At 33.5% G+C, this 65,607-nt stretch overlaps 4 protein-coding genes across 10 annotated transcripts; all 4 read left to right on the top strand.

Annotated features, from left to right (window-relative positions):
* Positions 1 to 4,918: 4,918 nt before the first annotated feature.
* On the top strand, positions 4,919 to 13,520 carry SUC12 (sucrose transporter). 6 transcript variants are annotated; one of them, XM_002276578.4, is made up of 5 exons: positions 4,919 to 5,160; positions 5,312 to 5,447; positions 6,371 to 6,449; positions 12,571 to 12,684; positions 12,805 to 13,520. In XM_002276578.4, the coding sequence occupies exons 2-5, from the start codon at positions 5,332 to 5,334 to the stop codon at positions 13,234 to 13,236; spliced, it is 741 nt and encodes a 246-aa protein (XP_002276614.1). In that variant the 5' UTR covers positions 4,919 to 5,160; positions 5,312 to 5,331; the 3' UTR covers positions 13,237 to 13,520. The 6 variants fall into 6 exon arrangements, with proteins under 6 accessions (XP_002276614.1, XP_002276661.1, XP_019076404.1 ...); XM_002276625.5 differs by having other exon boundaries at positions 4,934 to 5,160; positions 5,296 to 5,447; XM_019220859.2 differs by having other exon boundaries at positions 4,936 to 5,160; positions 5,312 to 5,442.
* A 658-nt stretch (positions 13,521 to 14,178) lies between these two features.
* VVSUC12 (sucrose transporter-like) lies at positions 14,179 to 24,527 on the top strand. 2 transcript variants are annotated; one of them, NM_001281139.1, is given in 15 exon segments: positions 14,524 to 14,830; positions 16,555 to 16,620; positions 19,734 to 19,832; positions 19,921 to 19,985; positions 20,069 to 20,153; positions 20,236 to 20,269; positions 20,436 to 20,535; positions 20,822 to 20,897; positions 21,947 to 22,303; positions 22,465 to 22,608; positions 22,781 to 23,017; positions 23,127 to 23,190; positions 23,296 to 23,339; positions 24,068 to 24,234; positions 24,236 to 24,520. In NM_001281139.1, coding segments are annotated over 15 exon segments (1,839 nt in total). In that variant the 5' UTR covers positions 14,524 to 14,554; the 3' UTR covers positions 24,261 to 24,520.
* A 5,298-nt stretch (positions 24,528 to 29,825) lies between these two features.
* LOC100241332 (homeobox-leucine zipper protein ATHB-13) lies at positions 29,826 to 32,194 on the top strand. The gene is made up of 3 exons (XM_002276853.4): positions 29,826 to 30,549; positions 30,666 to 31,042; positions 31,620 to 32,194. Exons 1-3 carry the CDS (start codon positions 30,423 to 30,425, stop codon positions 31,971 to 31,973), a joined length of 858 nt encoding a protein of 285 aa, XP_002276889.1. The 5' UTR covers positions 29,826 to 30,422; the 3' UTR covers positions 31,974 to 32,194.
* An 18,346-nt stretch (positions 32,195 to 50,540) lies between these two features.
* LOC100263597 (uncharacterized) lies at positions 50,541 to 51,435 on the top strand. The gene has a single exon (XM_002276971.5). It carries the CDS (start codon positions 50,659 to 50,661, stop codon positions 51,262 to 51,264), a length of 606 nt encoding a protein of 201 aa, XP_002277007.1. The 5' UTR covers positions 50,541 to 50,658; the 3' UTR covers positions 51,265 to 51,435.
* The last annotated feature ends 14,172 nt before the right edge of the window (positions 51,436 to 65,607 follow it).

Raw genomic sequence — 65,607 nt, 5'->3', positions numbered from 1 at the left:
GAAAACGAGCCTAGAATTCCCACTTGGATAGGACACCAACTGGGCGGTCAGGTCTGAGGCGCTTGACTCTAGTATTTTTCCATCCACCTTGTTGAGGCCTTCCACTAGTAGAAGTAACTCCTCTTTCCATTAGACTAAGTGGATTTAAGCCATGTAGAAACCTACGCAGGTTAATGCAGTTATCGAACCAATCACCTAGCCAATTCATCATTCTACATTGTCTCAGCAATATATAAATAAACCTAGACAGACTATAGTCTGAGCCTAGACAGATTTGGGTGTGGAAACTTGCAGAACAAGCTTCTTTGCTGACAGCGGGCGAAAAATCGAGCACATCGCACCATCATAATAGTTGCAAAAAACGTGAGGGGATGACATAAATACTATAACGACACAGGAGCAAGTAGGAAGACCAAAAAGCCCTAAATTTGGACATCAATACGTCCATCTCTTCTCCAAACAAACAATAAGAATGAGAAAGGAGACTGAAAAACCCAAAATTTGGACATCAATATGTCCATTTTCTCTCAAAACAAATAAAACCAACACAATCCGAGAAACAACAACAGGCACAACAAAAAAACGAACGGGTAGTAGAAAACATACCAAAGTCAAGATTGAAATGCTCTCTAGTGAAGAATAGATCATTCGATAGCAAACTAGTCGTCGATGGCGATGAAAGCAAATGAGAGCAATTGGTGGTAAACATAGTGGTGGCAAAAAAACAACAGAGGCAAGAGAAAACTAAGCGGGGAAAGCCAAAAGGTGTACCAAATGAGTAGAACCTAGCTATTTATAAGGAACAAAAACCTAGGCAGCCCAAGAGACACACTGCTTAGTAGCACATACCAAGATTAGTGAAGGGACACGTCGCCTAACAGCTAGCCTCATTTGATGTGACCCATCATTAAAACATCAAATGACACGCATCCCTTGGCGCCCAAAAACTTAAAAAAAAATAGATAATTCTTCCTGTCCCAGCTCATTAGCTACCCTACCAAACAGAAGCAGACGAATTAGAAGGCATTGTGGAAAGCTTCGTTCCACGTGTCCTCCCCAAGCTTAAGACCCTTTGGTTGTCCAAGGTAAGCAAATAATTCGTCTGGACCAAGATAAGCTTCATTTGACACAAGAGGAGAGATAGTTTTCCTTCTTTCCCAATGTTAGACGAAATGGATAGATCAAGCCGACTGGGTCTTCCAGACAAACAAACCAATCTAGCTAGAAATTTCAGGCATTAGATAGATGATTAATCACACTCAATGCCTGAGCAACAATCTAGACTGCTTTTACACCCAAAAATCAATGTCAATCAGTTGTTACATGCAATCAACGACATCGACAAATGTAAATGCACAGTCAATGACATAGTCCAAGATTCTTGCACGACAACCAACAAATGGCACCAATTAGCAGCTCTTGTTTGGTATGATTGCCCAACCCGCGTTGAGATGATGACGTTGACTACCTTATTAAGGCTTAGTATCTGCCACGACGACTATCATCAGCACAAGAAAGGCATGATGCACAATCAACATTATGACGATGGTGCCTTATGTTCTATAAAAACCCCACGAGAAGCATGAAAAAGGTACGCACGCACATAGCCATTCAAAATAGTTGGATTCACTCTTGCTAGATTTTGACTTAAGCTTTAGAGAAGCTTGTCTGGACCACCTATTCGGACATCCTTTTGTACAGGGAGAAGCTCGTCTAGTTCCAATGAAGTTGGATGAACCTGTATCTAGTCGGCACAACACCAACAATCCCTTGTTTTATCATGTAATAGTTATGATTGCAACACACACACACACACACACACACACACACACACACACACACACATATATATATATATATATATATATATATATATATATATATATATATATATATATAAATATATTTTTTTTCAATTTTTCCTCTAAATTTCCACATTCTCTTTACGATTTTCAATTCGTCTTCCCCTAACTTTCTAGGTTTCTTTAACTTTTAATCTACTTCTTTCATTGTTTTTATTATTTGAGATTCAGGTTATTACTTTAATTTTCTAGTCTACTTTCATATTCGAAGACAATCTCTCTCTCTCTCTCTCTCTCTCTCTCTCTCTATATATATATATATATATATATATATATATAAATTTTTTTTTTCAATTTTTCCTCTAAATTTCCACATTCTCTTTATGATTTTCAATTCTTCTTCCCATAACTTTCTAGGTACCTTTAACTTTTAATCTACTTCTTTCATTGTTTTTATTATTTGGGATTCAGGTTACTACTTTAATTTTCTAGTCTACTTTCATATTCGAAGACAATTTTTCTCTCTATAGCTTTGTCTATATATATATATATAAATCTTTTTTTTTAAATTTTTCCTCTAAATTTCCACATTCTCTTTACGATTTTCAATTCTTCTTCCCCTAATTTTCTAGGTTCCTTTAACTTTTAATCTACTTCTTTCATTGTTTTTATTATTTGGGATTCAAGTTATTACTTTAATTTTCTAGTCTACTTTCATATTTGAAGACAATTTTTCTCTCTATAGCTTTGCCTTTGTCTTTTTAAAAAAAAATTCATGATGCTTTGATATCACAATGCCTCAGTTGCTTTGATCCTTATTTTCATTGAATGGGATGATCTAATTTTAAATACAATACCTATTGTCAAATTGTGATGCATGAAGTTTTAGTTTGTTAGAATTCAAAAAATCATATTCCTAGAAATCAAGCTTTGATTGGCTAGGCTTTTTTTTTTTCCCGATGTATGGTTATTAAGGAAACAATAGAAGTAATGAAATTGAATACTTAAAGGGTTGATATATTTTTCCTTTTCTTTAAAGCAGCTCCCATGGAATTGAAATAGAAATAAGGGAGAATGTAAAGTTCGGAGGAAAATGAAGAAAAAAAAAAAATCTCTGAATTGAAATAATGGAGAATGTAAGGTTTCAATTCTCATGTCTCTGATGCCACCCTTATTAATTTAGATATATGTATTTCCTCTTTTGGGAATTGGACCACTGTGAGATGCTATTGGAGTTTTAACCTTGTAGTTGTGTGCATGAGTTGAATTTTTATTATTTCCTTAAAAATTGAAAAAACAAAAACTATAAGGTTATCTTTGGTTCCAAAAATTTAAAGGAAAATGTAAAGGAAAGAAACTAAAAAGGAAAAATAAAAGGAAAGAAAAAATAAATTATGTCAATTTTTTTTATTTAACTTTTCTACATAAAGATTGAATAATTTAAAAATATAAAAATTTATTAATAATTTTAATTATAATTAACCTTTTTTCATATTTTTCATAGCAAAATGAAATATGAAAAAAAAAATCATTTTTTTATTATTTTTTTCTTTTCCTTGTACTTTTAGAAACCAAACATAATCTAAGGTTTAAAATTCTTTTCTTTTCCCCCGGTTTCATGGTTGGGAGAGAAAAGTAGAAACAAGAGAGAAAAAAGAAAAGAAAAAACAAAAGTGTATATTGTTACTTAAAGCACATTCAATTATATAATCATGAGGAGCATATAAAAATTTAAACTAAATTAATGAACAACCATATACTAAATTGCTTCCTAGGTCATGTGGACACAAAATGTATTGTTAACGGGATGGCCTTAAGTTTTACATTCAACATCAAAAGGGATGGGAACATCGGATTACTCCACTCCTAGGCTTGGAATCTTGTTAAGTGATGCAACTATTCCATTTGTTACTATAGATTTTTCTTTCTTTAAACAAAAAAAACCATTAAAATATATTTTAAATAAAAACAGTAAAAATGGTTTTTAAATAAAAATTGCACATTTTCTTTTTTCAAATAAAAAGCATTTAAAACGATATTAAAAGGTGTAAAATGCCAAGATGTTTTTTAAATAAAATCTTAACTGTAAAAAATATCTTTTAAATAATAAAGACAACTTTTCTTCCACTAAAAATTGCTAGAATACTTTCTAAATAAGAATTGTAAAATCTCTATTCAAATAAATACTATAAAAATATTTTTAATAAAAATTAAAAAAATGTTAAATTGAATGGTAAAAAAAATAAAAAACTGAAACCTTTTCTCTTAAATAATAAATTTGTAGTATTTTTAACAAAATTGAAATAACACTTATGGAATAAAGTGTAGAGCTCTTTTTAACAAAATGGAAAAAAAAAAATTCTTTTCTCAAATAAGATGAAGATGAAAGCACTTTGTAATATATCCTTTTAAATAAAATCAAATAGAAATCATTTTCTTAATGAAATTGGATTCAAAATAAAATTATAAAAATCATTTTCATAATAAATTTGGATTGGTACACTTTTTTATAAATACATTTATAAAAAAAAATTCTAAATAAATTTGTAAAAATTATTATTTTTAAATAAAAATTGAATTGAAATATTTCCTAAAAATAAAATTATAAAAATTCATTCTTTTTTCTAGAAAAAGTAAATTAAAAAAAATCATTTTTCTTGTAACTAAAATCAATTTGAATTTTTTTAATGAAATTACATTCACCAAAATATTTTAATAAAAATAAGAAAAGGCCATTTTTAAAAATAAACGCGAATGTCAGTAAAAATCATTTTTTTTGTCGTAAATTAACAAAAACTTTATTTGTAAATAAATAAATAAAAACTATTTTTTTAATATAAATAAATTATTTTCAAATTACTTTAAAATGTATCGCAATATTTGTAATAATAAAAATAATTTTTTAATTTGTCTAATAAAAAGTCTTTTGTAGGGTTTAGATAAGTATTTTAATTACTTCATTTCTAACTATGATAGTAAGGACGATTTCAATCACTCAATTGATAAAAATTTAAAATTTATTTTATTTCTGTAAATTGCGAACGGCTTCGCGTGAATGGGAAAGACTAAGGAGAACACGTGTCCCATAAGCGTTCCATCAGTTACATATTTGTCGTAGGCATCATTACAAACTGAGACCCACCCGCCCGTCCCACGCCAGATATTCATACCTAAATCAAGTAGCGGGTCCGAACTCCAACCTATGTAGACTCGAATAAGTCCCATCCTTGGACCTTATTCAGATCTGATCGGGCCGATCTATACACCGCCCCTAATAATCAGGGCTCGTCTTTTTCGATTTCCTTCAGCTTTCTCTCTTCATCGGATCTCACTTCCTTCTTTCTTCCCATCCAAACAGGTACTAATCGCTAATCACTTCCCAATTAAAAGCTTATTATTATCAAAACCTTATTTAAGTTTATTATTCATAAACCAATGATGATTTTCCTGCTGTTTTTCCCCCTTTAAAAGGGAAATTAAGATTCAGTTGCAGGGGTATGTTTTTTCAGGTTAAGGAGAAATTTTGAATATGAGTACTAGTGGGCACACTATCGAAGTTACAAGCCTCTCCCCTAAGGTAACGGAGAAGGATGTTTATGATTTTTTCGCTTTCTCCGGCGCCATTGAACGTGTTGAAATGGTCAGGTTTGTATTGATTTTTCTTAATTATTGGATTTGCGCTGTCTTCAATATCCAATACTTTACTGGCCTTCATTTGTTGAATTTGGTTAATTTGTTCAGGTTTGGTTGGTTTATGCTGATTGTGGTTCAGTGGTTGTTTGGCTTTGTTTTGCTGATTGTCGGATTCCATCATAATAGCCTTGAAATGAATGTTTGACTCCGGAATTGCTCGAATTAGGAATTTGAACCATCTTTGTGTATTTTGCTTTTTAATGATTAATGATTGAACAGGTTCCTTATTTGTCATCGTGTACTTGTAGCGATAGTGTCATCAAGTTCAACGAATCTCATTATCAGCACCAGATTTGTGGAAAGTTGATTATTAGTGTTCGTTATTTCATTCTTCTTATTGAGAATGTTTAATTGTGATGGTTAAACCTGCATTTCTTTTATGTGGAAGGCTGTTTATTCTGTCCCTTTAGAATAAGGTTGTCTTAGGATTTATCTTTGGTGGATAATACAATCTTTACTTACCTATCAAAAGAAAAAAAAAATCTTAGGATTTAAATTAATGTAAATCCATTTTTGTTTTTAAATTTTTTGTTTTTTTTTTATATCTTGTGATTATGGTTCTTTTATTCATGGTGATAATGGTTTTTTTTTCTCTGTTTCTGCCTAAATGCAATCATAATCAATCAATTGCCCATATAGAGTTTTTGAACTAAATGTTAGCAACCATATTTCTAAAAATCTTGATACCAAGAGAAGTATTAAGGTCCAGGTAGTTTATATTTCAGAGTCAGTTTTGAACTTTGTATCATTCCTCTGTTCTTCAACCGTAGTGGCATCTGCAAATTCTATACTGCTCTGTGCAGAGTCCTTATTGTATTTATTATCATATGTACCATGTTGCTTATGTTAGATTCTTCACATATTTGGGAACACAGGTCTGCTGATGAATGTGCCTGTACTGCCTATGTGACGTTCAAGGATGCTTATGCGGTCGAAACTGCTGTGTTGCTTAGTGTAAGTTCCCATTCAACTTTTTGCAAGGAAACTGTGAATGTTAATCTTGTTACTTGGGTATTTGACAATACTGACGTTATATAGATAAGAATACTAATATTATGGTTTATTCATTTTTAAATTTGGTTAAAAGATTGTGGCAAAGTGGTTAACCAAAAAAATGTGTTACTTACATCAACACTGATCTAGTAACATGAATATATAATCATTTATAGGGGTGGTGTAAGATTTGATATGAGTGTTAACATGATTTAACATGTTTGTGGATGTGGGTTGAGTATAATCCTATTAACTCGTATAATTGTGTTTATTTTTTGAATCCTTAACCCATTTAACCTATTTAGTTGATCTTGTTAATGTGACATGATTATGTTCCAACCGGTTTGGAAACCGTCTACCCCAAATAAATGTATTAATTAAAATACTTTATTTTTTTTATGTATTATAAATATTCTACAGTAAAATAATAATAATAATAATAATAATAATAATAATAATAATAATAATATTATTATTATTATTATTATTATTATTATTATTATTATTATTAAAGAAAAATCCATATATTTCAAAATTATAAAGATTAAAAACATTTTATGGTTAAAAAATTAGCTAAATTCTAAAACAAGTGTGAAATTAAAATTTTATTTACCTTTTATTTTATAAACATCTTATAATTAAAAAATTAAAAATTAATATAATTAAGATATAATCCAAAAAAAAAAAAAGACTTATAAGAAAAAAAGATATCCAAAAAAGGAAAAGGAGTTTAAAAGTTATAATTTAGAAACACTATTTTGAAAAAGCATTTTGTACATTTAAAATCTTAAACAGACTATAATCATACTAGCAAATGTGTCAAGCATATGTTAAACCTTTTATATGGGTATTTCCATGTTACCCATGTAGTAAACATGTTGTATTCATTTCAAGTCAAGAGTCAAGTTTGGGTTGAGTAAATTTATATTTCTTATCCTGGCAACATACAAACATGTCATAATTTAGTAGTTGTTTGTTTTTTTAACTTTTGCTGAAAGCAATTTACTTTTAAATTTAAGATAACTTTTTGTTGACTTATGACTTATTTCTTAAATTTTTTGATTGAACTGAAAAAGTTAAAATATTTGGCTTTTTCTAAATGTTAAAAGTAAACAATCATAACTAAAGTGAACCTAATTGTTTTTTTTTTTTTTCTTAATACTTAATAGAAATAAAATATTAAAAAAAAAAAAAAAAAAACAGCTTAATGCTTAATACTATTAAACACTATTTAGTCTTAAGTTCTATTTAGAATTAAACAAAAAAAAACAAATACCACCTTAGTGTCATTGCTAATCTCTTACAATGAGTGCTTAAATTAGTTGTTTTATGTGGTTTTTTCTAATTGATTGTCATGGTCCTTATGGGTTGGGGTGGGGTTTGATTCATACTGTTGGCTGCAAAAAGTAGAAAAAATAGAAGTAAAGGCCCTATTTGGTTGTGTCGTCTGAAAATAGTTCCTTGAGAAAACAAGAAGAACAGGGAATGGGTTTTAGGAGTTTTTACTTACAAATGAGTTGGTAAGGTAGACTGAAACTTAGTTTTCAAAAAATAAGAAACAATCAAAATTTGTTTCATTATAGCGTCTAAAAATAATTTTGAAAACAAATGTTGCTTGGCAAGAAAATTTTTCTATAAAGGTTGAGCCGAATTTCAAGTGTTACATGCATATCTCATTTGGGATTCAAATAATGATTTAAATTGGATTCATATTCATCCAAGTAAAAGTATGTGTTATGATTTTATAAGACCATAAGGATTTTTATTTTATTTTTTGATAGGATACCGCGCATGAATATATTGATAAGATGAAATAGTACATAAGGAGGATGAGAAGTCCTCCCACCAGAATTAAAACTAAACAACACAAGAAAATAACATGACACTACACCGTCTCATTGGAACTACACACTGCTATCCAATCTAGTTGTAAAACGTTAAGGGGAATGCCCTTAAAACCCGTTGAGCAAAAAGCCCAAAACGAAGCGATGAAATGAATGGAGTCCCAAAGATTCTCTGAATTTCTAGCTTTGTCCTTAAATATCCTAGCATTTCTTTCCCGCCACACAACCCAAATTAAAGCTATGCACGCATTTTACCACAAAACCAACCCTCTCTTGGACTTGCCAAAACCTTTATAATTGATGAACATCATGTCTAAAATGCTTTTCGGAGGGACCCAATCCATCTTGGCTAGCTAGAATAGTCTGTGCCACAACCCTAACGTCACAGAACAATTAAGGAATAGATGATCTGCTGATTCTCCTTGCCCCATACACAACTTACAAATGTCAGGGCTAAGAGCTTTGTGGGGTCTCCTCAATTGTAGCAAGTCATTGGTATTTACCTTCTTGTGTGCCACAAGCCAGACAAAGGCTTTAACTTTGAAGGGAACTTGAGATTTCCATACAAACTTAGAAGGGAACAAAGGAGATGAATCAGGCGTTTGGGACAAGGCTGTAAAGAAGGACTTGACTGTAAACAGTCCTGAAGGCAATAAGGACCAAGATCTCGCATCTGAAGCGGAGGTGGATAAATTCATACAATCAATAGAGCGCATGAGGCGTTTTAGATCTTCTATCTCATAATCGGTTAGATTACAACGGAAATTAAAATTCCATGAGAAAGGGCGAGCTGAACCAAGAATTGAATATATGGGAACACTTTTATCCATTACTACTCTAAATAGTCTTGGATATTGGTCTTTGAAGATTTGGTCCCCCCACCATAAATCTTCCCAAAAGCGAATTCTTTCCCCATTTGACCATAAGGATTTTTTTAATATCTTGATTTTAAAGTTTTTCAACAATTTTGAGGCCTCTTCCACCTATTTGGGACATTGAACTATCATCAAACCCTCCTTCTCTTTGAGATCATCTTTTAATTAATTTAGTGTTTAAATATTCATATGTTGATATTTGATTTCTAGTTTTAGTTATTGAAGAACTTTTTACTCCTACAAATTCCAAATTTGATTTATTGTAGACATTTTTTTCTATATTAGAATTTGTAATTTGATTCTCATAATTTATTATTTAATTTGATACTCATAATTTATTATTTTTAAATACTTGAAGTTCTTTCTCTCAAATTCTCCGTAGATCCCTTTTCGTTCTTCTCTTTAACTCTCTTAAATTCTCTCTTTAAACTCTTTTTAAACATAAACTCTTAAAATCTTGAAATTCCTTTTTCCGAAAACTTTTTTCCCTCTCGAACTCTATAAAATGTCTTTTTAAACTTTTTAATTTATTCAAATTCTCTCAAGCACTCTCTATGAACTCCTTTTATTTCATGCTTTACCTTTTTATGCCAAGGGTTTTAAACATAGTCAAACTTGCTTAGTGTTCTTTGAATTTTCATGTTTTCATTATATTCTCCTTATTTGTGCTTCATCTTAAGAGCAAGTTTTTGATAACCACGAATAACATCAATTTCATGTTTTCTAAAGGATAAATTGTTTTCTAAATTTGTTTCCTGGAAATAAGAAATAGTAGTCTTTTGTTTTTTTTTAGAGCTGAAAATTAGGCTTTATTTGATAACTATTTTCGAAAACAATTTTCTATTCTCCAAAGCAAAAAAACTGAAAAACACTTGTGGCAATAAAAAATAGAAAATAGTTTTTTGTTCTTAAAAACATAAAATATGGTGTTTTCAAAAAATATTTATTAGTTGTTTTCACTTGTTTTCTAAAGGTTGTTTTAAAAAATAATTCTACAAATATGGAGAATGATTAAAAATAAAGCACATATAAAGGTTTTTTTTTTTTTTAAGGCAACTAAGAATAATATTAAACACACAAAACAAAAAAAAGGAGGTGCACCCCAAGTATACGGAGGTATACAAAGGGAGCAAAAAAAAAAAATGGAAAGTACTACATAGAAAAGTTATTTTAAAACAAATTTACAAATATAGCAAATAGCTTAAAAATATTTTAGGTTTCCAAATAGACTATTTAAAAAATTTTCATAAAACTGTTCTAAAAAATTGTTTAAAACATTTCAGGTTTCTAAATTGTTTGGGAAATGTTTTCAAAAAAAGTTATGAAAAATAGTTTTTTAAAACTATTCTTTGAAATTTATGGAACAAAAGTTTGTTTGGAAACTTGAAATGTTTTTAATCTATATTCTATATTTTTAGAATAACTATTTGATGTAGTGCTTTATTTTAAATCATTCTCCATATTTGTGTAATTATTATTATTTTTTTTTAAAACTATAGAAAACAATTGAAAACAATTAAAATATGTTTTTTGAAAACACTATGTTTTCTGTTTTTAAAAATAGGATAATAGTTTTTTGTTTTCAGATTGCTAAACTTGTTTTTTTGTTTTTTTTTGTTTTAGAGAATAGAAAACTGTTTTTAAAAACAATTGCCAAACAGGGTCTTATTCTTAGAAAACAAAACTAAATATAAAATTTGTTGAAGAACTTAGCTACACTATATCACACATCAATGAAGTAATGTTTACTACTATGCATAGTTTTAGAGTTATGGTAAGTTTTAACTGTAGCGATATTGTTACCAAAAGAATGATGATAGTAACGTGGATAATCTTGTTATGAATGGTACTTCGCTCTCTCATAAACACATGAAGTGAAGTAATCATTCACACTTTGCATGGCTTTAAAGTTATGTAACATTTAACTGTAATCATATTGTTATTGAAAGAGTGATGGATGTCAATGTCTTCCACCTTGACTAAGAATTTTGCCTCTTAAATGGAAAGAACAATATTTTTTTTCTTTCTAATCATACAAAGCAACTAGTTAATTCAATTTTCTGCCTCATATACTTACGTGCTTCATTCTAGGATTATGTAAATCTTTCAGGCTTAAATGTAATATCGTTAAGACGTTTTGTGATTAGGTTCATCAAGGAATCCACCTCAATTAAAAACCTTACTTCTTAAATGAAATGGATGATACTTGTTTCTTCTTAGTCATGTAAAGCAACACTTAGAGGGTGTTTTTTTTTTTTTTAAACTTTTTACTGAAAGCAATTTGTTTTTAGACTTCAAATTGTTTGTTTTTCTATTTTTTCATGACTTATTATAAACATTTTATCAAATAGAAAAAGCCAAACTATTTGGCTTTTTCTAAATGGAAAAAGTAACATGTTGGTTTTTTTTTTTACTTTTTAATGCTTAATAGAAATAAAATACTACAAAAACAAATAACCTAATACTTAACATTATTAAGTATTAAAGTTCTATTTAGAATTAAGAAAAAAAAGCAAACACCACCTTAGTTTTTTCACTTTCCTACATCATAATTTCGCATTTGTTGTAGACTTATGTGAATTATTCTGGTTTATCCATGTTATTTTTAAAAAGTTTTCTCATTAGATCTATTCCAACTCAACTAAAAATCTTATTTCTTAAATGAAAAGGTTGATGTTTTTTTTTTTTTTTTTTTTTTTTTTTTTTTTTGTGAGCATGCAAAGCAATACTTGGTTTTTTCACTTTCCTACCTTATAATTTCATATTTCCTTCTAGAAGTATGAAAATTGTTGAGGATTGGTTTTCTGATCTAAGATGTCTGTAAATTGTTGAGGATTGGTTTTCTGATCTAATATGTCTACATAAGTGGATTTCACCTCTACACTATGCTTGGTTCTAGGAAAGTACTAAGGAAAGAACAAAATTTTAAGAAAAATGACTTTTTTCATATTTTGTTTTGCTAGGGAAAATATGAAAGGAAATAAAATATTATTAAAATTAATTAGAAACTTATGCATTTTCAAATTATTTAATCCTTATATAGAAGAGTTAAAGTAAGTAAAATGAGTTTGAAGTAGCATATGAAAATAATTTGACTTTAAATCTTTTTTTTTCCCCTTCATTTTTTCTTTTCTTTCACTTCTTTTTCACATTTTCCTCCAAATTTTCCGGGAACCAAAGATAGCCTTAAGGTTTGCTTTATGATTTGTGATTTGCATGCTAAACTTCTCCTTCAAGCACAATAACCCATTTCATTCCTACTGTAGCTAGGAGAAAATGATTTTAATAATTAGTTTCATTCTAGCCTCCCTATGTGATGATTGTCTAATTATTAATTCTGATTAAAAAATCTTGATGTTTCAGGGAGCTACAATTGTGGATCAACGTGTATGCATAACACGCTGGGGACACTATGAAGATGAATTTGATCTTTGGAATAGGCCTACATGGAAACTTGAAGACGAGACTAGTTCAACTGTACTCATCTTCTGATTTATTTTGTGCTAATAATTTAGTCACTTGTTTCGATATGATATGCTTTTCCAAACCACTTTCAGCTAAATACATTTTCTTTTCTTACTGTTCTTGTTATCTTAGCATGCCCCAGAAACAAATCGATCTTATCCTGATGCTGGAGAAGCAGTAACTATGGCTCAGGAAGTTGTCAAAACCATGCTGGCCAAAGGATATATTTTGGGCAAGGATGCATTAAGCAAGGCCAAAACATTTGACGAGTCTCATCAATTTTCAGCAACTGCGGTGGCCACGGTTGCAGAGCTTAGCCAGAGAATTGGCCTCACTGATAAGTTTTGTGCAGGTGTTGAAGCTGCTAAATCAGTAGATCAAAGGTACCATATCTCAGAGATAACCAAATCAGCCGTATCAGCAACAGGGAGAACAGCAGCGGCAGCTGCAACCACTGTGGTAAACAGTAGCTACTTTTCTAAAGGAGCTCTTTGGGTGTCAGATGCTCTAAGTCGAGCAGCTAAAGCTGCAGGTGATTTGGGTAGTCATGGTGTTAACAAATGAGGTGTAGCCTTGACTAGAATGTTCCCTCTGGATCTTATATGTATATCAGTATCTTAAAGAAGCCTTATGTAAAACACTAAGTAATCGTGTGTGTTACTACCTTAAATCTGTTCTGGTTGGCTTTTGTTTTGTCTAGTTTGTATAGGCCAAGTTCGAGTTGGGCAGTGCCACTGTGCCAGTTCATGTATAGATATTTAAGTGATTAGATTTTATACCTTCTTCTGAGTTGTCTATATTATGAAATTCATATGCAACTACGTGAAAGCTGAAAGTTTTTGCCCCAACTTGCAACGTACACTTCTGTTATTCTATATGTGCCACTTCTACTTGAAGTAAAGAAAGTCATCACTTGTTCTGAAATGCCTCCATTTTGTTATAGAAACACACCAAAATATCAAAAACACAAATAGACGGCTCTTACAATTTTTTTTTTTTTTTTATGGTAATTGGACTCGCATTATAAGGTGGTGTGACAAGGTGAAATTGGAAAGGACATAGATAACCAAAATTTGGATTGTCAAGATTTAGGTATGGGCCAAAACCTCCCTCTTAGTAAACCTGCCCATAATAATTATGTAAATGAACACAGACCTTAACAAAACATTATGGGACATTAGGGGAAAAAAACCAATCCTCGTCTGTGACTGGAAATGGGCATGTCCTAGAAGCCACACAGATTGTGTGACATTTTCAAATGAGAAAATATCCGGTGGGTCAATGGTGGATGACAAGTGACAACTGACCATGCACACACCGGGATCGTCAGCTTTGGTCATTTTCTAAATTCCAGGTTAGACACCTGGAAACCGCGCTTGGGCTGGCATCAGCTGTGGACTATCTTGAATCTGACTCCAGCTATCTAGCGTGCCAGTGTCGGTGACTCGGTGGTGTGACGGTTCCCCTTGATCAAAAAGGCAGGTTCAATACCGCGTCTGATGGGGGGTCCTGATGCTAGGATGCGCACACTGATTTTACGTTGGTGTTAGGTCCAGGGTCTTATGCTTCATATTTACAAAATTGGTGGATTAAGGGTCGTCATGCGTTACATGGAATGGCGAACTCGATGTTTCAAGTGGACCCCACTGGGTGTCATAGCCCTTGTGATCCTCCATCAACGGTGAATGGCAACCGAAGCACCACGCCTCATGCTGCTGCGATCTACGCTTTGCTCCTGTACCCGCCCAACTTTTGACCCCTCTATCTATCTGCAAATCTCCTTCTCTTCAAACCCTGGAATTAGAAATAGATCTCTTGGAACTTATATGCGTATATGACAAGATCAGACTTGTGATCATCTCCGACTGGAACATTCCGCGTCATGCCGGAGACGATGGACGCACCCTCGATCCGAGTTCCATACAAGAATCTGAAGCAGGCTGAGGTTGAATTGGTTGCCGCCGACGAACCTCGCCATGGAGCCGACTTGAATTCTAGGGTTCCCAATGGGACATCTGATCCCTCATCTAGCCCTTCATCCATTACTCATCCACCCAAACACGGTGGTTTGAGGACTTTGATTCTCAGTTGTATGATTGCCGCCGGTGTTCAATTTGGTTGGGCCTTGCAGCTTTCCCTATTGACTCCTTATATTCAGGTTTTGTTTTTTGTTTTTGCTTTGCCGTCTTTCTCTACAATTTGGTTGTAACTTATTCTTTCTCTGATCTCTCGTTATGTGGTGTGCATAATTCTGATCACTTGGATAACTTTAGGTATGAACCCGTTATGGCATTGAATTTTTATGGATGACAAAAATGAAAAAATAAAAAATAAAATCAGAAGTTTGTGAATTAAAAATGTTAATGTTAGAAGATTACAAATTTGAGGAATCTGAATTGGAGGCTGTCTAATGCTGAACCGTATTCTTATTTGTTAACCAAAATGATGGTGATTTCATGACTTGCGTTATTGGAAAAGTATATAGATTAGGATGCTGTTATTGTCAATCTGGTTGCCAGACATCAAATGCCTGCAATTTTGAGTGTCTTGATTTTGGTAAAGAACATACCAAGAAATTGCCAAAAAGGAAAATGAAAAGCATAGAAAGGGCAACAAAAGGGGCCGATTGTAAACCCCGAGACACTATTTTACAAGGTTCTTTAATCAATATATCCACCTCGCTGGTTAATCTTGGAACTTAAGTAACAGCTATAGTGAGTATGAGGGGATAAACTTGGAAACTTGCCTCTTAAGAATGCAAATAAACCCTTTTCTTGTCGCTATGCAAATTCCACACAATTACTCCATTGCATACCCTGCTTGGTCCCCACTGCAATCCTGCTTCCACAGTCATACATTATGGTCTCACGTCTCTCACCTTATGCCAAAAGTATGAGAAAATCTAGAAGAAGTTAAGGGGGAACTCTTTTCTGTAAACCATCCCTATCAATCTCTCCTAATTTTCTCAGAACTCTTTTCTTAACCCAAATTCCCCTTAAATACCTACTAGTTAGGCTTTGGTTTGGCCATTGAGCTTAATCCAGCATCTAGCTGTTCCTCCAACCCTAGCCTAAGATTTAAAAAGTTTCACACTTCTTATTCATAAAGTGCGCTCTATTCCATTTGCCTAGCACAAGGCTCCTCCAGTCTCGTGCTTTGGATGACCTTGTGGTAGAGTTAAACATTTTACTGAACACTCTTTTTTTAAGAGAAGTGTAACATTTCTAGAATTTTCCCAAAATAAGAAGTGTAACATGGTAGGTGATTTTGACTATCCTGAAACTGGAAGAAACTTGTAGCATCTAGTTCCATCATGTTAGACCTCAGTGGCAGTGCATTACTCTACTTGAATATAGATTTTTTTTTTGTAAATGAAATGTACTGCTTGTTGCCTTTTCACTTTAGTTCAATGTGTGAGTGTTCAGACAATTGATAAGAGTCTGTTATAGATTAAAAGAGCCATGTTGCTCTTTGCCAGGTGAAATGCTAGAAAAACAAAAAGTATGTCTATTTCAATATAGAACTTTTGCTGGGTTTTTCTAGTCCTATTGCATTTTTCTTGGGTTATTTTCTGTTGGAAAAGAAGTGAATAAATGTAAGAGGAAAAAAGAAAAGAGGACTAGTCAAGATGAAGATACTTGTGGGGTTTCTAATACACTCTTGACTGTTAATGCTTTGAGGTTATTTAGGTTTAATACATTCTTGAATTATAATGTTTTTGATAAACTTCTGTCAACATTTGGCAATTCCATGTCATTTTAATTGTCTATTGTTTTTCTTTATCTGTCCTTTCCATATCAACAATTGTGTTTAAAGTTTTTATTGTGCTTATACAAATTTCTTATTTGATTAATTATGTTTTCATTTGAATAACTGATGCAGACACTTGGAATAGAGCATGCCTTTTCTTCATTTATCTGGCTTTGTGGCCCTATTACAGGCCTTGTGGTAGGTGATAATGACCAGTTTCTTCAACTGTTGTGAACTGCCCAGAATTACTACATTTTTATTTTACAATTTCCTAATAACTTATATCATCAATGCCTTGACTGGGAGTATCTTTTGTTCTCTAACCTGCCAGCATGCTTATCACATTATTGTATGCCTTGGTACAGAGTACCTCTTTTATTTTCTGACCTGTCATCATGCTTATCACATTATGTTGGAATTATTTTGGGATGTTTGCATCTTTCATCATTTGTTAATTTAACTGGATAATTTTTATGACCATGGGACCTTTTGAGAAACAGGATATTTAGGAAAGATGGTATACAATATTTTAGCTGATCCCAAATTGAGTATCCAAATCATTTGTGTTTGTGCCATTTTAATTCACATCAGATGTTAATCATAGAATGTTTTTTATTTGAAACCTTTGCTGCTTTCATCATGGATTTTTGTTGCGTGAACAATAATTATTGTTTGTTATTGTTGTCATTGAATTTTTTTTTTCTCCTTTTGGCTCTAGCAGGGATCATTGTTGTATGTTTATCATTAATTTTGACTGGCTTGCTCCTTTTTTTCTTTATAAACAGAAGAAACTTCATTTTGGTGCCTTTTGAATTAATATAACTTTATTCTCACTTGTATTCATATTTTTACAGTTATAATTTGTAATACTTATGTAATGTGTGTAAATGTGTAGTAATTCAGAAAAAGGCTTTGAAGGTCAATAGTTGCTGAAAATTCTGGACAGTAGGTAATTTAGAATTTTGGGCTGAGCTAGAAATAGAAGACTAAGGAAGTTGTGTTCTGGGTTAAAAGAACTAAAGCAACAGTATATGGTTATGTTTGAAAAATGCTTGCAGCAATACAAAAAATTGAAGAGAAGAACAACAATAGGACAAAATCGTACAAGGGCAAGAAGTAGGAGAAAGAACTCAAATGCTCTCTAGTCTTGTTTTAGTACATGGGGGCCTCATTTGGTGATCAAACCTTTTAGAAATTAAACTAGTGAATGTAAAAGCGAATATGAATCGAATTCTTAGAATAGTTTTTTCAATGTGCAGTGAATTGGTTCACATCCTTCTTAAGTAAACTCAAAATATAAATTCAACGGAGTAACTCCTCAAAATAGGAAGCTTAACTAAATAGAAACATTCTGGAAATAAGAAAACTTCCCTGCAAGATACAGACCCATAACCAAACTACTATTAACCTGGGGTGCCCAATGGTCGTGTACTCCTTAAAGTTATCAAAGTTCCCCTGTCAGGCTAAAATTCAATGGGGCTTATAAGAATAATTCAACCACATAATATAGACACCCTTTGGATGAAAAGAACTTATTAATTTGTGATGAGTCAATCCCTATTCCAAGGATTCCAGAGAAGGTATCCCGAAGTGACTGCTAGCGGGTCATGCTTAATAACTTGCTTACATCCACACACACTCTTGGAAGCATCTAACTTATTAACCAAAGAATCTAGATGTTTCTTGCTTCTTTATTCAATTTATTTAATTTGATCTCAAATCTGTATAATTGAGTATTCTCTCTCTCTCTCTCTCTCCAAAATTTCCTTGCACCCTTGTATTGCAGTATGTTAAATGAGTAGCCATGAGTTCAAAGTTCCTTTACACCTTTATATTGCACTATGTTAAATGTGAAGCTGAGAGAAGCTTGTTTCATCACTCTTTCTTTTTATTCTTATTCTTGTTATTTTTTTATTCACTGTAGTAGTTAATTTTATTTAAAATTTATAAAGTTATTTTTATTTAATCCTTGAGGATGATTTTTTATTCCTAATATTTAAAAATTATCTTTTATTTTGAAATTTAAAAATTAAATTTTTATTTTTTAAGGGGCAAAATCTCTATTTTTCATTTTATTTTATTAAAATCTCTAATATTATTTATCTATATTTGTATATATAATTACTTTGAACTATAGACAATAATAACTATCAAACTCTTACTAACTACTTATATTTTATTTAGGGTAACATATGACTCCATTAAAACTTTAATTTGTTCTAACAATGGTACGACCCTCATATTATGATACCATAAATAATTTTTTAAGTGATCTCATCATTTTCAATTGATTTTATACTTATTGATTTGAAAAACCTCAAATTTTGTCAGAAAAATTATTTAAATCTTTGAAATTTTTAAGGACTTTTCATGAAAAAAAAATTTTAATTTTCTTTTCACATTTGTTATCATTTTTTTCATTCTTTATCATTTTTATTTTTATTTTTATTTTTTTTTTGTAAATCTAATATTGTTTTTGGTAAATTGATGATGTATATATATATATATATAGATACACCATTTGTAAAATTACTTAGTTTGTTTAATGATAAGGAAGATATAATTAACTACCTTTAAACTTACCGATGACTTATTATAATGCATATAGGTGGGTTTGCACCCCCTAGTCAAAGTTTCTGGCTTCGTCACTGTTCATAATATATGTATATATATATATATATATATATATATATTCTTTCCTATATGTGTGTGCTGTTCTCTCTTTCTCTCTCCCTCTCTCTCTCTCTCTCTTAAATTCATCTTACCATCATATTGCAGTATGTTAAATAAGAATCCATGAGCAGACTGTTCATCAAAAAGTATTTTCTGTTGACAGATAGTGTAGTTGACTTGGTGTGTTCAAGTATGTCACAAACCTTCTCTTAGGCAGTTAAGAGCTTTTCAGGCACCAATCAGTGCCTTGTTTACTTATTTATAAAATGAAAATGATTTACTAATGGGTATTGTATTTCACTTGAAGAGAGAAATTGGATTGTTAACTTACTCATAATATGTATCCTTGACAAACATTGAGCCTAATCTCTCTCACCCACACACATGTACACAAGCAGTGAGTGAGAAGTAGCCTGCCCAAAGTACATCTAGCGTACCTTACTCCATGCTATCTCTTTGTCTTTGCCTTTCTAAGGGAATGGAGTTTGTTTTTTGTTTTTGGTTTTGGTTTTTCCTCCTAGAGATGCTATGATGTAATTTGATTTTAAATCTGAAGTGCAAGTAACAAAAATTTGTTATTACTATATATACACTTCATTTGAATTTAAATTTTCCTGAAAATTGCTCGGACTTTTCAGGTTCAGCCTTGTGTTGGGATATGGAGTGACAAGTGCTCTTCAAAATATGGAAGAAGACGACCATTTATTCTTGCTGGGTCTCTAATGATCTCAGTTGCTGTAAGCATAAAAAAGTTTCTTATATGAATTTTTTTAAGTGATTATATATTTTTATTTATATTGACTAAAACAAAGTTTTGGAATTTAGGTGACAATTATTGGGTTTTCTGCAGACATTGGATATTTATTAGGAGATACCAATATGGATTGCAGGTCTCTGCTGCCTTCTTTTAATATTTTGTTTTCTATCATACAAACATATGTTTAAGTTTAACTAATTCGCTTTGCATATGCAGAAAATTTAAAGGTACTCGAACATGGGCAGCTATTATTTTTGTCCTTGGATTTTGGATGCTAGATCTTGCAAACAATACGGTGCAGGTAAACTTGTTAAGATGGTCCAAATGCATTCCACCACTTCTTTTTATGTCTGTCTGCTAAACTAAAATTTTATTGTTTATAGGGCCCAGCTCGTGCTCTTCTAGCTGATCTATCAGGTGAATTTTTTTGTTTCCCTTTCCAAACCACCCCCTCCAGGGGCAGTTATGTTGTGCTTGTAGAACTAGTGACAGTGCATCATCCACACATTTGTCTTGTGTATTAATTAGTCCTTATTACTTCATATTCATGCAAAAGTACTGAGGTATTTTATGATTTTGATAGGTCCTGATCAGCGAAATTCAGCAAATGCCATCTTTTGCTCATGGATGGCTGTGGGAAACATTCTAGGATTTTCTGCTGGTGCTAGTGGACACTGGCATAGGTGAAACTTCTTGAGCACAATTTTGTCTAGATATAAGGGTTAAGGACTCAAAATTTTTATGTGCCAGCCAGTTTTGATGTACTTATGTGCTTAGACATTCTATAATATACATCCTACTTACATTGATGTAATCACAAGCTTTGTTTTTACTATGCTATCAAACCTTATAAAAGTTTTGCCTTTTGCGAGGCCTGATTGCTTTGTCAGTTGCTTTTTATCAGTTTTTTTTTTTTTCATTGATCAATGTCTTAGACTATTTAGATTTTTAATTCTTCTTTCTGAGCAGATGGTTTCCTTTTCTGTTAAATAAAGCTTGCTGTGAAGCCTGTGGGAATCTTAAAGCAGCATTTCTAATCGCAGTGGTGAGTTTTTAAAAAGGAATAGTAGTCACATCATACATAAAGAATTATTTCTTTAATTTGTGCTTGCACAAAATTTTTTTTGCACTGATTCATAATAAAGTACCTTCCTGACTATATTGTAAACATCATTTCTGTCAGTGGTTTGCTTGATTTATGACATATCATTTCCTCTTCTTGTGTGCTTTTTGAGGCCCTATTTGGGTCGACTTCTTAGAAATCAAAAGCTCTTTTTTAAGCTTAATAAGAGTTTCTACATCGGTTTGGCTAATTTTGTTCAAAGAGCTTATGATTTAAAAAAAGGCTTAATATGGAGGTCAAAAAAATGTTGTTTCTTGTGGAAGCTCTATTTTAGCTTATGCAAGAAATTCTTTCATATTTAATAAATTTTTTACAAAACAAATATTGCCCTTTAATAATTGTAACATTGGCTTTAACTTCAGCTTTCAACTAAAGCCAAAAATAAGAAGCTATCTCAAATGAGGCTTGAGTCATGGTGTATAAAATGACTAGAACTTGCTGAAAATAATTGATCTTGCAAAGGGTCATTTGGTTTCCCATTTTCATTAGTGACAAGTAGAAACTTTCAGGAATTAGATGAAGCAGGATTTGTTTGGCCATCAAAATCAGCCCTCTGATGTAAGGTCAAATATTTTTCAGGAGGTCACTCAGGGTTATGTTACTAGCTTTGAATATTTTGAGGAATTAATTAAAAATCATGGTTTAGTCTCATTACTATAATTCTTAACCAAGATAATTTCATATTCTGATGACTTATAACTTACTACATGATAATAGATATGCATACTGTATGTCAGTATATATATTGTCAGTCTCTGGTTGTAGTGTGTGCAAAAAACACATTTATTTGTAAGCTTCTGAAATTTCCTTTTCTGCTTTTAATTTCTAGCCTTTTTCTATCTGATTTATTTATGTATTTGTGAATGGAAAATTGTAATTGTTTGTCAAAGTTTGTTGTGGGGTTCTTCTGCAAGCATCTACTTTCTAGAACTTCTACTCGACTTAAAAAGGGTTTGTTTGGTTTGTGCCAGGTCTTCCTGACTTTGTGTACCCTTGTGACTTTATATTTTGCTGAGGAGGTTCCATTGATGGCATACCAGCCTCACCATTTATCAGACTCTGCGCCTTTATTGGATAATCCTCAACAAATTGGGTTTGATAATTCAAAATCAAAGCTTGATATGTCAGCTGTTGATAATGCCACTGGTAACAACCCTGAGAGCAGTTATGAAATCAATAAAAATGCAAAACATCTCACTCCGATCGTTCAAGAACAAAATGAAAGTTTCAGTGATGGACCTGGAGCAGTATTGGTCAATCTGTTGACAAGCCTAAGGCATTTGCCACCTGCAATGCATTCAGTGCTTCTTGTCATGGCTCTTAGTTGGGTAAGTGCCTCAGTAGTTACATGTCACCAATTTTGTTTCCAATACTGCATGGCAATATCAAATTTGAAATTAGCTTGTTTATTGATTATTGATCATTAGTGTTTCTGTGTAATGGTTGCTCTGTTGAGGTCTTTTCCTTGATATTATACTCCTGTATGCAGCTGTCCTGGTTTCCCTTCTTTCTTTTTGATACGGATTGGATGGGTAGAGAAGTTTATCATGGGGATCCTAAAGGGGATGAGTCTGCAGTTAAAGCATATGATGCTGGTGTTAGAGAAGGTGCATTTGGTTTGCTATTGAATTCAGTAAGAACTCAAAATTGAGCATCAGCAATTCTATTTTTAGATACTGTTCATAGTTAATTGAATCTAAAAATAATAAATTTGTAAAATATATTAATGGCAAGGAATTCATCAAGTTCTATTCATTTTACATTGCCAATAATAGTTAATTCAAAAGTATATTTTTGTTGCATAGGTTGTTCTTGGCATTAGCTCTTTCCTTATTGAACCCATGTGTCAGCGGATGGGGGCAAGGCTGGTTTGGGCCATGAGCAATTTTATTGTGTTTGCCTGCATGGCTGGCACTGCTATTATTAGTCTGGTTTCTGTCAACAAATATATTACTGAAGGGATTCAACATGCAATTGGAGAGAATAGAGCAATCAAGATCGCTTCATTGGTTGTGTTTGCTCTTCTTGGCTTTCCTCTTTCTGTAAGCAATAAATTCTCTAGTAATTTCCTTCTATTTCTGCCCTCAGATTTCTGCCTGTGCTTGCATGCTTTAACTTTCTTTTCTTTTCTTTTTTCCTTGTGTTTTGCAGATTACCTATAGTGTTCCTTTTTCTATCACAGCAGAGTTGACTGCTGATACAGGTGGTGGCCAAGGTTTGTATGCGATGTACTTTATTTCTATTATTTTGTTACCATCCTTTCATAATCTAAATGAGCACTGCTTAGTCATAATTCTGAAGAGCTTGTATGGCTGTACAGGATTGGCTATTGGAGTTTTGAATCTTGCAATTGTCATTCCTCAGGTAGTGTAATGCTTTCCTTTTTAGTTTTGATTTCTCTTATATTTTATTTGGCTTTTGTTAGATATTTCTTCTGCAATTCTGGAGCAAAAGGAACTCTTTTAAACCATCTATAGCTGTCTTCGTTTTTTTATAATTAATACTTTTGATTATTATGCTGTAAATTAATACTCTAATCATCTTCAAGTTCAAGTAACTTGACTGATTGTTATGGTCTAGCTTGGTGTCTGATTATTTCTATTGGAGCATGTAATGGTGGCTGGTATGGTTTTTCAAACTTCCATGTGTGCAGCACTTTTTAACTATCAAGGATTGGTAACTTTTTTCCTTTGGTGGGTGTGGTGTTGGGGATTTTTGAAGTTTGATTATGCATATAGGAGAAGAGGGGAACTGTCCAATATTGTCTAATTTGCAGATTTTGTATCATCCAAATTTTAATACTACTTTCATTTTTCTATTACCTAAGAGCTGTGGTAAGTAGTCCACTTTGATTTTGACTTTTCATCAATTCTTCTTTTATTTTTAATATCTGGCAGAGCTTGCTACAAATAAGAAAACAGATAGTTTGACCTAATGTATACCATTAGGCATACTGTACCAATTTTACTATCTTACCTTCCCCTTTTAAAATGTGCTGGTGGCATACTTCCAGATAGTTTTTTGTTTTCTTGTTTCTTCCTCCTTGCATAATCTTTGAATGCTGATTTTGTGTTTCCTACTGGTTTATTTAGATGATTGTTTCCCTTGGTGCGGGTCCATGGGATGCTTTATTTGGTGGAGGAAACATACCTGCCTTTGTGCTAGCTGCATTGTTTGCCCTAGCAGCTGGTGTTATTGCAATTCTCAAGCTGCCAAACCTTTCGAGTAGTTCGTACAAATCATCTGGTTTTCATTTTGGATAACTTCCCTGCCTCAATGAGGTGACAGCAAACCTGTATATGATCCTCTCAGCTGCTACAAGAACAGACCTAGTCAAGTGGTTCTACTATCATCCGTACGTATTATAATTTCATACAAAAAAATTCATGCATTACATATTCAAATTCATTCATTTTTTGCCACTTCTTTGTGGCATCTGTAACTTATTTAGAGTGTAAATCATCCTTAATATTGCAAGGCATATACATCTGATGATTAGGCTTTGATGCCTTGTGCTTTTAAATGATCAAATTACTATATTTAGCATTCTAAGATCGCTTCAATTGTCTTATGTCCTTTTTTTTCTTTGCTGACATTCATGGTGTTATTATGTCTCTATGAGCGCATAACACCACTGTCTTTAATTATCATGTTCAAACATGCTTTTTGGGCCACTGGACAGCTAGCCTTATGTCTTGGCTTGTTGGATGATTAATCCAATCCCGTTTTAGATGCTTGACTTCAGAAAAAGTTGTCTGTTGGGGGTGGTGGTGGTTGGGGGGGGTTAGGTGTAGTGTTTCATTCAGAGGCTGGATGGCGCATGACATTGGTTTCAGCTTGGCTGAACAGATCACATGAGAAAACACATGGTATCACTTGAAGAAATTCCAGAATTATTAAGGATGGTGATATTTTCTTCTTATGAAGGACAAATGACAGAAATGCCCTGCACAGGAGTTTGCTAGGTTACGCATGTAATGTAGGATTACATATCTAGGGACTACTCTCAACATCTCTTCTACTCCAATTTCAACTGTTAAACATGCTTCCAGCCTTGATGACTTTCAGCATTAGGAGGTAGGTTCTTCACATGATTCTCCTGTTGATATTCTTGTTATCAAAGTGTAAGAACAGAACAAATAAACATCAAAAGTAAGGAAGTTTCACTTCTATTATGGTGAATCAGCAACATGAAAAGGGAACTCCAAAAGTTTCTGGTTATATTTAGTTTGTAGACATGGCGTGACAGTACTTGTAGACGTAGTCTTGACTAGTATCAAGCAAGCGTGTTGCCATTGGTTGTCCTAGGCAATTCTTAGGATAAACGAAATATTAAAACATAAGCAGTTTTCTGCCTTTCTTTGCCTGTTTAATTTTTTCAAGTAGTACTGATGCTAAGAACTGCAATATGAGAGTTGTAGCATCTCTTTTAAAACCCTTGACATAGAGCAGGAGTTCATGATTAAAAACATCCTGAATAGAGTAGTTTGAATGAATATAGCCATTATAAGGGATTGTTAAGCACACTGCCTCAGGCCCAGATGGATTTGGAACCAGATTTAGTTTCCATTAGTGTAAGGAGTCACATTCCATGGAATGTTACAAGAATAATTCACAAATAACTATGTCCAACTGCTGTCACTGAACTGTAATCTGCTCTCTCATTACTAGAGTTGATGTATGTGCAGTATTAAGGGCGGGCTAGTAGGGAGGTTTTGATTGAGCTGTATCTGCAATGCTTTTGTGAACCCAACTTCAGATTGTTAGGCTTATTGGTAGACTGAGTTTTGACTGGCACTTTGATTGCCCATTGGACCCAAATGAATCCCAGGAATGCGAGGTCACCATCTTCAAATTGGGATCGTCTTGCCACCAGTTACATCTGCTAGGTGACATCAGGTTGGGATTGTGCTGCTGTGAGTTACTGCCTAAACCAAGTTCTTGTTAAGTTGGCCCAAACAGTTCTGCATCATCCAAACCCCACCCTTTTCTACCATTAGCCTTTTTAAGGCTACACAATTGCGTTGTACTTGATTTGTAGCTATTTTTATGCTATGCAGTTTATTTTTTACAATTGATTGAGAAGAAAAAATATCTGGGGATATAAAGAGAAACCATAAGGACTGAGGATATCCTTGTTTTCTCTTTTTCTTTTTGGGCTTTTACCTTCTTTTGTTTGGTGGGATTAAAGACTTTTGACATGGTAGTGATTTATGGATATAAAATCTGTCTCGATCTGTTTTATGTCTGAGGAAAATAGGATGTTTCATCTTGGGATTGGATCGCTTGAATAGAACATCACAAGTTTGGCCCTTAAAATGCATGGGCATGTCTGTCAAAGTACTCCGTGGTAGCTCGTAGGTTTGAGAGAAAATGGTTGATAATAAGCATTTTGCTGAGTTCGTTGTGATGCCCACATATAGCATAAACTGTTATTTCGCTCTTCTGCTTGGTCTTGATGCTTGACAGGGAATGTATGCAATTCGAATTTATTACCCTATACCCCTATAAAAAAAAATGCTCAAGTCCGGCCCTGCTGTGCGCCTACTCCTTTGGGGTCACCCAATGAGGGAATTCTAGGAAGATTCAGATGTAACGTGGTTTTTGATGGAACACAATGTCTTACATGTTCGGATTGGGTGCTTTCTCACTTTCTCCAAACATAATGTCCTGAAGCTATTGCCAACTCTATTGATGGTTCTATAAAATTAGGGCCTTTTGGGATATAAGGGTATTAAAGGGTTGTTCCAGGTTGATTGACCCTTTTGGGCACTATGTTAGTCTCTACTTTCTACCTTTTAGTATCATGTTTCATTCAAGTACTGTGCTTTTCTGAGTGTAATCATTATTACAAAAAGATGATGACTCTAAATAAAACAGTGGGCTTAAACGTGTAGCTCCAAGGCCGATCCATGCGCATTAAGTACCCAATCAATAATTTTATTTGAACAAGAGCAGCTTAGACGCATATGCTTGTTGCATGTCCCGGTTCCAACTGTTGATTGACATATTGGTCAAACTGTCATGAACATGAACTTGTCTTATTGTAGGAGCTATGAGCCTACGACGAGCCCAGTTCCCTATTAGTATCAGTAACAGTATAACATGTCTATGTTACTCCACTGGAAGGTCTAGAGGGATTTTTCAGAAAGAAAAATGAAATTTGCACTGTTATCAAATATAAAAGGGTATAGTTGTTAAGAATGTTGTAATACATGAAATCATATTTATGTGAAAAAGAAAAGGGAAGAGTTACAGGAGATTCGAGAAGGTCCAAAACAACCAGCCTTCTCATTTTCTGATAGAATAATCTGAGAAAATGACATGGGCGACGCCAGGGAGGTAGGCCATGGTTGTTTTGGAATTCGCAGTCCAATCAGCGGCACCATTCCGGTGCTCAGAACACTGATGTTTTAAATTTTTTAAAAAAAATTTCCTTTTCTGGTAGTGGGTTTTATAATCTTGAATGACTCTCAAAACCAGTAACATCATCTGAGTTGTGCCCCACTCCCGATGGACGGTTCTGATGAATCATTCGCCTTTGTTGTGAAGAATCTAACGTGCCCATTCCAGTGGCAAGGAAGATAAATGCAAATATGTTAAAAAAGTTTAAAAGGAAAGGGGAAGAAAGAAACAACAGAGTGGTTGACGAATCACTATCAAGAAAGAAAGAGAGAGAGTGACGTCAAGGCTCTAGCAAGAAAGGCACATGGCATCAGTGCAAGCTGAACACACCAGAAGCATGAGGGGCATGTGGAAGAGAGAAGATTCACCTCTTCCCTTATTATTATTATTATTATTTTGCCAAAAAATAAAATAAAATGAAAGCAAAGAGGAGGGTTAAGAACATGGATCCACCCCATTCCAATGGGATACCCTACAGCTTCCAACTAATAAAGTCATGTGATGCAGTGAAACTCGGTTGTCTTTAGGCCAATATTAAAGCCAGTGCACAGTGGACCCATAACCTCCATCACAACCAATATAAAGGTTAGTGGGTCCTTTTATTCCTTTTAGATACATCCCCATTGCAGAATAAAGCTACCAATGATTTTTCCATCAAAAGATACATATGTATGACAACTATAAGCCTCCCTACTCCAACCCCCCCATAAATGTGCCTCCTAAGGCCCTCTCCCCCATGCATGTAACTACTCCTTGATGGTCATATTCAGATATCTGTTCGCCTTCCAATTCCTTTCTTTTTCATTATTAATTTACTGTATTTGTATTTTGTAACCACACCCCCCCAGCCCCACATATTAAAATTATCACTATAAATATAATTCCGATTTCAATTTCAAGGCTTCCTTTAAAAAATTTGTGTAACGTGGGCGATCATCCATGAGAATCATTACCCTTTGTGAGGTCGTTGTCATACGTACTATTAATTCTAGCAGATTAATCAGTTGATGGACTGGTTTAATAATTGCCAACAGGTTAAATCGTCTGAGGATTTGTGACATTGTATGTTTGTGGGTAATTTAGCCGTCTCGGGACCAGATGCTGGATAATTAAATTCCTTGGATGGGTCCTGTTTGTTTGTTTTCGATATATGTTATTGGCAGAATCAATTGAATAGGGATAGGAGAATGAGAAATAATAGTGGAAATGCGGATAGAGCTTGGGGGTTATGTGGAGGACATCCTATCGCTCCCCTGTATACAAAATAGCGATGCTATTGCTCTATTCTACTACAGTTGTTGCTTTGGATGAGTGCTGCCACAGTTCTACAGGCCTTTGTGGACCCTTCCCGCACTCCCTTTATCGATTAGATTCAAATTAGACTAAACCATCCTCATCTCTCTCTTCCCTTTTCTTACTTTGCAAACACTACTTTGACAAATCAATTGCTCATAAAAGGAGTTGGTAATTAATTTTAGTCGGATCCTAAAGGCCTTTTCTATATAAAACCAATATTTCAACCACGTGAAAGGATCATTATTCACTTTTTAAGACCATCATAGCATATTAAATTTTTGTTAAAGCACTATCCATAAATCATTCAACAATTATATCTCCATCATTATCTACAAATCTTTTAAAACATCCTTAAAGATTGGTACTCAAGGCTAATATGCTTAGGGGTCATGAGGGTATGCGCTGTGATCATTTGAAAAAGAGAAGGTCAGCAACAACCATGTGTAATGTATATTAGGCCTTGAACGGTTAAAACACAGAAAGGTGGTAAACTGCATGCATGGTTAGGAGTTAGGACATATTGGAAGAGTGAAAGGAAAAAAAAGTTACTTTTGATTGTGTGTGAGAGAGACAGAGCGAAAGAGAGGGAGGGCTGGGGGAGGAGAAGAGAAAGAGGAAGGAAAGAGAGGGAGAAAAGGACAAGAGAGGGGGCCATAAGGGTGGTGTGGCAGCAGAGAGAGGAGCAGTGGGAGTGGGATAGAGATAGACATAAGGGGCACAAAGACAAAAAAGACCAGCTCGGTAGGGCTGAGGAGCAAGGTGCTTGGGTTTTTCAAACCTCTCTCTCTCTCTATCTCACGCATAGATTAAGCACACACATTGCTCTCATCAAGCCCCATGGGCTGAAAGGATAATGGATGTGAAAGAGCTTCGTCCTCCTGCACGATACCTGTTGGTGGGTTAGGTAGCAACGCCTGCCCCCTTCTCGGACCCATCCCCTAGATTCCTGCTTCCCCCCTCATCTCTCTCTCTCTCTATCCCCACCCTTCAAAACTCTAAACATACAGCCAACTCATTTCTCACTTTTCTCAAGTAACCTCCTTTTCTACACGTAACTTATAAAAACAACATAATATATCATACAGTTTTTCTAAACTTACGAGTTTATGTATGAATCATAGTGACCATTTCTTTTTTCTCCTTCGTCACCCACTTCTCATAAAATATAAGCCCCATTTTCTTTTCTTTTAGCAAAGGAATCAATCAAATATAAATATGAAAAGGGTCTGCTTCCTTCTAAAATTTGTATCCAAGGACAACTATCTTTTATTAACAACTTGTACCACTCTCTGTCTCTTAAGAGCAAGGGAAAATATCCAAACCCTGAAAATAACTACAAATTAATGAAAGAGTTTTTACACATGAATTTATTCTTTTTTTTATTTATGATAATGATCAATTGGTACTAATTACTTTCCAAAGAAAAAGCTATAGGCACATCTACTCCCTCTCTTTATATAAAGGAAAATAAACTCTTCCTAGGAGCTGATAAGGTGTGTAAGTTATCCGTTACACCAAATTGCGCATCTCCTTCTGATAAACAAAATTTTTACTTTTATTTTGATTTTTGTTTTTCTTTTAATGCAACAGAGAAATTATGTGATATATTGGGTCTCTCAATTCATTTTATCATACTAAAGTCTGTCCTCTTGGGAGAGTCTGCACCCCCCTTTCTGTGTCTCAATATGACAGTCAGATCATCAGCACTAAAGTTTTTAAGATTGGTGGCACGAGCCTAGCTGGGTCATGACTTGCAATGGGATGGCTTTCTTCCCAGCCAATTTCATGCTACAGACTCCCCGCGAAGATGATCATCAGCCTCCTAACTCTCTCAATCCAATTCTACCCTCATGCGCACCTCAAGATTTCCATGGTTCTACTCCATCTCCCTCTTTCTCTCTTTCTTCCTCAACTGCCCATATGTATATTTATTAAGACTAATATGTTGTCATGGGTTTTCAATTCAAATCGATGTTTCTATTGGTTCAGGTGTTGCATCGCTTCTAGGAAAGAGATCCATGTCGTTTTCAGGTATTGACGTGTGTGAAGAAACAAATGGGGAGGATGATTTGTCTGATGATGGCTCACAGGCCGGAGAAAAGAAGAGGAGGCTGAACATGGAGCAGGTGAAAACACTTGAGAAGAATTTTGAGTTGGGTAACAAGCTTGAGCCCGAGAGGAAAATGCAGCTGGCTAGAGCCCTTGGTCTGCAACCAAGACAGATTGCTATATGGTTCCAAAACAGGAGGGCCAGGTGGAAGACCAAGCAATTGGAGAAAGACTATGATCTCCTTAAGAGACAGTTCGAAGCAGTTAAAGCAGAAAATGATGCACTCCAAGCTCAGAACCAGAAACTTCATGCTGAGGTACTGTACATATGTCTCTTCTCCAGTTCATGAATCTGCCTCTTTAATTAAGGGTTTTCATAACCCTATGTCCTTAACTGGTTCCCTCTTTCTACAATATTCACATCTTTAGAAAGAAAACATTCAAATGCATTTTTATTGAAAAGGGATCTCAGAGGTTTGCATGGATTGTATTGATTCTGGGAAGAAAGTTTTGGGAATCATGACCTCCCCCTTTTTTGTTTGAAAACTCATCGAGCAATATTGATCCTGTTGACTTTTGGTTGATCATGACTTTCAGGAGAACTTTTTTATCTGTTGGTGGAATCCTTGAACCAATAATTGTTTTTGACAAAGCATCTTTTCCCATTACCTTTTGATGGATTGATTGATCATGGTTTAGAAGCGAAAGGGCAATCCTGCCTCAGAAAAATAGATGATCTCTTTTGCATAGGTCGGCTAGTTCATATCATTTTGGATGGGATTAGTCTCATTATTTTACACATATTTTTAGTAGGAAAAATCTAGCTAGCATCTGTGTGTGTGTGTGTATATGTAAATACAGGATTCATCTTGGTTGGTTAAACAATGGCTGCAGATGTTGGCGCTAAAAAGCAGAGAGCCAACTGAGTCCATCAACCTCAATATTAAAGAAACTGAGGGTTCTTGCAGTAACAGAAGTGAGAACAGTTCTGATATCAAGCTAGACATCTCAAGGACACCAGCAATTGACAGCCCTCTATCCACCCATCCAACCAGCAGACCCCTATTTCCATCATCTATTAGGCCTGCGGGTGTGGTCCAACTCTTCCAAAATTCATCATCCAGACCAGACCTTCAATGCCAGAAGATGGATCAACCAGTCAAAGAAGAAAGCTTTTGCAACATGTTCTGTGGCATGGACGATCAATCTGGATTTTGGCCATGGCTGGAACAACAGCATTTCAATTGAATCCAACCCCAACTACGCAATAGAGGAATATAACATTCGCAGTTTGGCAATGTTTCAGTGATCAGATGATTAAGTGGAAATTTACCATATCTTAATTATGAGTTTAAATTCATGTTTTGGTGTATTGAAATTGGTGTATAAAGTAGAGTATATCAAGTTGAATTTCTGGTGGGCTTCAGATCTTTATTGAGCAATAAAGGGGTATGTGTTTTTGAGTAATATACCGTGTTTCCTACACTCAGCTGGATGTTTGTTCCGTTGGATCACAGCCAAAACTTCCCAAGTTCAATTATTTATACTTGCTAGCGACTATGAAATAAAGCGATGCTCTGCTCTCATTTTTAGTTTCTTTTTCTTTTCTTTGGAGTCATGCCTTTGTACTACTAAAGAAAAATCTGCTTGCAATTAAATGTTTTGAAGAAAGAGTCCTTTGTGATGATTTCTGCTGACTTCATCAAATTCAGTACTAATGCTAACCACTGGCCTGTGAACGAAATCTACTCGAAGTTAATAAAGAATAAATTGATTTTGAGAGAGAGAGAAGGAAGCATCAGAGCACACATTCCAAGAGGAGAAAGAGGACAAACAGATGGAAGGGTGAAAGAAAACAAGGAGAGTTGGAAATGGTCATTCTCGTGAAGGGGACCTGGGCATTCTCGTGCTGACAAGGGAATGGTATCAAAAGCACGTACGCTCTTTTGGCACTCACCATAGTCTACTGCCTACTGCACTCTTTTTAAGTCTTTGATTCGTGATCCATGTATTCATTCATGTGACCCTCTGCCACTCACTCACCCACCCTCCTACCATCCAACATACTCCCCCTTTTCACCTCTATTTCCTCGCTCCTTGTCCCCGCTTCCCTACTTTTCCCCTTCACTTTTCACTCTCTTCCAATCTCCTTCGGATCCTTGTTTTCCACATTGACCACCTTCATCTAAAATCCTTTTGTTTTCACATTCTTTTATTTGCATATTTTTATATGTCCTTTTCTTGCGGCCTTGACAACTGTCCATTAATACAATCAATACAACATTGATTTTCAGTTATGCTTGAATAGGGTGCTTCATATTTGAACTTAGAGGACTTAGTACAGATGGAAGTAATAGTTGATGAGTGTTTGTGTTGTGTTGTGAAGCATGATTTGAAGTTTGAAGAATCCATAGTTGCCAGATTCTTGACGTATATATGGACAGCATTTGCATGCTCACAGACAAAGTATACAATCCTGGTGGGGACATATCATCAAACCATTTCTCTCTCACTTCATGAGAGTGAATATTTAGTTACCTAGTTCCTGCTCCATTTAACTGAATTTTAGTTTTTTTCTTTTTTGGAAAAAGCCTCATAAAAAATTATTTAAGGAACAAGTACTAATAGTAGCCACCTGGTATACATTGATGCTTTGAACAACTACAAGTACTAATATTACACTTCTCCTATGTATGGAAGCCTGAAATTTATGAGAGAGGTAACTTTCCTCTAATGAATTGCTTCTCCAAAGGGTAAATAGTACCTACTGTCCACCAATCCCACAACTGCAACCCTCTAATAGAAAGGGAAGAAAACTCGAGGAAGGCATCCAGCTCACCTGATCATTCTTAAAACTGCATGATTTTTAACCGTTTAATTCAAACTAATCTCAGCAAATCCACACTTTTGTTTCATTTAAGCAAGTATAGAATGTCATTAGCACTTCTAAGCTTTTAAGCCAAAAAGAACCAAAACCCTCCTGGGTTGTTTTAGTTAAGAATCTATGCATTAAATTCATCTGCTGGACTCTCCATGCAAACTATTTCAAAAAGTTAGAATAATCAAGAATCAAGACAGCATGCATTTTAGAGATGAAGAAACCCCACCCTTGGAGATTCCAAATCCAAATTTTGTTCATTGGAAGCAATGCTAGTAGATTTTACAGTTGTGTTGCAAACAACTGTCATAACAGATGACAAGATTCAAATATCGCCCCAATAACCCCAGCTCTCTATCCACAAACACAATCATGTGACCAAATCTGCAAGGTCTTCTTGGGATTAGTTAATTATCTGATATTAATGTTACAGCCAAGAAGGAAGATCAAGCACGTAATTCGCGCCATTTTGCATTATTTTTTTAACAACAGATCATGAGACAAAAGAGGATTAGATCAATTCAGACATGGCTGGAAAATTTTGGAGCTTGATTGCAGCTTCATATGCAACACACATTACCTTATGTTTAAAATATGTGTTAGTGGGAACATAAGAAATTGTTAATCATTCGGAGAGCGCGGTGGCCACGTGCTTAGTGGGAACGCGTAAATTAAACAGCTATTAGAATATAGTCAATCTGTTAAGCATGTTTGTGATTTTTGCGATCATAAAATGAAAGAGCACATGCATGTGATGGGCAATAACATGAAATGGCCATCCCCTTTGCTAATGCCTTGATTAAATGACACCTTATAATATGGATATGGTTCTGTTGTCAACGACTAAAATAATGGGGAGATCCATGGAAATCAGTAGAACAAAGCATGTTTATGTGACCTTGAAGTTGGTGCTGAGGACTTGGTTTTCCGGGCATTGATGTCTACTCTGTAAGTGGTGTGTTTCTTAATCAAGCCTAAAGTGCTTTTAGAGGGTCCTTGAGTCCCCCATCGTCGGAGCTTTGGATTTACTTCAAGTTCAAGGCAGTTGAAATATTTAACCAACTGTAAAGTTAAATAAATTTGTGAGACCTGGCAGCACTCCATTTTCTTTGTCCTTGAATATTCAGAAACGCATCTGCTTATCTGCCACAATTCTTTTTCCCCTACGGCTATGGTTATTAGAAGAAAATGACGTGAGTTGAGTGAAAAATAAGAAATCGTGGCAAGTGTCATTTGTCAATTGGTTGGTGAGGATGAAGGAAAAATTGTACCAAAGATTCTCGACTTTGTCAAAGTTGGAAAAGGTGATTTTGAATATGAAGGGCTACCCGTTATACAGCTCATCACTATTTATGGAAAACAGTGCAACTCTTTCAATTCTTTACAGTTCCTCTCTTTTTATTTTTTATTTTTTATTTTTTTATTTTTTTGGATCAATCTGAAATGACCCTGTTAGCTGATGCATGATGTTTTGCCTTTTGTTTCTGTTTATTTACAGTCCTTTTTTGTTCCATGCCCAAACATAGAAATCCAGTTCGCAGGCCGATCCATAAGAAGTAAAATTGGGCCTTTGCCGTGCACTAACACGATCACATCGTTCTATTGTTCAGTTATGGGCCTCTTCTAACGTGAATCCAGATCACGGCCCATGCTGTTATATGCACATATTTAGATTCAACAAGGATGCAACTTGACCCGGTTGGGTCAAGTTGATGGCTAACCCGAGTCTCGATTTCTAACTCGAAGTATTCAACCCACCTCCAATTCTCTATACGAGATAAGATAAATAATGGGATATATTATTCATCCTTTTATTTTTATCCATTATATATGAGATATGTTAATTTTATGCTAAGATATGAGATATGCATATCTCATATATCTTAAATTTATTTTTTTATTAATTTTTTATTCTTTTATATACTCATTTTACAAAATAAAAATTCTTATTATAAATTAAGTTTATAGTTAAAAAGAAAAAACTCAAAAAAATATTTATAAAATAATATTAATATATAACATATAAATTATTTTTATATACTAAATAGCATAATACAAAAAAAAATTATTTGTAAAATTTTAATATTTTAATCATAAATATTATTAAACATAACAGAAATTTTATTTTTTAAAAAATAGAAAATATTGAAATGTGATATGATTTTTATTTTAATCACGGGAAATAATATATATTTCATATCATTTATTATTCATTTCATAAATTAAATATAAATATAATATAATATAACATATTTATTAAATATACTATCTTAAAATATTATGTCCAGACGAAATATATATAAACTGATATCATATCTTATTGAAAATCATACATTATTATATGTATTTTCTATATAATGAGATATGATATCCTAAAATATACATATTATATCATATCATATTTTGTCAACCAAACGAAATTATAAAGTTTTTTAAGTAGCTTCTTTGGTTTTTAGAAAAATATGAATCTCTTGCATGTAATTTTTCAATGTTTGAAAGATAGGTGAATGCAAAAATAAGGCACATGTAAAACTAATAATATAGTTGCATGTTACCATGAATTTTGCTATATTCCACGAGACATAGAAAATAAACAGATACCTAATTATGGATGCTCATATTTGCATGTATACATTTATAACACGACCAATCCAATAGGTGCCCTGCTGAATGAAAAGTCCACATCAATGTGCAGGTTATGAAGTTAAATTAGGTTTGATACAGTGATAAATGAATGTAACTTGTATACTTGATAGCTAGGTCATGTCATATGAAGCTCTTAGTTTTAAAAGGCATAAGTAACTACCTCTTTCTCATCTTTCTTCTCTCTAGTCAAGAACTTATAGCCCCTACAACAAAATAAAAAGATGATTACAAAATGCAAAATATTTCACTAATATAGCTCCAAACTAATTTTAGAGGCCAAAAATAAATAAATAAATAATCTAAAATGACCAAGTTATATTCACTACATAGAATTCATAAACAAAACCTTCATTTTAGTGGCAAAACTAGGAATTCATTCTAAGGGCAAATAATATTAGATTTATTCAAAAGGGATAAAACTATACACAATTGAAAATTTGGCTCATAGTTTTAGAAGGTACAAGATACACCTAATGTGCATGGTCATCCTACAGCCTAGGTGCAAGGGCGAGCTTTAGTGAAGTGAGGCATGCTCTAATTTATATATATAATTTTATATAATATAGTTAAATTTAACATGCAATTATTTTTTCTAAGCACATATATCATCAAATATTATCCAAAAATTCAATCTAATTAAAAAATAATATATATATATATATATATATATATATATATATATATATATATATATATATATATATAATTAAGCATCATAATTGTTAATCCATATTCAAATTCTTAAATTTTTGAATAAAAACATATAATTAACAACCTATAACTATATCTCCACAATTCAAAATTTAAAAAAAAAAAAAATTTGGTTAACATATTTGCCAACAATAATCAATTATCACTCATCCTCCAAACCCATATACAGAATTATCATCATTTCTTGAATCATCACATTTGTAGTCCCCATTTTTTTCATCTATTAAATCAATTATTTCTTTATCTTCATCTATTAATGAAAAAGTAAACATAGTTTTAGAGCTTGAAACTATTTCCCCAAGTATTGGTACCATGCTTAAGTACTTTGTTTTAGCACTGGTCTCAAACCTAGTCTCCACAACTCCAATAGCTCTAGCAACATCATCCCATGTCAAATCATGCATCATCATTAAATACATAATCATCTTGTACACCTGCATGAGAATCTTCATATTCAATTCCTTCTATCAACCATTCATTACTATCATTTATATCTTTCAAAGAGATCATATTAATGGGGTCTTGTTGATTGTATCTTCTCTTCAAGGCATGATTATACTTAATGTACGCCAAATCATTCAAGTATTGATGAGCTAACCTATTTCTTCTCTTGCTATAAATTTGCAAAAATTTATAAGCACATAAATATATTTTTAAATTATTAGTTACATTCAAGACTCTATTACTTATAATTGTTTTAATTACTTATGTTTTAAAAAATATTCCAATTTCATTCACAACCTAATGCACTATATTTTTTGTTAAGGGCTTTTATTACAAACCTTTGCAAATTTGGAGTTAAGGATCTATGTGTAGTCCATCATTCAAATGTAGTATAAATATTACTAGTTTAGTGAAACAATTTACCTATTTTAGCAAAAATAAAATACAAGCAATTAAATAAGCGAAATTAAGTAACTAATCAAGTGGTTTAGTCTTCCTTGTCATCAAAAGTTAATTCATTCACGAATAGTCCTTAGAAACCCACTTCTCTTACAACACTTTCTTGCATAAAACAATTTCTTGTTAGTCTTAACATGTATTTATATAAATCACTAAGAATATCTGCGTCATGCTCCATTTTTTAGTTTTTTTTTGTTTATCATAGAAGAATTCTAAGTTCAAAAGAATCCAACCACATGTAAAAGCCAATAAAGCTGAATATCTCACCTCTTATAAATGATTTGAAGATTTCTTTATCATTCTCTTCATTTCCATTAAAACTTCTAATAATCGTCTCCTTAGCTCTATTCATAGCCTCATAAATGTATCTCATACGAGGTTTTCTTTCATTATCAATCAAATGAAGCATATGAACAAAGGGACCAAAAACTTTTAAGCAAAAGATAATAGTGTTCCAAAATGAAGACATTAGAATTGTGTTAGCTATACTTTTCCCCTTTGGTTCTTTTACCCATTTGCTATCTAACCAATCTAAACTTGGAAATATCTTTCTCAAGTTATTTTTTTGTTCATACAATCCAAATAACATGGTGAAGGTAGTATAAAATCAAGTCTTAGTAGGCCCAAGTAATTCTCTTTGTCCAATAAAATGTCTCATTATGTTGAGTAGCTTTGAGTGGTTATAAATATAGTCATTTAGTACTATATCCCTCTTTAATGTCCTCTTGATGTTTGGTAGTTTTTTAATATCCTCCAACATCAATTCGAGGCAATGTGTGATACATGGTATCTAATGCAAATGTGGCTACTTTAATTTCAAATACCTCCTTAGGCGACATTATACAAAATACATTCATATAAGTTCTAAGATATATAACTTGAGTCTTAAAAATTTAAATTTCAAATTCAATAAATAGTATTTCTTACCTATCATCACATAATTTGAGTAAATATCTATTATAACTTGAATTACATTTTCTTACCAACTTACTCCGCCCATTTGTCAAGTAATTCAAATATTTTTCCTCTTGTCTTAATCATCGAAGAAGTATCAATAGATTCTATAAAAATGTTTCCTTTTACACCATTAATCAAAATTTCATTGAAGTTCTTTATCTCTTATTTGTTCATCCATTCGACTTAATTGAACATCCAATGTTTTTCTATTTCATCATGTGATCCTTTATAAAATCTTTTGTAAGAGTCAATTCTTTATTAAGGTTAATAACTATCACTACTACAAAAAATCAAATTAATGGCACTTGATTTTGTGGCGCTTTTAAAATATGTCATTGTTTATCAATAAAAGAGGTTAATATTGGCACTTGGGGTAGGAGACATGTTCTTGGTGTTTTGTGGAGAGAAATAATGGCATTTTTAAATAAAATGGCGCATTTTGAAGCGTCATTGAACCAAGTATGGTAAACCTTGGCACTTATAGGAAGTGTCATTTTCTCTTTATTATATATTTAATCTATTTTTCCCTCATTCAATAAAATACCCACAGGCCACAAACCCCAACCTCAACTTGAGATCCACACAAAAACTCCCATTGTAAGTTGTTTGATGACTCAATCGGCAAGCTACAACCAATTTTTAGAAAGTGCAGTAACAAATGCATCCAACTTGCACTAGCATCATCTTTAGACATCATCCTTGAGAAGCTTTGAAACCCTTTTTTCCTTGAATCCCATCCACCAAAAATTAAATTGGGAAGAATCCTATGAGTAACCATTGGAAACTTCATCATTGGCCACCACCTTCCTTTGTTTCAATCACTGTGGCCCTCTATAACCCAAGGCCACAACCAATGACCGAAATCGAGAGTTCATTGACAACAACAATAACCATCATTGTGGTTTGATCCTCTTAATCTATAATTTATTCATGTAAATATCTTTTTATCCAAAATGTTGGGATCATTTCTATTGATTATAGTGAGTTATTCTTCTACTAAGGGTTTTACGAGTTGCGCAAGATTGAGTTTTTGAAGTTGTGCATGTTAGGGTTTTCAAAACTGTGAGGGTTTGAGAAGATTGTAGGTGGAGAGTTTTTGTTTATGTTTTCTGGGTTGCAAGGTTTGTCTCTCTCTCCTTTCATTTTTTTTTTCTTTCTGTGTAATTTTGTTTCCTCTATTATTTGATTACCATTACTTCACCAACTCTGATTCTGGTTTTTCAACCTCTTCCACATTTTTTTTTTCATTCATTGAATTTTGTTTGATGGTTTTCAACATACGACTTCTGGTTTGTGGGTCTGCTTTGTTAATTTCATTTTTTCTAGGGTTATCATTGCTTCCATTTATGAAATGTCAATTTCTCCATTACATTTGTTACCCTATGAAGTCTAATTTTTGGGTAAATTGAAGTTGCCCAGGAGACTTGTTTTGTGTTTTTGGATTTATTGCTACATTTGCTCTGTTTTATTTATTTATCTCTCTCTCTCTCTCTCTCTCTCTCTCTCACACACACACACACACACACATGTTTATTTCTTTGGTGTGAATACCTTATATGACAAATTAGTTGGCTAAAGTGCCCTTTGACATTAATAGTTTGGAGCCATGAAGCGAGGGCGATCCAGACCTCACATTCTGACTAAAACCGACACATGGTCCCAAACCCTTCCATGGGTCCAAATATGATGAATGATCCATACCTAGGAAGTTTCTGAGAATGCATATTTTTAGTTGGTTGATGACATATGGGCCAACCGACCACTGCCTTGGATGGGCACAATGATGCTATTGCTAACAAGTCCACTGCTTCTAGCTCCAGATGAGACCATCAACAACATCTTTCCATTAACTCCCCTCATTTTCAACCACAACAATGTCAGGAAAAGAAATGATTCCTCATCAAGCCTCATTTTGAGTGTTTAAGATACAATAGTTTGTATATAAATGGTGCTTGAAATCCTGTAAAGTCTTTTAGGTTTAGTAAATAAGAAAAAACACACCCGTAAAAAAAACACATATAAGTAAATGAATAAATAAATAAAAACAAACACAAAAAAAAAATGGAAGTAAAATCTGAGACAAGAATACGTAGTCCTAGTTTCTTGTGTGAATAATAAGTAATGTGTTTTAATTAACTCTAGATTAAGGAAATGGTTTTTTTCTGTTGAGAATAAATGTTATATGGGGTTTTTACTTTCTAAATTACATTATATTAAGAATCTATTTTGTACAGATCATGGCATGTATGTATGGTCTTTTGTTTAAGGGAAAACTTGCAATAATGGAGTGGCATTATGGCATACGTACAGAAAACATACTTTTGATCATACAGGTAATGTTTTTAAAGTTGTTATATTCTCTTGGTGTGTGACTTCTTAGAAACCTCATACTTGCTTAGGCATTTTCTAGATATCCTAATAGTTTAGAATCTAGATTATCTCATAATTAGCATCTCAGTCATTGCTTACTTTAATATTATTACATGCAAAGTCTTGAACTATAAATGTCTCATCATTATCCACTTGATGTCTCATTCATCAAAGAACAAGGAATCATTGTTTTTTTTTACTCAAGTCTCATGAGTAGCTCTTCCTTCAACATCTCATTGAAATCTATAGTTGAACACTAAAACCAACAAAAATTCTCAACAAATCGAGAATTTTGAAAGAAAAAAAAATTAATTGATTTGGTAAGTTGATTTTCCTCATCTCTCTCTCACTTGCTCTCTTGTTGAACATGTGACACATTATTTACTTATTCATTCTCTCTTGATCATATGGAGTTTACATGGAATTTAAATAGATTTTACTATCTCAACCATCTCAAAAATGAAACAAATTCTTTTTCCATTTTCTAGGATAATATTAAACATGACTTTGAATGTCAAATTACAATTTGATGAATTGTAAAACACGTGAATCTTGATGAAACAACTCTCTTTCAACATAAATGCAAGAATCAAATTTCATTGGACAACTAATTAACTTAATGGTGGCCCAATAAGTGAAATCAAAACTTGTGAATTTGGCAATTATTGACGAGAACGTCATCTTCTGGTGTGATCATAGCTTCTAATCTTTATTTTGAGTTGAGGTGTTTAATTTATTTCCAATTTTTTTTCCTTAATTAGAAAATAGAGTTTAATTGCATTTAATTTTGAGTTGAATTGTGTTTGTTCGACGAATGAGTAGATTTCTAACCTAAGCTCTTAATTTCATTCATTATAATCAAGACCCACCGTTTTTCATTATTTTTTTATTTTTTTTATTTATTTCCACTCTATTTGGTATAGCTAGTAATATCAACTTAGGTCACCTCTCTTATCTTGTGCCTAATTGGTGCTGCCTTTTAGCACTCTATATATCAATTTTTGTAACTTGACATCATTACAAGAAAAAACTTAATTTGAACATTATTTTATTTAAGCCTTTTCTTCAATACCTTTGTGTATTTGATTATTCATATTAAGTTGTTATATTGTCAGTCAACAAATAGAAACCAACATATGTTAATCAAGAACTTATGAACCTATTTGAACTTTCTAAAGTTCTACACTAAAAATATAAATGTAACTTGGTATGTACTTTATATTTGTAGAAAATTTAGTTCAAAGAAGGATGTTGATTCAACTATTAATCACTTACCATTTTGCTTTATCTTATTCTTGTTACTTCTCTAATTCCAATTCTGGTTTTCAATTAGCCAATTTATTGATAATATATAAGAGGAAATGAAAAACTACCCATTGTACAAACTGCTAAATTTTTCATTTGTTAATTTTTCAAAGGTTGGGCAATATAGATTCCTTGAGATGCACATAAATAGATGTGGGATTAAGGAATAAAAAATAAGGTAAAGTTTGTAATCAAAATTGAAAATAATAAATTTAATTCATGAGGTAAATAATCAAAATTTACTTTGCTTTGGTTTAATTGAAAATTTCAATTTTCAGTTGTAATTTAGATAACTAAATTGCATTGTTTTTTGTTATTAAAAAAAATCAGGTGGATTTCCTATTTTATGAGCAAAAAATGATGAAATTAATTAATCTTGACACATGCATGGTCCTTGGTCCTAGTGAAGCCGAATAGAATAAGGAAGGAAATGCGGCTCCACTCAATATAGAGGGTTAATTAACTATATAAATAATAATATTTATTAATATAATCAAAATTTTATGTTATAGTTTTTATAGATGAAAAATTATTAATTGAATTTTGGAGGGGTTGTGGATATATGAAGTTTCAAAAATATATGGCCATTCGCATTTTCTATGCATCCACATGATGGGTTTCTAAATATGAAAATGCCAATATTGCAATTGGAATTTCTATTACAGATGCATTTTTCTTTTTGGAACTTGAAATTCATCATTTGGTTGTGCTTTTCCATTATATAGAACTCTAAAATGAATTGGTTTGCATAGTGTGTACTTTTGTACTATTTTAAGCTTTTGAATATATGCTTTGATTCCTAGTATATTCAATTGCAATACCAACTTAGAGGATGTGTAGTCGAGTTTATTTAAAACTAAAAATAGTCTTCATTTTATTAATATGTACATTTATTATTTGTGTCATATTTGAAACCTTATTTATATGCAAGGTTTAAATATTTGATTATTTACATATTTGGAACCTTATTACATGATTATTATAATATAGCAATTCCAACGAATAATCTAAGTTATAAGCTTTAGATATAAAATATATGGGAATAAGGATGGTGGAGGTATTGGTTGAGTTCTATTTTTTTTTTTTTTTTTCATATTATGTAGGTTTATCCTTTTGTCTTTGACTTTAAATATGTATTATGGTTCTTATCATGTTGATTGTAGGATCATGGAGCTCTTGATCAAGATGATAATTAGGTAATATTTCTCCTATTCTTTTCAACTAAATGAAGTTGTTATCTGGTTCAATTATTAAAAGAACTTGTTGGATGGTTGTATAAAGAGTACCTAGGATACTCAATGTGGGAGAAAAAAGAATAGGAATCTTTTGAACTTTGTTCCTCTTATCTTTTTTATTTTAATTTTTAGGATTATATCCTATAAAAATATGTTTATAAAATTGTCTACTGTTATCATTAGTCTTAAACTTTTTGTACTTGCTAATTTGTTTAATTATGAATTTTTATTTAGATAAATATAATGTAGTATTTTTCCTTATCATTTAGTATATCTATATATGGTTGTAGTTTTAAATTTATTTTCAAACCACAAAAAAAAAAACTAGAAAAAGAAAAATTTAAGAAATACTTCAAAAGAAGTAGGAACAAAGGAAGATGGTAGAACATCAAACGGTTCATCGACTCTTTAAGTGACCTTTTGGCCTTCTTAAATTTAGGAAATATTATATTTCTTTATTAGGTAAGTTGGAAATAGATTTTTTATGCTTGTAAGAACCCCCAACCTTATTAAAAACAATTTTGAAAATTTCTCTTGTAATTTTGAAAATTAAAGCTTCAAACCTTGGGGATGGTTGGTTGGTTCTCAGTTGCAGTAGGAATTTACATCTATTTATTGGTGTTTGGTTTACGAAATACCAAGAATTGTATTTCTTAAGAAATTTATGCTAGACCATGTATATGTTTTCTTTTGTTCTTGTCAATTAACTGGGAACTCAATCTTTAAGGTATAAAATTAATTTCTCATTCTAAATAATTCAATTACATATCATATCTCATCTTCACTTATTGTAATACCATGGCTAAATTAAGTTTTGCTTGACGTCAAAATTAGTATTACTTTAGATAGAAGACAAGGTATTGTATGCAAGAACATGATTTTCTTTATTGTTGAGAATAGATTAATGACTGTTAAGTAAGGAGTTCAAGTTGACGAGCAAACTCGAATAGCCTAAATTATTTTTTATAAAAGTTTTATATATATATATATTTTTTTTTTATAGCTTGCAAGGAAATTGGCTTACAAGAAGAAGAGAAACATTACAATGAAGCGATGCTGAAAATCATGAAGATGATATCATTTAAATCATGAAGATGGTTTCTTTTGTTGATGATATCATTTAAGTAACTAATCAAGTGGTTTAGTCTTCCTTGTCATCAAAAGTTAATTCATTCATGAATAATCCTTAGAAACCCACTTCTCTTACAACTTTTTCTTGCATAAAACAGTTTCTTGTTAGCCTTAACATGTATTTATATAAATCACTAATAATATCTACATCATGCAACATTTTTATTTTATTTTTATCATAGAAGAATTCTAAGTTCAAAAGAATCCAGCACATGTAAAAGCCAATAAAGCTTAATATCTCACCTCTTATAAATGATTTGAAGATTTCTTTATCATTCTCTTCATTTCCATTAAAACTTCTAATAATCGTCTCCTTAGCTCTATTCATAGCCTCATAAATGTATCTCATACGAGGTTTTCTTTCATTATCAATCAAATGAAGCATATGAACAAAGGGACCAAAAACTTTTAAGCAAAAAATATAATAGTGTTCCAAAATAAAGACATTAGAATTATGTTGGCTATACTTTTCCCCTTTGGTTCTTTTACCCATTTGCTATCTAAACAATCTAAACTTGGAAATATTTTTCTCAAGTTATTTTTTTGTTCATACAATCCAAACAACATGGTGAAGGTAGTACAAAATCAAGTCTTAGTAGGCCCAAATAATTCACTTTATCCAATAAAATGTCTCATTATGTTGAGTAGCTTTGAGTGGTTATAAATATAGTCATTTAGTACTATACCCCTCTCTAATGTCCTCTTGATGTTTGGTAGTTTTTTAATATCCTCCAACATCAAGTCGAGGCAATGTTTGATACATGGTATCCAATGCAAATGTGGCTACTTTAATTTCAAATATCTCATTATGTGACATTATACAAAATACATTCATATAAGTTCCAAGATACATAATTTGAATCTTAAAAATTTAAATGAAAAATTCAATAAATAGTATTTCTTACCTATCATCACATAATTTGAATAAATATTTATTTTAAATTGAATTGCATTTTCTTACCAACTTACTCCGTCCATTTGTCAAGTAATTCAAATATTTTTCTTCTTGTCTTAATCATCGAAGAAGTATCAATAGATTCTATAAAAATGTTTCCCTTTACACATTAATCAAAATTTCATTAAAGTTCTTTATCTCTTATTGCTTCATCTATTCGACCTAATTGAACATCCAATGTTTTTCTATTTCATCATGTGATCCTTTATAAAATCTTTTATAAGAGTCAATTCCTTCTTGAGGTTAATAACTATTGTCTCATGATAATTTGGTCTTTTCATACATACACCATATTAGTTAATAGTTTCAATCATTAGTTGAAAACTTAGATAAACAATTGCAATAAATAGAATACATATTATAAGAAAACTTTACCGACAATATTTGAAATTTCATTGGGAAAAAGAAATATTTAGTGATGAAATTTTAATTCGCCTCTAAGTTTTTGCTGACAAAAATATGTTTTCTTGTAGTATACTAGCATCATACATCCACCTTGTGATAAACATACAAGTTTTTTTCTTACTTTTTTGTTGTAGGCATCATTGATAGTAGTGTTCATCATTCCACCCTTCAAATTTTGAATAAGAATCTTTGCATTAAGAGTGATAAATGATCCCATGAAACCTTTTAGTGTTCGTTTTTTTTTTTTTTTTAAATGAAGATTGCATCGTCCTACTAGCACTTTCCCCTCAGTTACGAACTTCACTAGGAATATCAATGATGTTAGCGAAAGAGTTTTCATAATAATGTTTTAAAGATAACAAACCATGTTTGTTAATGAGTTAAAATAAAGATAGGTTTCAAGTACTAAATCGAAAAATTTAAGTGAAAAATCAAGATAATCATCAAAGGATTGAAAAGGCTCAAGGATAGCTCAAAGAAGTGCAAAACCTAGTGTGTATAAAGATTATTCATGCTTAGGAGTCCTTGTAAGATGTTCGCTTAGGTGCACTTAGAGTGTTAAATTCAATTTGTGCATGTTTTTCATACTCAGATCTTAAGCCTTAAAGAGTATATTCTTTAAACTTCAGTTTTAATCCAAAACATTTCAATTAAGTGTTATACAAGTACTTAAAGTTGTTGCCTAAGTAGTAGAAAAAATTAAATCTGAAAAGATGGGTTTTTAGGTAAAATTGGCTAACTGGTGATTACTATTCAAAAAGAGCATATTGTAAATAATAATTCTCATGAGTTTCACGTCTTTTGAGTAGTAATTATGCCTAAAACACTCAATTGACATGTTGTTTCCCTTGCAAGAGTTACTAACAAGTTTTATGAAATTTTGGAGTCATTTCAAGATATGATTTGGATAAATTGGTGACAAAAGAGATGAATCAAATTGAAGAGAACAAATAAAGTTAATGATGATCCAAATGCACAATGAAATAAATAATGCAATTGGTTTGGACCAGGATTTGGAGTTGATTTGGAGGTGGTTGAAGTGGAATCAAGAAAAAGAAATGGAAGAAATGGCAAAAAGGAGTTGAAAAACTATGTTTTTCAATTTCGCATGAACATGCGAAAAATTCGCACAATCGTGCGAAATGGACCGGAGGGGAATTTGGCTGCAACTCAAAGGGGAAAAGTGAAAACTAATTTCACACAGTCATGCGAAATGCTCCAGGAAGACAAAAATGGTGCTGATGAATTTTCCACTTCGCACAATCATGCAAAATTGCATTTTTTTTTTTTTTCCAGATTTCTTGGTGAGAAAGCCTCTAAAAGACCTTTTAGATGATGCTAAGTGTCCACTTGACCTTAGCCTATAAATAGAAACTTGATTTACTCATTTGAGAAACTTTTACATTTTTCTAATTGTAGAACTTTCCAGATTTTTTCTCTTTATAATTTTCTATTTTCCTTCATTTTCTCACTAGCCAAACATGCCTTGTGTGATCAAATCTCCAAGCATGAGTGGCTAAATCTCGTTTTTCTCGGATGAGGGGGGATCTAGAGGCAAGATCTATGGTGAAATTAGATAAATGAGCTTGAATTGCAAAGGTAATTTGATCCAATTGATTGATTAATTGAAATTTGGGGGTTTTTCTCTTCAAATTGTCTTGGATGATTACTACAATGCAAGCTAGGTAAATTCATCAAATTCTTAATGCTAGATTTGATGAGATTGAATAGTTGCATTGTGTAAATCATTGGAAGATAATTTAAGATGAATTGAATATATGATTTGAATTGATCTATTGGATTAAATGACCTAATTTGAAGAGAAATTAGATCTAAACCTAAAGCTAAATCAAAAATCAGTTTAGATGAAAATTTAGGTTTTCAATTTAACTTGATGAAAATTAGATCTCAACATCTATTCACCATGGAAATTGTTTTCTAGAAAATCCTAACTCCGAGAATTTCATATCCTATTAATTTTCTTTTATTTTACATTTTATTTTTCTTCTCAATTTCAAACCATTGTTACATTGATTTTTTAAATTGAATTTTCAAATCAATTTCACTTTATCACAATCACTTCTTCTCCTCTCATTCAAGCCTTAATTATCAAGAATAATCCATCCTAGTGGACGACACCTAAAAACCATTATACTACGGTAGTTTGTACTAAAACCATTTTTGATCAAGTACAAGTTGCTCTAGAATAGTGAATTAGGTTATAAATTGTGTTTTGATCAAATAAACAACGAAAAATCCAAACGATCAATTGGTTAAGGGATAACTCAATCGACTCAACAAATCAAGGAACTGGTCGATCAGTTACTCTTTCTCAATCAAGATCCAATCAAGGAGGCACTGAAACTCTTTCTTATCCAATAATCCTGTATTCCCAATTGAGATTCAATTGAGCTTTAACAATCACCTACTAAGCTTTTAATGCTCAATGACTAGTCAACCAATCAACCATAGCTCAATTAGGAAGAGCTTGTTGGAACATTTTTTGGTGCTCAAGGTTGGAAACCTATAAATTGAGAATTCCATTTCATTTATGATATAGAGAACATTTGCTCTTAACTTCTTACCAACCCGTTTCTTACATTCAAAGCTCTTATTTCTCTTTTAGTACATTAAACTTCCATTTGCAAATCATCCTAATGCACCTTTGTTGTTCATCTTAGCTCTTTTGTACTTGTTTCTTAATTGTGCCAAACTAAGTGTTTTTCCATTCACACTTATTAAATAAAGAATCTAAGTGTTAAGTGTTTCAAGTTGAGGATACACTTAAAGAGAAGTTGTAGTGCCCATCAAAACTAGAAATCTAAGTATAAAGATTTGGAAGCTTGGTTAAAGCTTCAAGGTAGTGGAACCCTCATTTGGGAGGTGCTTGAAAAGAGTAGATGTAAGCGAAATTGGTCTAACCATTATAAAATATGTGTTTTCCTTCTCTTTACCCTTATCACTTTACTTTTCTTACTTTATTATTGTTTATTAAGTGTATTTTTAAAAAAAAAAAGTTTTAAAAAACTCAATTCATCCCCTTCTTAGGTGTTTTCTTTAATTAAATTAGCCTTATTTCGCAAATGACACACATCTATTATTAACTTTCTCATCAAAATTTTCATTTTTGAAAACCAAACAAATCTTCATTCATATTTTGGTTCTTCATATTCATTTATTCTTTTTTAGTCTTTTTTGCATTCATATAATCTTTCATTTCTTCTATAATTTTTTTTAATATTTCATACACTTTGTAGCATTTCTATATCCACTAATAAGATGTTATTGTGTCTATAGATATCCCCTATTATTACTTTAATTATCATAGAAAATGAAAATGAGAGTGTTCAAGTTTTTTTCATTTAGCAAACAACATATTTCCATTCAGGATCTTTCCTTCCACTTCCATAACCAAAGTCAAGCTTTGACGTTCATGCCTAAAACGCTTACTTTTTTTTAAGGGCTTGTCATTAAACACCATATAAAGAACAAGACCAAGTAAGTTAAGGAAAAAGTATACACTCGAGAACATGTGTTCTTGTAGACACAATAATTTACACAAAAACTACTTTCTTAACTCATCTAAAAATCAAATCTAAGTCAATTAAACTCATTTACCCCAAAATGTAAAAGAAAAAATTAAAAAAAATCAATTGAATAATTAATAAGTTCGCTCTTTGATTTTAAGGATTTTTCTAAAGATCATTGCAAACCCTCTATTTTGTCCTCTTGGCACATTCCATTTAAGATTGTCCTTCTACATCCTTTGATACTTTAGTGTGCAATTGTGGCCATCTACTGAGCTATTTTTAAGCCCTTATTGATGGTCCATTGAGACTATGTCGATCACTAGATTTTTAGATTTTAGTATTCGATGGAAATTTTGAATGAAGGCAAAATGATTAAGGGTTTTTTTTTTTTTTTTTCACATATAGATGCAAACCTAGATTTTCAATTTCATGATATTTTTATATTACAAGTTGAACCTTTAGGAAAAAGTGTGTTTTCATACTCATATGAAAAAAAAAACCTCACAAAATAGGAATTCAAATAAATAAAATACAAATCTCAACTATTTAAAAATATTTACATTTTATACGCCTTTTTTTTTTTTTTTTTATCAAGAGTGCTACATTTAATCATTCAAGTAGTACATTTCTATGATATACATATCACCTTTAACCATTCAAATTATTTTTAAAGAGTTTTTATTTTATAATTATATTTTATATGAGTGTAGGGGCTCTTTATTTTATAGGGCCCTATTTATAAACTGTGATAATAATGATAATAATATAATCACAACGGACGGTGAGAACTGGCGGAAATTTTTTGGCCCACACGTGTGTCGTCCTTAGCCAGAAGAAAGAAGGAGAAGGCCCAAACCCATTACAAGTGGCCACCAATTTCTCTGCTCTACTCCTTAGCGGATAAACCATGGCTTCCACCTCCGCCACCACCTCCACCGCCCCAATTCTCTCACCCGCCACCACGTCTACAACCCACCACTCTCTTCAATTCTCTACCAAACTCTCCTTCACTAAACTCCCCTCCATACCCTCCTCCAGAACCAACAGGCCACATTCCAAGCTCCACGTATCCTCCCCCACCAACAAACCCACTGCCACGACCTCAAAGTCCACCTCCAAACCAACCGAAGAAACCATATTCTTTGACGGCGGAGCTCACTACGGTGACCTCGTTGCCAACCTCCTTCTGGGTTTCACTCTTCTCTGGTTACCCTTAACTCTGGCAGCAGTTTCGAGAGCCTTCTTTCTCCGGTACAGGTTCACCAATTTGAGGGTGACCGTGATTTCGGGACTGACTGGTCAAGATAGGAGCGACTTCTCCTACAAAGTGATAAAGGATGTGCAGGTGGTGCCGCGTTTTGTGGGGGAGTGGGGTGATATTGTGATTACATTGAAGGATGGAACCAAGGTGGACCTCAGAAGTGTGCCCAAGTTTAGAGAGATTGCTCAGTATTGCCTTTCCATGGCTGGTCAATCTTCGGTTTTGAAGGAGAGTGAGGCAAAAGGGTTTTGAGGGTTTGGTTGGGAAAATTGCATGGAGGTGGTTGGGCATGATTGGTCTCTCATAATTTTTCTTTTTCCTTTTTATCCCAAGAGGTATGTATATTTACATTTGGGTGATTTGGTAAAATATTGGAATTTCCTTCTTGTTGTGAAGATAATCAAAATGAATCTTGTGTTATAATGATTCTATTGCATTTTTGGGTGGTATTCAGATGGGTTTTTCTTTGCGATTTGTGGAGAACTTTTACAAGTCTCTATAATGGGAATTATTCCCTGAAAATTGATGTTGGCTGTAAAAAGCTAGAACTTTGTTGATCATGTGCTTCTGCCTGGAGAAGATAAAACGATGTTACTACTTTTTGCCATTTTTTTAAGACAATTTTGGACTAAAATATAGAGAATGTAGCCTTGGTCATATTAGAAGTAAAAATGAAAGGATAGTGAAAAGTGAAGGCCTGTAGATACCCAAAATAAATAATTTATTTTTTGTCTTCGATAGTTTTCGAAAGACAAAAGATAAATTTTTTAGAAGACCCTAATAAAAGAGGGGCTGCGGCCTGATACACTAGGTGTAGATGAAGATACCTCCCGCTAATAAGCATGGTTTTAAAAGGCTATTGAGGCAAGCCTCAAGACATGACTATGCAAATTAGCTAGAGGCTATAGCGCCTCTGTATAAGGTAATCAAGGCTTAAATCTCACCTTGTTGAAGCTAATGGCCTTGAGGTTATAGCCCCAAGGCCATTGGGACTTAAGCCTCAAATATTCAAAAGGTTTTAGTGGGTTTTTGGCCTTTGTAGGCTTTTTAGTGGGTTTAAGCCTCAATATCAATGGTTTTAATGAGTTGTGCATTTGTGGAGCTTTAGTATAGATTTATAAGTTTTGCCTTGCATCCAAAACTCAAATTAAATCTTATAAGAAATTTGGGCTTAGTTTACTACCAATAATCCATGGAAAGGAAAAGAAAAGAAAAGATTGAGGAGAAGAAATAAAGCAATTATTGGTGACTATAGTAGTTGAGCTTACATATGATCATTATTTTATTATTGATACATAAAGGAAAAAGATCACTACAAGTAATGAATGAAGAAGAATGGGTTGACATTAACACTTTGGAGAGGATGATAAGATATAATCATGATTCATTGGAGGATTATACTAATGATAGTGATGGTAGTTTTGAAGATTATTTGATGAAACCATGAGAGAGTAGAATTTTAAAAGAGAAAACGATGAACTAAATTAGAAACTATTCATAATGACATAATTAATTCAATTATTATGAATTGTATGGTTTTTTTGTTATTTCCTTTTAATGTCTTTTTATTAGTATTTTTATTATTATTTTTGAGATTTTTTTTCTTTTTATTATTAATTTGTTTAAGTTAAAGCTTATGCCTTGTTCTACCTTAAGGCTTACACTTTGCCTTATAAAATGCCTTAAGATTGCCTTTAGCCTTTTGAAACATTGTTAACAAGAGCATAGCCAAATGATGAAATCTAACATGGACAAAGATCCTGATTCAAGGGAATTTCTTAACCATGAGAGAAGATTACATATGGAGGAGTTTTTAGTACTTAAAATAGTTGTTTCCACACCTTTAAAAGACCTACAAGGTCTCTCACTTTCTACCCACGAAACTCTCGTACCAACCTAATGTGGTCTTTCTTATTGAAGAAGGCATCACCCATAAGGTCTCTCTTACTGAAGAAGGCATCACCCATGTGGTAGCAAAGAGAGAGGAAAGAAGATCCCATTTGCTCCTTTTTGTTTCATAGTGTAAGATAATAGGCTTAGCAATTTCTTTTTCACTTTTGTAAAGGATGCATTGATTTATCAAACTAAACTCTCACAATTGTTTGGCATCTCTCTCTCATGAAGCCTTGAAAACAGTAAATAGATGCTCTCCAACTTTTAATAATAGAATTGTCTCAAGAAGCAAGGGTTCCAATGCCCGTATCACTCATAACTTCCCAAAAATATGTGATCCGAACATTCTTAGAAGTAGTTAGGAAGTAAAGTGAAGGGAAAGACATACACAAAGGTGATTCACCACACTAATCATCCTTCTAAAAATTTTATTATCCTACCATCTCCTATCCTAGAGCGTGATCTTTCTCTAATATCCCATTGCCCTCACCCAATACCATATTGTCTCGTGATAGCTTTCTACAACCCTACATCAAATCCTTATCTTCTAATACAAGGACACCTATCCCAAACTTTCCTAAACTAACTCTAAAGGCCCTTTCCAAATGTAAATTTCCAACACCACTTGCATAACAATGCCTTATTAAGAGAAGATAAGACTTTAATTCCATGTCCTCCATTGTCTTTACCATTGCAAACCATCAACCATAACTAGAACAAACTCCAAAGGAAATTCCTTCGTATCTTTTCTTGTTTCTAATATACCCTCCTTTGAATCATAAAGGGAGATATAAAATAAATTGGAAAGTTGGACAAGGCACTCTTTAATAATACAAGGCTCCTATACCATTCCTTCCACAAAGCAAGCCTCTTATGGAATCTCTCCTCAATCACATCCCAAACCAATGAAGTCTTAAATGGGGCTCCCAAAGGAAGACCTAAGTAAGAGGCTGGTAGCTTACTAACCCCAAATCCCACTAAAGACGCTAAATCTTCCATAGTAGAGACCTTTCCAATAACACTAACTTAATTTTAATTTTTTTTTTTTTGGTTCCCCAAATTAATAGAATTAACTACTCCAAGGAAGCATTGTAGAAAAGGAAAATGTCTCTAGGGAAAGATTGCTAGAGTCATCTTAGAATGATAGTAAGACATGTTAAGAGGTAGGATACATCCCACAATACTTTCAAGAAGTGTTGTGTATCAAATTGGGTTATTTGAGCTAAAGGTTTTTTGTTTCTTTTGTTCCCTTATTGTCTTGTGTTTTTGTACAGTGGGATTAAATTATATCTAAGCTAAAGGTTCTTTGTTGTTTTTTTTTGGTTCCCTTGTTACCGACTTTGTATACTTCTTATGTACTTTGGTTCATCCTCTCTTTTTTGTTTGATTCCTTTTGTATGTTTGGCTTATTTCCATAGAATAAGGATGTACACAGTCTGGTTATGTCAAGCCTAACATTCCATAATATAGGAAGCTAGATTGGCTAGGTCACCTAAGTTACCATGAAAGCACAAAAACATATTGGTGGAACATAGATGTGAACACTTTGACAACCAAGTTAGAATTTTATTTATTTATTTATGTTTAAAATAGAAAGGGCAATTAGGGTTTTGCAAGAGTCATACTTTTGTTTTTCATACAAGTTGGGCTTTTATTCTTGTTACTCAACTAGAAAATGATCCATCCTTAAGGATTAGTGGTTATAATTGTACTCCTAATTTAGAGAATATCCACAGTGGTTAGGCCATCTCTTTTCCAATGTCGATCTTTCTTTGGTTAGGGCTCAAGTCGTTCATAAGGGTTTGCCATTCCCAACCCTTTTTAGAATAGCTTCTTCAAAGAAGGCTATGGTTGCAAATTTATGGGAGGGAGTAGGTGGAGGCCATTGGACGGTTCAATTTAGAAGGCCCTTCCAAGATTGGAAGATGGAGGAGGTGACCTAATTTCTGGATCTCATCAGTATGAGACTGTAAGAAGGAGAGCACAGTTTACTTCATAAAGAGGATGGGAAGGGTAGTTTTAGTGTAAAGTTGTACTAAAAATCCTTATGTGCTGAGAGTAATATAGTATTTTTAGACAAAGAGACTTGGGGATCTTAAACTCCCTTGAAATAGGTGTTCTTTTTTCTTTTTTTTTCTGTTCTTTTTTTTATGTGCATGGGAAGCTCTTTGGGGGATGATCTTAACTGTAGATATTATAATGATGTTGGAGGGGGGGGGGACAATGATCAATAGATGTAGCCTTTGTAATGACAATGAAGAATCAATTTATCATATTTTGATTCATTATGAAAAGACAAGAGTGCTGTGGTCTTTTATCTTAGTAGTCTTTATGTTGAAATGGGTGTTTCTAGCTTCTATGAGAAATCTCCTCTCCGAGTGGAAACTTAAAGGACAAGATAAGAAGAGAAGAATTGCTTGGTGTATGGCTCCCCCTTTTGCTTGTTTTGGTGTATATTGAAAGATCATCACTGAAGGGTTTTCAACAAAGAAGTGTTCTCAGATCAAAGATTGAAGAAGATCCTCATTAAATCCTTATTGGAGTGGTCCCATGCTTCATTGGAAATGGAGATTCCCCAATTATGTATTTCTTAGATGCTCTTCCTTGTGGTTGACTTGGATTTTTTGTAGGCTGTTTTTGTTCACATCTTTTGCCATTTTGTGCTAAGATGTTTTGTGTATACTTCTTGTATACATAGGGTGCACCCCCTCTCTTTGGTGCTTTTTTAATACATGCTTTTACTGTCTATAAAAAAAAAAAAGAATTGGGCCTTTTATTTTCTTTTTCATTTATTATTTGGAAGAGGAAGATTGACCAGGATTTTTGATTGACTGTACTTTGGTTTTTCGTACAAGATGCACATTTAGACTTGTTACTTGACTAGAATTAATAGATCTATCTGTAAAGATAGGCGGTTATAATTAGATTGTTTAGTTAGAGAATATCCATGGTGGCTGCCCATCTCTGTTCTATCATCAGCCTTTCATAGGCTGGTTCTCAAAACTGTCTGTAAGGGCTTCTATTCAAGCCCACAAAGAATGAGTTCAATAGCTCCCAGCCTTGATGTCCCTGCATCTCTTGGCCCAAAGCTTGAATGGGCCATGGGAAGGCCCCAAAACTGGAAATTTGCATTGGGTCTGGACATGGCACCTGATCTGTGTGGTTTGACCCTAGCTCTTCATCTTCTTCATGTCTATTTGTGATGGTTGTGCCATCAATATGGTAAAGGGAAAATTTTGTAAAATAAAGGCCATTATTGTTATATGGTAAGCATTAGTGAGCTGTCGTTCAACAAAGAACTCTTTTTTTCTGTGACTTGTGCTATGAAACCGAGTTCTTGTAGATGTGTCCTTGCAAGTGATAAATATTCAGCTAGTGTTGAGGTGCTTGCTATGTGAAAAGGAAGGCGAATCAGTGTTACATTGTATTGATTTTGAGCATGCTCCATTGCCTAGCTGATTTGGGAATCTGCTTGACGAGCCAATGTTCAAGTACTAGGCCCTATGGCGCTGAAATGCCATACTCCCAAGAAAAGCTCCAACAACCTTCTACAAAAAGGCACCTGTACCTGAAACCGACACAGCTGGGTAGGTAGAGAATACCTGGAGGCACAAGACAACTCTCCCTAAGGAAGTCGGCAAAATAGCCCTGTAACTTCGAGCGAAGGGGTGCCTCTTCACAAAGGGGGGTCCCAGTGACATGCCCAAGCGACTGTTTACCAAAAACACAGTTCTCCGCAAAATTGTAAGACCATGTATAGGGGGCGCATAAAAGTTGAAATAAGCATGTCTATGGGGAGTGGCAAGATATGTTGGAGAACAAGTGCATTTGCTAGGAGCTTGAGGTTGCAATGGAGGAAATGAGGGTCATCGGAGATGATATGTGACAAAAATCATTGGATACTCCACTATGGAGTTCTTTATTGAACTTGAAGGCATTGCAAAGGCAGAAGAGATAGGTCAACATGGTGAGGAAAGAGTGTGGTGGATTATAATGTAACAAGGGACATCACCCTAGATATAGTTGAATGCCAAAAAATGGATCATGTAGCCTACTCCAAGCAGTTGTAATTTTACAGGTTTGTTCTGTTGAATAATGATGAAAACAAGAAATATTCTGTAGAGATATACTATTAAAAATCATTTAAGCTTCCAGTTCAGGTTTTTCCCTTCACCACCATGTGATCAAAGGCCAGATTATCTAGTGAATGCCTCAGTGAAATATGAATTTTCTGCCCGACAATGATTTCCTAGCACTACAACATTTGGACTAAGAGAATATTTGTGACTAATGGGGACAGACTACATGAATTTGTGTGGCCTTTGTTAGATGCTCTGTATGAGAACTTACCCGCTGCCCTGAACAATGTCTCCTTACATGTTTGTGTGAATAGATATCCTGCAATCTATTGATTCTCTAGTTATTTGCCCCTAGTAAGCACTTCCAGTTGTGAATAGCTTGGGTTTTTATGGAGTGAGTTTATGCTTGTGTTGACATAATGATTGACATTTTATATTGTCTATGATACACACTGGGTTAGAGCCTGTTGATGTATTTAGTAGGCAGTTTTGGATTAACAGAATATGACACAGCCTAAAGGCCTTACTCTGTTTTTCAGTTTTATCTCTTCTATACAATAGAAGCCATCAGGATTTGGTACATTGGTCTTAGACTTGTTGAACTGGGAGGTGATTGCATAGGTGACATGGAGACAGACATGAAATGGGGAGTTAGATAAACGATAATGCATACTCTAAGAGGCTCTTTTAGAATAAGTACTGCAAAATGAGTAATAAATCTCACTATATCACTTTCACATTATTCAACCCAACTAAATTTTCATTTTAATTACTTGGAATTTGCTGCACATGCATCCCATTGTGCCTCTCTGCCCTATCTAAAACCAGACCTTTGGTTAAATTTTACTATTCATGCTCGTTAAGTCTGAAAATGTGTAAGCTGTTTGGTCATCAGGTTTCGTAAGCCTCCTTTATCTGGGCATAGGGCAAGTTAAAAATTTGAAAGTGCTTTTTAGAAACTCCTGAACTGAATTCTGATAGGTATGAAGGATCAAGAAAACAAATAAAAACCTAAAAGATTTACAATGTTTGATGATGTACATAGGACCATGGGGGGAGATTTTTCATCATCTCTAGACAGTCTTTTTCTTGCAGTACTGTTCTTGACCAAAAATGCAATGTTTAGCAGCTGCTATAAAACCTAAATTAACCAATGCCTCTAGCTTCCATATACAATGCCTAATAGATTGTGTGTGTCTTCCATAAACCCCCAGCCTGCAGATTGTGGTAAGGAGTCTTATCTGAGGTATTAACTGCAGAGTCCATACCACAATCATGAGCCATATTACACTGAATACAGGAGATTCATTTCAGAAGCAGGGAATGCAGGAATAAGATTCACTTGAGGAAGAAAGCTTCTTGTATGATCATCTGAGCATCTTGGTCATAATTGTGTTGTGATAGGAGACATGTTTCTAGTTTTACTGTTAGCACCTGGCTGTTGTTGCAAAAATAGTTTAAATTTTTTAGGCTTCATAGTATCTGCCATTAATATTAGGCTTTTGGAAAGGAGGACTACTAGATGTTTGGTTTTATCCTTAATGACTAAGTCAATTGCCAACTATCACAAGATATGCTGAACTGCAGTGCAGTGCATAATAAGTGAGGGATTCGATTTACATGTTGTCTCTTGTCATGCTCGATAGACTACTTTCCGAACCCAGAGTTTGGAAGATGTAATAATCCAAATAAAATCTTTGATTTTAAAGAGAGATTTAAAGAGACATAGGCACTTGGGATTAAGTTAGCAAAGAGGGCAAATCCTTCTCCAAGCTTCTATCTTAAGGGTTATTTGGATACATAGGCCAAGATAACTATTAAATTGTAAAAATGACCTCTCCATTTGATTTTATTGAGAAATGGCCCACTTTGAACACTGTTTCCTCTCTTTTGTTGACCTAAGGAACACCATCTTCTCACTTGTTTTATTCATTTTATTACTTTCAACATTTATCTTTTTGGTTTACTTTTTTTTTTTAAACTTTGATAACTGTTTTATCTCTCTAACAACTCATTGTCGTTTTCATTCCAAACTTTTATTTAGATTAGATTTACAAATTTAACAAAGGTTACTTTGTCATTAAAGATGTTCACTTGAATTGCATTGAAGTTAAGTTTGGTTTACAAAAAACTTAATTAGGGTTAAGTTTTCAATTATAATGAAATTTGAATTATACCATGATTAAGTTTCATTTACAATTAATTTAACTAAGGGTTGAGTTTTCATTTCAACTATAAATAACTTGATTATAATGACCTAAACTATACTATTGTTAAGTTTTAATTAAAAAGAATTTAATTGAGGTTAAGTTTCCATTTAATCAACAAAAAAACTTGATTTAGATTATACTCTTAATTAAAATGTTCATTTAAATCATCTTCACATTTAAGAAGTTTAAACGAAACTATGAAAAATCCCAACAAAAAAAAAAAAAAACTGTAAGAACAACCGCAAAAAATCCCACAAACATCTATGAAAAGCCATAACCAAAAACCCCATCTAAAAACAATTGTAAAAAACTCTAATCAAAATCTTAATGCAAAAAGCCCTCAATCAAAAACCTCAATGAAAACCCCAACAAAAAAACATCTACGAAAAACCACAACAAAATACCCCAATAAAAAGCAATCGTAAAAATTCTCCAAAAAAAAAAAAAACCCTACAAAATTCCCACCAAAAAAAATCACTACTAAAAACAACCACAAAAACCCTAATAAAAAATAAAGAAAAGATGAATGATCTTGAAGAAGAAAGAAATGTGAGAAACTTGTGGTTGATTTTTGTTAAGGATTTCCCTAAAAAAATTCACCTTAAGAAAGGGAGAGAGCATGGGGAAAACTTGGTTTAAGAGATGAGAGGGAAATGGTTGGGAATGACAGAGAAATGTTATCTTCAAGGAAATGAAAAGGGTAATAGCATTCAAAATAGGTTACTCTTTTCAAGAATAAATGAAGGAGGTTATTTTTCCAATTGTACAAGTATCGGAAGTATTATAACTATATATCTCTTATATTAATCACAGGGACAAGTGAAGTGTGTCCTCTATCAGGAAAGAACAGAATCTCAACTGAATGATACACAGAAACCCTGTAACCGGATCAGATTCTTTAGGAGTAGATGAACCTTAAATAGCACTCTGAAAATAGAAATACTAATCAGAGAGATGGCAAGAATTGGGGCAAGGCTAGATAATTCAGAGGAACAAAGAAGCAGCAACGTCATACAAATTGTAGCCATGTTTATTTCTTGGAAAACTCAAGAAAAGAATATTGTTGGGATGTTGAACAAGGTTGCAAGCCATCGTCTTTAACATTGTTAGAGCTATATTGTACATGAATTTGCACATTGTAAGCTGCAATTTTGGATACATAAAACTGTCATCTTGTGCTAATCAAACCAATAATTGGGGTTCCCAGGAACATTTCCCAAATTTACCTGCCTGAACACTAAACCCAGCTCAAACATAAACACATGAAATGTTTGCCAAATGCCCGATTTCCCAGCTTAACTATAAAAGCGAGTGGCCCCAATCTTGTCATCCCTTGTTGTTGGGTCCACATAGAGATGAGGTTTCAACACTTGAATGTGACCCCAAGGTTTGTTTTTCCCTCATTCTTCAAAACTAATGTTGTTTCCTGTCATTCTCAGTTTTTTGAATTTTGCTCCTAAATATCCAGACACATCTTTATTGCAAGCTTTCACATTTTGTTGTTGGGTGGATGACTGATCAAATGTCAATCTTTAACTAAATAAACACTCCCACCCTGGGTGTGACCCTCATTCTTGACATCCTTGCCAGTTAAGGATGGCCAGCCCCGCGTGATGGAACATTTCTTTGCCTGCCAAACAGAATCATGTTTAGGCTTTATTCAGATAGTGGCATTAGCATCCTATGGCTAAGCTGTCAAGGGCTTATGTTGAATAGGTCAATTTTGTATTCTTGCTCAGAATTGTGGAAGCCTGGCCCATGTATGAGCTGGTGGGTGAAGCCCATAGGCCCCATTCAGTCCTTATTGCCCATGGTGCAGTTCACAGCCTTTGATTTTCACTTGGCCATTGGATTATTCATTAGGTATAGAATTCATTGAAACAAACAGGGTTCTCTACTTGGGTCATGGCTATGGGCATTCTGATGCCACAATGAGATACAGGGTTGAACCCACCCCCGGGTCCATCTCTAAGTGGGGCTGGTAGCTGCTACAATGGCCATGAGTTTACCAAGAACAAGAACATCTAGTTGTAAATTAAAGAAAGTTACATCATCAGGGCATAAGCAATCGACTTGGGTGTGCCATTGAGTGCTGAGTTGGGGGGGCCATGTAGCTAGGAAGGGAATCATTTATTTGAGAGACATGAACTTCAGTTAACACCTAAAACTTTAAAAAGCTCAATCAAGACCGCCTAGTTGCTTCAATCATATATATGTAAGCTGCCATATGGAGATTTACATCTTAGAATCTGACAAAAATATAAAGTCCCTGTAAAAGTAAGCAATCATCTCAAACTGGACATTTTTTCATCTCAGGGAGTCCTAGCCAGGTTTGGTCAGTTAGGCGTGCCTGCAGGACCATCATCTTAATCACTTGCCCTTTGATCAAAATTTCACTACAGGGATGGCACCTCTCAGGTGTCCCTATAGCTGGAGGGTTGATACACCAGCATAGAATAATTCATCAATGTCACCTCTTTCAAGTCTGACACGCCCATCCTCCAAATCAAAAAATGATTTCGGCTCGACACAGCTGGCCCTTCCCATCCAAAACTGGGGAAAATTTTGTCAAAAGTACAGGCTCTGGATGAATGTTGTTTGCTTATCAATTGTCGCCATCTCCTTTACTACAAAAATTAAATATTAAAAGAAAATGCAACTTTGTAGTCTTCCCTACTGCCTACATACTCGGGCAGAGAAAAAAGGAAAGGAGAAAAATGGACCAACATCAAGTCTTAAAAGGAGCCAGAACTGGGGTTACTTCTTACTTGGTACTTTTGACCATGCTCAGTAATTCTCTTCTTTTTCTGCTATTTCTTTATATATTCTGTTCAGCGGAAAAAAAAAAAAAAGAAAAACCAAAGAGAAAAAAAGGCAGACTATGCGGTGCAATATGAATTGGGAAGGAAGGTGAAGAGGAAGTGGTGGTGTCTAGTCATGGCAGAGGCAGAAGGCAGAGGGCAGAGGGCAGAGCAGGAAGGCCCAGTTAGGGTGAGCTCTTCTATGAACAGCATCTTTATTGAAAGATGATAAAGAGGTAGAGCCATTTTAGTATGACAGAATGTGCCTTCATCCTCAGTTTGCTTTGTCCTTTTCAGTTATATATGGACCCTCTTCTCTATTTTTACGTATTATCTTCCCTTTTCAGGACAGCCCCCAATGTTCCTATGAATGTAACAGTGTCACCTCTATCAGTAGATGACTCTTAAGGAATGTTAAAGACTCGCTACCAGTATAAATTATTCTTGTACTTGAACAACGACCTCGGGAGAAGGAAACAATAAAAACATATAAAAGTATAAGATCAGTTAGATAATCAATTTTTTCTATAAAAAACTTAAAAGAGTTAGTACAATTTAGATTCATAATGTATCATGGTCACCAACACATACAGCTTCATACCAATATGTGGAGAGATATAAGCTCACACAGGCCTCCTTTAGGCTTACACATGGTTAGAAAATCCATGCTCTCCTACATGTGCGGTTCCATATTCGCACATGGAGAGCCCAAAAAGCTCACATAGATCTTCTTTGGTCTTAAACATGGCTAGAGCACTTGGGCTCACACAAACTACACCTGGAGAGCCATGAGTAATGGACACACATATGCTAATGTGGGTCTCTCTCTTAATTAAGAGGAGAGAAACATAAAAGCTTATAAAATGATGAAAGTCTTTTTTGAGATGAATGGTGTAGGGGGTGAAGGCCTCCTTTTACACCTGGCTATAACATACAAGCTTATTTAGGACTTTCTACCAAATGAGGCTTGGATATTATATTGAATAATCAGGTTTCCTAAAGTTTAAATTCTTAGAAGTTGGACCTATAATGTATATTATACTCTCGAACAAAATTCATATACAACATTTCCTTCTCAATGTCAGGCATTGATTGTAGAACTGACTCATGCCAGCAGTCTATGGATTTTTTGCTTTATTCTGCAGGGGCACAGTGCAATTTGTTCCCCTACACGTTTTGCTTCTCATACTACATCTACGATGAATTTGTAAGCACAGCAAAGGGAACTAAGATGCTGCTGTCGTAGTTCATGTTTTGCCAACCTGGGAAGTTCTGTCATCAATTGTAGACATGGTTAAATTAGTGACTGTTGTGCACGATATTCTAAGCCAAAGTTTGATCAAGGAGCAGAGGAAAAAATCATATCAAGAAGAGCTCATGAACGAAACAGACTTGATTTGATTCACCCAACGATAGTACTCATTCACGAGCAAGGAGCAGAGGAAAAAATCATATCAAGAAGAGCTCATGAACGAAACAGACTTGATTTGATTCACCCAACGATAGTACTCATTCACGAGCAAAGACAATTACCTAAAGTTTTACCAGTTATGAAATTTACTATAACGTGAATTCTCTCCAATAAAGAAAAAAAAAACACACGTGTTGCAAGCAGGAATGAAGAAACTCACGGGAGCCTAATCTCAGAAGAGGCATGCCGTGCAAATTTCAGACATGGGCCCTTCGAGAGTAGGGAAAGCCCCCTCCCCTCTGCTTTGGTTACCATGCGCCGAAAAAATTAACAAGAAAGGATGATAAAGCAATAACCAACTTAACAAAATGGGCAGTTTAAGGCAAATCCCAACAGTAGGAAATAAGCATATTGACGTTCAGAAATTCTTTGTCCAATGTCTGATAATTCTCCAGCTTGTCAGCTACAGCATTCTAGGCGGCTAAGAAGATCAAGAATCAATTCCCATTTTGGGTTCAAGCTTGTCTCATTCCGATCAGGTGTTGGATAACCTTATTAGAAATGAGTATTTGTGATTTAAACAGCATTCAAAAAGGTAAGATGGTGATATATATATATAAAGGCAAACATTGAAGTGAAATTCCATTTAAAACAACATTTTTAGACGACTAAAAAGTGGCATATCAAATGACATTAATGTTCACCCGGCCATATCCTACCAAAACCACTGAGCAACATTCTTGGTCGTCAGATATGAGATGTTCCCACATCATTGCATTACGAAAATGGAGTCCAACCTTCATCCTGAATTTAAGCAAGCAGGCTTTTGTATTTTTTTTATGATGGCTTCAAAACAAGTCTTAAAGACCCTTGAGAGATGGAGATAAACAAGCACAATTAACCAACCCATTACAGGGAGGGTTTGAAAATAAATCCAAAAAAGAGAGAAAAGAGAGTGAGTTATGATAACATGGGAATCTAGTAGTGATCTCAAAAGGGATAGAGCAATAAGAGGCGAGTGATGGGAATATGAAAGAGGGGAGGGGAGGCATAGGATTCCCAAAAGCCTCTCTTTTGCAAGAGCGTGCTTTGTATACAAAGATAGGGACTAAAAAGGTGAGTAATATATCACAGGGATCGTGGCGCCCACTGGGGATGTAGGAATCCCAAGCAGTAAGAACCCCAACACTCACATAAAGCTAAATAAATGAATACAAGAGAAAGTAATAGCATCACTTCCCCATTGTTTTCCCCACACGTGGGGCCTTTCCTCCCTGTTTCTTTTACATGGGATCGGATCAACCAATTTTACATACACATTTACTACATTTCAAACTGCAGAGACTCTTGCTATGAGTTTGAGTTCAATAAATTTTTCTTTTAGATTTTTTTTTTGTTTTTATTTAATTTTTGAAATAGAACATAAAAGAAAAGCCCATCATAATTAATATTGGAATAAAAACAAAAGTGATGCTCAATCTCCATCTTCTTATTTCATAGTAAGCAAATAAAAGAATTATTTAGTTTGTTTTCTCTTCATCACAATTTGGAACAACCTACAAAGCCTAGGCCTTGACTCAAAAGCACTTTTCAAAAAATACAGTGGAGTAGCAGTAGCCTAACCGAATTCAGTACTACTATGTATGAATATGCAGTGGAATGGAAGGGAAAAAAAGAGGAAAAAAAGAAGAAAAGAAAAGAAAAGAAAAATGAGAATAAAGTGGGTTGTACTCTTTTGGGAAGCTTTGTGGATGAACTGTGCATGGGACTTTATTTTGATGGTAAAATACTCCCATCTTTTGTCACCTTGGTGTCCTCTTTTTTACAAAGTCCAACTTGATTTACTGAAAAAGAAATAATTAGGGAGCGCTTACTCCATCCCCTTTTAGAAAGGAAAGTAAGATTTAGGCTTTAGAAACAGTGTGGTGATTAGAATATCAGAAGAGGGTGAGCACAAACAACAAGAAAAATTAAAATGTACTTAGGCAAAAACGTTAAACAGGGATTGCATTGTATTCTATTGAAAAGGTTGTTGGCCGATAAAAGTTGTCCCAGACAAACAGCTTTCCTTTCCGAAAAACAGTGAGAGACCAAGTAGCAATGGAGGACATATGGTTTGAATATATTCTCCCCAAATCATACCTCTCGATTCTAAAATATGACCAAGTGAAATCCATATTAAATATGGAGTAATCATAAAT

The sequence above is a fragment of the Vitis vinifera genome, chromosome 1 (genome assembly GCF_030704535.1).
Source record: "Vitis vinifera cultivar Pinot Noir 40024 chromosome 1, ASM3070453v1".
Classification (NCBI taxonomy): Eukaryota; Viridiplantae; Streptophyta; class Magnoliopsida; order Vitales; family Vitaceae; genus Vitis; species Vitis vinifera.
This window is presented reverse-complemented; position numbering and strand designations above follow the sequence as displayed.

Excerpts from the sequence above, each read along its gene's own strand:
- SUC12 (XM_002276578.4), top strand. The coding sequence starts at position 5,332 with ATGAGTACTAGTGGGCACACTATCGAAGTTACAAGCCTCTCCCCTAAG. Across the intron at positions 5,448-6,370 it reads GAACGTGTTGAAATGGTCAG|GTCTGCTGATGAATGTGCCT; the intron begins GTTTGTATTGAT and ends TTGGGAACACAG. Across the intron at positions 12,685-12,804 it reads AAGACGAGACTAGTTCAACT|CATGCCCCAGAAACAAATCG; the intron begins GTACTCATCTTC and ends TTGTTATCTTAG.
- VVSUC12 (XM_010653514.3), top strand. The coding sequence starts at position 14,555 with ATGCCGGAGACGATGGACGCACCCTCGATCCGAGTTCCATACAAGAAT. Across the intron at positions 14,831-16,554 it reads TATTGACTCCTTATATTCAG|ACACTTGGAATAGAGCATGC; the intron begins GTTTTGTTTTTT and ends TAACTGATGCAG. Across the intron at positions 20,898-21,946 it reads CAGCATTTCTAATCGCAGTG|GTCTTCCTGACTTTGTGTAC; the intron begins GTGAGTTTTTAA and ends GGTTTGTGCCAG.
- LOC100241332 (XM_002276853.4), top strand. The coding sequence starts at position 30,423 with ATGACTTGCAATGGGATGGCTTTCTTCCCAGCCAATTTCATGCTACAG. Across the intron at positions 30,550-30,665 it reads CGCACCTCAAGATTTCCATG|GTGTTGCATCGCTTCTAGGA; the intron begins GTTCTACTCCAT and ends CTATTGGTTCAG. Across the intron at positions 31,043-31,619 it reads ACCAGAAACTTCATGCTGAG|ATGTTGGCGCTAAAAAGCAG; the intron begins GTACTGTACATA and ends CAATGGCTGCAG.
- LOC100263597 (XM_002276971.5), top strand. The coding sequence starts at position 50,659 with ATGGCTTCCACCTCCGCCACCACCTCCACCGCCCCAATTCTCTCACCC.